Raw genomic sequence first — 68,096 nt, forward strand, 5'->3', positions numbered from 1 at the left:
CCAAGGACACAACAACAGAGACTGGGTTAGAGCAGGTTTCTAACCGCCAACCCCTCACACTGATTCATGTTCTCTCTCCTGTGGGACCCACTGGAGGCTATGATGGGCCGGATTTTTCCCCTGGACCTTGAGTTGGACACTCTTCGGGTTTCAGGTTGTGATCTGTTAGTGACGTCACATCACTCTCTCCATGCTGCTGCTGTTCCTGAAGAGCCAAAATGGAGGACGGAAGGGCGCGCGCGAGCGACCCTGTGGGCGGGAACTCGGTTGTTTCCGGCTCTGCTCGGCTGTTTCCGGCACAGCACGCAGAGCTCCGAGCAGGACAGTCACAGCAGCGGCTCCGCAGAGCAGATCCTCAGGGCTGGAGCACCGGGCTCAGGAGGGGAGGGCAGGCGGCGGTGAAGCATGAGACAGCTCCCCGTGGGAACATGAACGGCGCCGTGTACATTTCGTTCTTCCAGGGCCAGCTGGAGTCGGTGCTGGAGCAGGTCGTTCAGCTCGCCGTGCAGGAAATCAGCAAGTCAGTGGGCTCCAGCCTGAACGCTCTGCTGCTGGAGACGGCCGTGAAAGAGCAGGAGAACCGCCGCCTACGCCTCCAGCTGCAGGCCCGGGACGGAGCCGGAGGAGCACCGCTGCTCCCCGGGAACAAAGCCGGGGAAGGGGTCGAGCCCAGCGGGGCCTCCGCCACCCGCCGCCTGGAGCAGCGAGGACGGGTCGTGGGTGAGAACACACACGCACGCTCGCACGCACGCACGGGGACGCATGCTTCAGTCTGCTGCTCGTTGTGTAACTGATGGCGGCGAAAATGAGGCCTTTATGTGGAGAAAAAACATCCACGGTATTTCCTGACGAACCAAGCCGAGCACGGAGCGCTTAGATCGGCCACAGCAGGCGCGGTTAGCCGCTGGAACAGGCCCAGACACGGGGCTACTTTTAACACGTTTACCGTGTATTTACACTACTAATGGGATTATGTAACACACGCGCGCGCACACACACACACACACACACACACACACACACACACACACACACACACACACACACACACACACACACACACACACACTCCAAGGTGTTTGATCCATCTTCAGGTATCTTTGACAGATTTAACCTAATGTAATAATCAAAGATGAAATAGTGACTCAGTCTGGAGGTCAGGTTGAGGGTTTGAATCCCTGAAGAACAAACAGACTGCTCCTCAGGTGAGAGTGTGAGGTCCTCAGGCTGGAGGAGCAGACACCAGACAAACCACCACAGGAGAAGAAATGAGGCCACAGTGTGAAAAGTAGAAAATTAATCTTAATATATTGTTTTTTTAGGGGATCTGAAGTTAAAGCTGCTCCTCCCATCAGGAGGTGATGCTAACAGAGAGCATCAATGAGGACAGCTCGTCTTCATCATCTGAGTCCATTAGCTACGGTATCGTATCGTCCCAGCGCTAGAGGAGGAGCTAACGAGGCCCTCCAGGCGTACTAAGGAACAGATCTATTATATCTACGTCTGTAACAAAGGAACAGAAACAGACTATGTGTAAACGGGATTAATTCAAAAGAATTCCAACCTCCAGATCAAAGCTCGTCATCAGCCAATCACGTGCATCGGTCTGTGAAACAACAACACTAACCGTCCTGTCCACCAATCAGAGAAGGGTTAATGAGTCAGTGTTTGGGTGCACATGCAGTGACACGTGAACACATCAGCTCACTCAAGGACGGGGGCAAGACCTGTGGTCATTAGTGATGATGAGGAGGAGGAAGGCCACACCATAGTTTCCTGTTTCTCAGAACATAGAGGAACACTTAAATGTGCATTCAAACATTGAAAAGGTTCATTTAAGAATGACTGTTCTGACTCCGCCCACACTCCCAGCAGTCATGTGACCATCTGTACACACAGAACCCTGATTAGGGCTGCACATGGGTACCCTGATCAATTAGTTACTAATGATCACCTGAGCAGGGGCGTGTCTACTCATGATGGGGGTGTGTCTACACCTGCAACAGGTGGACATTTGTAGCGTTGAAGGGAGCCAATGAGAGCTCAGTGTGGGATGGTTTCACTAAAAAGACGAGGTGATCAGTGTGGGTGTGGTCTATGTGAGAGAGCATGAGACAAAAATTGTCCTCATGTTGTCGACAACTTATTATTCTCGAGAGCAAAGCAATGTTCACGGAAGCTTCGTGCAGTGGTCGCTGCCGCCGCCCCTCACACACACAAGATGGCGGTGCTCATCATGGCCTACCTGAACGGTTAGGGATATAACGATTCACTCAACTCCCGATACGATTCGATTCACGATACTGGGTTCACGATACGATTCTCTCACGATTTATTTTACAAAATGGGACTGTAGACAAATGAAGACTGTAAAATATTCCTTTATTTTTTTGGGAAAATACTAGTTTTCCTTTTATTTTTCATTGTCAAAAGAATTCCTTGATAAACTATTCAAAACAATGCAATTTAACTAAAACTAAATCTTGAATTAAATAATAAAGGAATAATACAAATGAAGAAGAAGCCTATTAATTTAAATTCTGGTTCTATAGTAAACAATGCAAAACCGCATAATAGTTCTTTTTAAAAGTGCAACTGAAAATGTTTTGTACCTTAACAATTGGACTTCACAAAAAACCAACAGTAATTCACTGTATTTAGGTCAGATATTTGTTTGGACCAGCAGAGGGCGCTGGTCACCCAGTGGTCGGTTGGCATGCAGATATCTTGCTGTGAAGGAGATGTTATGCTAGCAGACAGAGCTAATAGAAAAACGTGATTTTTACAGATATTCACGTAATATTACAGATATTCTTTCGGTGCTAAAGGGGTAAGGAATCATTTATGAACACGTTTAAAAGTAGAAGGCGGCCAGAAAAAAAGTAGTAGCAGATTCCGCCCGCCGCCAACACTTCTGGATAGCGCCCTCTGCTGGTTAAAAAAAGTACTGTGGTTCAATTTTCACAGTATCGATGTAAATCGTGATACCTATGAATCGATTTTTAACTGCCTTACGATTAATCGTTACATCCCTAGTAGCGGTACATCATAGATCACTACTTGGTTCAGACCAGACGACCATCCAACAAAGTGAACCACTCCACGATCCTGCTCCAGATCTACATAAAGTTCCACAAACATGTTGACAGATGAACCCGCAGCAACAATTATGAGCTAGAAACTAGACTAAAGATAACTAAGCTAAGCTAACCCACAGACTGGTCTAAGAGCTAACGCTAACCACTCCTTATAAGGAATAGATCGGTAAAAAGTTCACGTCTTACTGTTCATGGTCAGATTTAACACTTATATGGAGAATAAAAGCTAACTTTGTGTGAAATAAATGTTAGCATTAAGCTAACCTCACTATTCATCTGTCTCTACTTGTGAAACGCAATATTTTAATTATATTTCAGAAGTTTATAGAAAAGCTGGTCCCATGAGTGACTGTAGTGATTATTACACCTAAATATCCTGAATTTAAATATGTCTTTAATTATAGGAAATCAAAGATATATTTATTAGCCATAACTTTTTATAACTCATTATCAGATATAAAAGAAACAATTCAGCAGCATTGGTTTATATTAAACTGTAAAAATGTGCTTTTTTTAAGAAAATAATTTCATTATAAATGAGGAAATTAATACATTTCATACAGTAACACTATGGTAATAGTGTATATAATAATACTAATAGAGTGACCCACAATCGGACTGACGATTTGACAAAAAACTTAATGGCGATTTTTCTGACATACTGTGATTTAGGGATGGGCAATATTGACAAAAAAATTTACCTGATAATTCTGGTATTTATCACGATAACGATAAAAATCATGATAGATTAAAAAAATCAACAACATAATGTAAACAAGTTCTTTACAAACAGAAATAAAATGTTAAGACATCAACATTAGGACACATTTAAAATAGCTACAATAACTGCTGACTCAGAGTTCATGAGCTGATATTTTATGGAATATATTTGTGCATGTGGGTCATTATTAGTGTTATTGTATGTAATTAATTTATTTCCTCATTTGAAATAAAACTCTTTAAAAAAAATGAAAAAAACATTAAAAGCACAAAACTTCAATAGTGTTTTTACTGCTGATGAATATCATTAAAAAATATTGTGTTTCACAAGTTGGGACGGAATGAATAGTGACATTAGTTATTATGTTAATATTTATTTCACACGTGTGACATGTTTAGTTTTTATTCTTAATACAAGTGTTAAATCTGACCATAAACAAATCTGTAGTTCTCTGTGGTTTTATGACAGTAAGACGTGTTCTGTTTTATTTGGTCTATTATTCAATATATGCAGTGGTTAGCATTAGCTCTTAGCTCAGTGAGTCGGTGTGTTAGCTTAGCATAGTTAGCTTTAGTTGAGTTTCCAGTTCATAATGGTTGCTACAGGTTCATCTCTGTCTCTGTGTTTGTAGAACTTTAGGTGGATCTGATGGAGGAACTAGGATTGGTTCACTTTGTTGATGTTTATCTGGTTTTAACCAAATAGTGGTTTATGATGTATCACAGCATAGTAGCTTCTGGTAGCCATGACGACCACCGCCGTCTGTGGGTGTGAGAGCTGGGAACAGTTTTGTCCTGTGGAACAAGGTTTTTAGGGACATTCTTGGCTAAATTGAGGGACAAATGATCCTCACTAATTTCAGACATGGGATGACATATTCTTACTGGTGAGAATATTTTTGATGATAAATCATAAACGATGAAATATTGCACATTCCTACTTAATGTGATTCCTCTCTGATCTGAGGACGGCACACTTTGCTGACAGCATAGCCACACATGCTAATGAATAGTTGACTTAACTAGCGTACTATAGTTTTGTATGAAGAAAAGATTGACCAATGACTCAATATATATTTGCAAAATGTTTTAGTGTCAATATTAAGTTTTCAAGCAGTGGCTGAAATAACAGGTCATTTATTTTATATAATTTTAAAAGACATAACACAAATGTTTTAAATAACAGGTTACATTTATTCTGTTTTTTTTATTTTGCAAAAATGCTGAACTTGAATTAAATTAATAACCAACTTATCATCTGCATTGTTTCACCCCATGGAATTAAAATAAGAGGGTCCAGCTCTGATAGTGGGGTCTCCTAACCTCTTCTCCTGGGAAACCACAGCTGAACATCTGGCCTGGCATCATAGTACATCAGTTGTGGCCCCTCCATGCTGGTTCTGATGAGGTTCTCCACAGTGTGTGTGTGAAGATGCTTGTTTTTCTGAAGTTTGGTCCGTCTGTGGTGTAAATTCATGTATGTGCTGCTCATGTACATGCTCTGTTAAAAGCATATTACTGCAGCGCTTCTCTCTCTCAATGTGAACACACCTCAGCAGCAGCAACAACACAGTGTCACAGCAGCCCACACAGAGGCTGCTGCAGACACACAAACACATGCACTACAGAGTTCTAGTTGTAACAATTACAAATCAAACATAATATAATAAAGCAGCAGTAATTACCTTTCAAGCAGGAAAGTCACCAATTCCATCTTCTACTCCTCCAGACCATACACTGTAAAAACAATGGCGCTCCAGCTCAGCAAAGGGGCGGGGCCTGTGAGCAACAGCTGTCAGACAGTCCATCAAACACAATCCTTTCTCTGATTGGTTGTTTTTGCTCAGTCGTGGTACATTCTGGTAATCTGCCAATGGCTGCTGGAGCAGCAGGGGGCGGGGCTCAATGAACCTGTTTTTTTTCACACCAACTATTAGTTTGAAGCTGTCCTTACATAGTGATAGCTTTAGTAAATATGACAAAAAGTCACTTTTATAAGAGTTGCAGACTGCACTTTTAATGAGGAAATGAAATATTTTTTTTCTCACGCTGCCCCCTACTCTGCACAAATTTTGCAGCACGCTGTAGAGAGGCTTACACTGTGGCGTTGCCATGGTAACGGTGGGTACCTGTGATGTGTGTGTGTGTGTGTGTGTGTGTGTGTGTGTGTGTGTGCAGACCAGCTGAAGTGTGTGATGGAGCAGGTCCTGGACTTCGCTGTACGTGAGCTGACAAAGATTGTGGAGGCGTCGTTTGACGACCTCCTGCTGGAGATCACTAAGATGGAGAGTGAGCAGCTGCTGCTGGAGCAGAGGCTGGGGGGAGGCGGGGCCGAGCGAGGGGGGCGCAGACGAGGCTCCGAGAACAACGCCGAGGAGGCGGAGCTCAGCACGGCCAAGGACAGGGTGTGGACAGGCGGTGAGTGGTGGTCATGTGACCTGTTCACAAACACACAAGACAGATGCGATATCAGAACAAAGTTTAATGTGATTGGACCGTGTTCAGTCTCCTCAGAGCCCCCCTGCCCCCCCGTCCTGTCCGTCTCCCAGGACTGGGTTCCCATCCTGGACAAAGTGTTCGGTCAGCGTTGGTGTCGTGACGTGTGGCAGATCAAGGAGCTTTCTGCCAAGGGGAAGGGGGACGGTCCAGAGCCGCTATCAGCCTCTCCCATCGCCCTGGAGCCCTCCCCCTCCTCCCCCAGCAGGACCCCCGCTGGACCCCCCTGGAGGACATGGAGGTGTTGTCTCCTGACAATGACCACGGCCAGGCTCCTGCTCCCAGCACCAACCCAGGACCAGGACCACCAGACAGACCAGAACCTCAGACTGGACCAGGACCACCTCTCAGCCCCAAACGTCAGATACAAAGCTGCATTATTTACTCATTGTTCATTCTAGAGGTTGACCGATATATCAGGCCGATACACAGTATGGACTTTTCTCAAGATCAGCCGATATTTAGTTATTTATTTTTTATTTATTTATATTTTTTTTGCACTTAAGAGTAGCCATTAAAGGAAAAAGAAAGAACATTAAAAAAAACTATTTGGCTGTATGAATATATAAAAAGTAGTGGTAGTAATAATAGCATTATTAAACTATTAAAAAGCCGATATAATAGGATAAGGATATAATATAATAATAATCTTATCCTATTAAGGATATAATATTATAAGAATATTTGATAAGGCAACCGTGTGGGCAGCTGCAGCTACCGCTTGACTGAGGGAAGGACTCCGCATTTATATCATGAGTGTTTCAATTGTCTTTCATAATCAATGCGCTTTAAAATAATAAAGGGTGTCAGCTTTAGATATCTGCATCTGCCTTTGAAAATCTCTTATCGGTCGACCTCTAGTGAATTCAGCTGTTCACCACTCACCAACACACTCACAAAGGCTTCAAGCACTGGTTTTTAACCTTTATTAGGCGCGACCCTCCAAAATAAAGGTCTCAGAGAGCAGGGACCCTCCAAAATAAAGGTCCCAGAGAGTGGGGATCCTCCAAAATAAAGGTCCCAGAGAGCAGGGACCCCCACTGTAGCTGAAGGTGGTTGAACACAGACATGAACATTGAAGAACAGTCATGTGGAGACAGGACCATCTATAAGGGGGAATAAAGGAGAGATTTTTGGGGTCCATCCATAAAGTCAGTAAAATGATGGTCTATTGTTCTATGAATCTGTGATAACCACATTTATTTATTCATCTGAATAATATCCACTGTTATCCAGGAACGTTTATTATTATTATTATAGTCATCTTAAAGATGGAAATCATGGTTTTAATCACTAATAAAATGGTTCAAAGTGAATAAAAATGGTGGAAAAGGAGGTGAAATGTGATTTTAAAAACCATAGAAAATAGTTAAAAGTTGTAAATTAAAGTGGATAAAAACAGAGAGAAAAAGTGGTAAAAATGGTTCAAAGTGTAAATATTAGACCAATTAGTTCAAACTGGTAAATAATGGACATGATAAATGGTGAATGTGGTTAAAATAATGAGACATGGTGAAAAGAGGTTAAAAGTGACCATAATGGGTCAATATGTGACATTAGATGTAAAAGTAAGTAGAAAGGGTTTAATAAGTCATAAATGAGAGAAATGTAGCAAAAATACATTAAAAGGAGCAAAAATATGACAAGAAAGAGTGATGAATTTAGGTTAAAATATGGTGAGTTTAGTGTAGTTGTAGAAAAATGGTAAAAAGAGAAAATGGGCTCAAATTAATGCTTTTATTTTGGTGTAAAAACATAATTTGAAACATGTTTTTCCAACAGAATTTATCAAAAAGGAATAGAGTGAAGTCTTAAGGCTTATTTTTTCTATCCTGTACCATCATTGGATTAACCAAATCATTCATAATAAAACATCAGTACCAGTACATCGTTACAAAACACAGAATAGGTTCAACTGTTTCTTGGCGTCATCTAACGAACCCAAGGTTGAGAAGCCCTGCTTTAGACTACTCCAGTAAATATATAATACACTCTCTAACCAACAGGGCGGCGCTCCTCAGCTTCCATGCTACATCGTCTGCTCACTCTGCCGTCTCAGCTGATGGAGGACGACGAAGATGCTGCTAAGCAAGCTGTGGTTGTCGTGACGACGGACGGGTCAGAGGACTGTCGGTCCGACACCGAGCCCCTGGACCACAGCTTTGGGGAGGGGGAGGGGGGGCAGGAGGATGAAGAGGATGATGGAGAGGATGAGGAAGACAAAGGGAGGAAGGTGAGAAACTGACTTCAAGCCGTCGCCATGGTTACTGAACTTTCTTCTTCTGCTGTGTCCAATTCTAAATCCTTTTGCATTTTGTGCATAAAAGTAATGTGTGTGTGTGTGTGTGTCTGTCTCAGAGAAAACGGCGCCGCGTGTGGACGGAGTGTGAGGAATGTGGGCGCCGCTTTAGTCGAGCATCTCTGCTGAAGGCTCATCGTCAGAGCCACGCCTCCTCTCGGAATGAGGCTACGCCCATTCTGCACTGCTCTGACTGTGGAAAGAGGTTCTCCTCCGCCACGCGCCTCCACAGCCACACGCACACCCAGCACCCTGCCGCAGCCCCACCCTGACCCCAGGACGGGACGCAGACCCTGACTTTGAAAGACCACAGCAAAACTCCACAACTTCTCCTCACAAACACGTCTACAGGAAGTAGACCAACTGTGATTGTAGGAGGAGCGTTTGAAATTAACTCTAATTAAGGCCAAATAGACACGCCCCTTTTAGGAAGCACCGCCTTCTGCTTTAACTTGAGCTGGTTTCTGATTGGACGGCAATAACAATGTGAATGTGGCCATTTTTATCCTCCACTCACATAAACACACGCACACTCGCACATCAACAAACACAAGTTAGTGAACTAGGAAGTTTGACCCCTTATTTTGAAAATCATCTGGTGTTTTATTTTGTAGTCTTGTGCTGAGGAAGTAAAAAAAAGGGAATAATAGGAAGTGGTGAGTCAATAAAAAAGCACAAAGATTTATTCTGAAAAACCTTTAACATGGTACCTGAAGCACTTTAAATGCTAATGCTAACTGTAGTGATCTGAAGGTGCCTGTTAGCTCCTCCCCCTCTCTGAGCCTCACAGTGTGTGCGTCTGTGAGTCCTTCCTGTTTGTGCAACGCTGTAGACCTGTGGGCGGGGCTTGTACAGTCACCTGGCTCCGCCCTTTACACGCTGCGTTTGACCTCATTTACCTCATTAGTTCAGTGTTTCACGCCTCGTTACCTCGATGGACGGCTGCAGCCAATCACTGCAGCCCTCTGTGTTTACAAAACAGTGCCGCAGAGAAATGCATCGACCGCGGGAATAATTGACCGGAAAGTTACTCTCTGATTGGTCCGCTGAGCCTGAGAGGAGGAAAGTCTGGATTTTCTGTTTCACAACGGGGTTGCCATGGCGATGTCGCGCTGACCTGCTGTTTACAGAGGATGAATCCAAGGGAACACACAGAGCAGGGCTCGCCAAAATAAAATGACTGCAACGTGCATAAAAACATTTGTGGCCCAGTGGTTGGGAACCACTTTGATGCATTTCTCTGTGGGCTGGATTAAAGCTCTTCAGTCTATGGTTTCATTACCTTTGTACTTACCACAGTATGTGTTCTGTTGTGTTGTTGAACTGGAACGTGAATGGGTTAACGATTCCTTGGGAACAGATTAAATCCTCACCGAGGAACAAAGGGACTTTTAAAAAAATATTTGTTATTTTTGTGTGACTGAGAAGCTAAAGTTCAAATCCCAGAACAACCTTCGGACGAACGTTGGATTTGATGCAATACTTTTTTAGTCTTTTTTTACTTTGCTCTAAAAAAATCCCACAGAGCGTTAGAAACGCTGGTCACATGACCAACATCAGCCAATGTCATGCGACGTGAATGTCGATAAGCCAACTTCCACCTGTCTGCCATGATGATGATGATGATGATGAAGGTTAACTGTTTTTTTTACTTTACCTGTTGTATCGATCAGACCGGGTACTTTTCAGTGTACGAGACAATAAACGATCTCCTCCACCTGAGCAGACTCCTCCCCTTCCTTCAATGATTAGTTCATTGGCTAATGATTAGCAGAACTCATTTATTAACTATTGTTTTAAATTATTTACATGTTTCCATCTGAGCCAAACCGAATACAACTTAATCATCTAAACATAAAAACTACACAAAAGGTGTTTAGAGACTAGACCCTTATAAAACTACTCTCATCCAATCAGTGGCTTGTTCTGAGGTAGTAGACATGATATTAAATAAGCCAATTTTTATAATCGATTAATTGGCCAATAAATTAATTGATGAATCAGATTTTTTTTAAAACATTTCATTCATAAAGCACATTTAAACCCTGATTAAGCTGATTAAACTGAAATAAAAGTGTCACACACACAACGGCTCTGCGTCACGGTCAGTGACCATTAATCAGCTACCAACGCTTTTAATATTCGATTTTTATCGATTAGAGCTGATCAAGAAGCGAGCTTTACGTGTGAAGTTTAATCATGAAAGATGTTTTATTGAATAAACAGTGATATTCTGAAAACACTAACATTTCTAATGCTCTGCTGACGTCACTGAAGAATATAACAATATCATGAAATAATAATCATATAATTATAAACGTATATAAATTATAATGTATATATGTTATAAAATAATTATAGAGCAGAGCCTATGACCGACCTGCGCGCTCCCATCTCCGTGGCGCCTCCTGCTGTTGTTGTCATGGTTACCCACGGGTATGTGCCGTGCACGAGCCGGAGCAGGGGAGGAGGCGGTGGACGTGGCGGGTTGGAGCTCCAGCAGCGAGGCCGCAAACCGGACAAGAACGGGACCGAGACCTGACCATGAGCAGGACCGTCCGCAGGTAAGGCCCCTCCGTGCCCGGGGACTCCTCCGGCCTTTGTGTCGGCCTGTCGGTGCTCGGCCTGCGGATTGAAGTGCCGGAGCACCGCGGCCTCCCCCTCTCCTCCCCCGGCAGCTGGCTGCAGCTGGAGCCACTGTTAGCTTAGCTTAGCTTCCTGCTAGGAAGGCCTCTAGCTAACCGTTACACATGGTAGCCCGGCTGTCTTTGTGCGGCACACTCTCCGAACCCTGACTCGGTGACAGCGGCCTGGTGCGGGCGTCCCGGTACCTCCCGCCCCCGGTACCGGACCGGGAGCCGGGTGTCTACGGGCAGAGGCCGGTGACCCAGGCCCTGAACGCAACAAAAGAAACAAACTGAAGGCAAACCAAAGAAAGCTAAGAACGGTGAAATTACAAGTTTAAAAACAAAATCGTTCTGAAAGTTTGAAAGTGACGTCTGACGTGGCATGACGTCATAACCAGATGATTGACAAGTAAATAGGTTAGTACTTATTATTGATAGTGTTATAGTTGATGGTGAGAGCAGCGTAAATAATTATAGAAGTTTTTAGGAGTAGATCATCAGTAGTATAAATATATATATACAAATATAGACTAGTACAGTAAAGTATTATTCATAAAATACTAATAATTAATATAACATAATTCTGGATTGTATGTTTTTGGAGTTATTATGTGTATTTTTGTATCTGTTGTCTTTTTGTGCATTTTTTTGTATAATTATTGTTTTTTTGTTGCCATTGTAGTGTGATTCTGGAGTCATTTTTGTATCTTTTTTGGTGTAGTTTTGTGCATTTCTATAGTCATTTTTGTATAAATATTTAGTTTTGAGTCATTTTTGGTGTATTTTTCTGTAATGTGTGTTTTTTGGAGTCAATTTGTTTTTGGAGCCTTTTTGTATATTTTTGAGCATTTTTGTTTTTGTATAAATAGTTTAGTTTTTTGTTTTATTTTACTCATTTGGTATATTTTTATTATGAATAGTGTGTGTAGCGAACATCTTCCCAAAGCGGTATCTGTCCAAATACCACAAGTGTGTGCATATGTTATTTTGGAGTAATTTGGTGTTGCAAAATGTTCATTTTAATTTAAAGATTACACCTCAATCTCAATTACACCTTAATCTGTCAATCACACTGGTACAGACTACTTCTAATATGAAAAAGCAGAGACTCATTCTTAATGAAGCAGCAATCAGTGGATTTTCTGCCTCTTTCGATCCAACTACATTTACTAGTTGTGATGATGACACTTTTATGACAAACTTCAATAGCCATTGTCTGTCTGTTTTGGACACAGTAGCACCAGCTAAAAATACTCCAGGCTCTAATAAGAAACCTTGTCCGTGGATGAATGAAGCTATTTTAAGCTTTAGGAGAAGCTGCTGGAAAGTGGAACGGTTGTAGAAAACCACTAAACTAGAGGTGCACAGACTCTATTTAAAAGAAAAGATAATGGAGCTAAGTGACTTAATAAAGCATGCCCGCTCTGCTTCTTTTACTAATCTTGTTTTGCGATAAAGAGAAACCCCAAGGTTTTGTTCAATACTATTGAAAATCTTGTTGCACCCTCACCGTCCCATGTGCCTGTACACACACAGGAGGACTGTAACAATTTTAAAACTTTTTTTGTAAACAAAGTACAAGACATCAGGGCTAGCATCACTCCTCCCTTGGTTAGCTTGTGCAGTGCATCAGCCCCTGTGAGCTCATGGTCCTCCTTCACTCCTGTCAGCCTACAGGATGTTCAGATTTTAGTAGAAAGATCAAACCCTCATCGAGCTCTGTAGACATTGTTCCTACTTCTCTGCTTTTAAACGTTTTTGATGTTGTTGGTCTTTTGATGGTAAAATTAATAAACCTCTCACTTTTATCTGGCTCTGTCCCCAGCTTTTTTTAAACATGTGATAATAAACCCCATTCTTAAACAACCCAATCTTGATCCGGGGGAGCCTATAAACTACTGACCCATATCTAAGCTTCCCTTCATGTCTAAAATCATAGAGAAAATGGTTGCTAACCAGCTAACCTCATACATGGAACAGCATGATATTTATGATAAATATTAATCTGGTTTTAGATCAATCCACTGAAACTGATCTTCTGAAAGTTTCTAGTGACGTGATGATGTCACTGACTCTGGTCGTTACACAGTTTTAGTTTGACTTGATCTGATGCTGCCTTTGATACAGTAGATCATAGTATACTGGTTGATCCACTTACATCTGAGATGGTTTTCTGGTACTGTTCTCCAATGGTTTACCTCTTATATTAATAGAAGAACCTTTAATGTTACTATTAATGATGTAATGTCTAATATGTCCAACCTGTCATGTGGAGTAGCCCAGGGCTCTGTTCTGGTTCCTGTTTAGTTTTTATTGTATCTGATGCCTCTTGGTCGGTTGATCCATGGTTTTAAAAATATGTCTAATCATTTTTATGCTGATGATATCCAGTTGTACTGTTCCTTTAATGACTCAGCGTTTCACTTTTTTATCAGAGTTCTTAGACTGTATATCCTGTATCAAAAACTGGTTGTCATCAAATGATCTCCAGATAAATTATAATAAAACATAAACTCTGGTCATGTGATTAAAAACTATCTTGGTGATCTGGGCTCATTTGTTAAAACCAGCCTCAGAAACCTTGTGTTTGATCAGTTCATGTCTTTGGAGGGTCACTGTCATCTACTGACTAAAAACTGTTTTTATCATCTGAGAAATATCTCTAAAGTCAAACATCTATTATCATCTCGACCCTAAACAGACTCCAGATCGTACAGACGCTGCTGTCAGACTTTTAACTGGTGATTCTAGAACATCCCACATTACCACCATTCTTTCTACTCTGCACTGGTTCTAGTGAAGTTTAGAATAAACTATAAATATTAGTTCTGACTTTCTGAGCGTTACATGGTCAGACCCCTCAATATATCTCAGACTTGTTGTACCCCTACACTTCAGGGTGAAGTCTTCAGTCTTCAGACCAGGGTCTCCTAAAGACCCTAAAACTAAATGTAAAACCAGAGGAGACCTGGTGTTCCAGACTCTGGAATAACCTGCACCAGTCTCTCAGGGAGCTCAACTGTGTGGTTACTTTTAAAAACTGTTTGAGTTACTGGATTTTAAAGGGGACATATCATGGTTTTAAATCCGTCCTTTTTAGATATAAATCATACAGTTGTGGTCTATATTAAGCAGAACTCCAATGCTTGGGTCTGAATTCCTCATTATTATAGCTCCACCCCTTTTCTACCCCTTTTCTGATGTGCTTCTGAGAGCAACTCGTTTTGGTGCTGTCTCTTTAAATGCAAATGAGACACTTCATACCCCGCCCCCTCTCGGTTCAACGCCACCCTGTTCGGCCATTTTTGTAGTTTGATAGAAGAGATACGATTATGTAGCGGTGCAGAAACTTTTTATTCACACGTTATTTACAAAATGTCAACAACGTTAGACTTGTCAATCCAGCCTTACATGTTCCAGCCAGAGTCTGACCCAGTGGAGCGAGATGAAAATGAAGATGATGAACCTGCAGAACCCTAACAAGTGAGCTAACACAAGCACCGAGCTAACGCTAGCGCCAAGCTAACGTCACGAAATGCTTTTTAATACCGTCTTTTCGGAGACAAAACAGCAAAATGAAATGACTAATGAAAACTTTAGACTTAAATTAAATCACGTAGGCCATATCAAGGATCTAAAACGAGCACACAGCGCTAACATATGAAGACGGTGCAACTGCTAATGCTAACAAAACAATGACAGGGACGTCTTATCATCACTCTTTTTAGCGTTATTTACAGCTTACCGAAGTGCTCTGTTCATCGTCTCCAAAGATAGAAGGAATTGAACCCTCAATCAGACAAAGTCTTTCTGTAAATCCTTCTTTATACTGGTGGAGGTTGATGAAGCAGTCATCATTGAAGTGCTTCACACACACAAAAATGACCTTATCCACAGATGTGGTACATTTCTATAAAAAATAAAACTCAACCAGACACTTTGAAAAGGTTCTGATGCTGGGAGACGGTGTAATGAAGCGTGTGGGTTACTACATCCAACAACCCAACATTTTGACTTATCCTCTCGTAACTTCAGCATCCTGGAGCTTGGACTACAAAATAAAAGCCAGAAATAAAAATGATGGATTGCTCGAAGTGTTGGGCCTGGAGTCGATGTCTTAATTTGGCAGTTCTGCTGCAAATACTGTGATGTAATAGTTCAAAAATCGTAATAGAGAATAGAAAAATCAAAACAGATTGAAAAATATGACCAAAACAGAAAATAAAGATATCTATGGAGCACCTGAAGAGAGTAATTGGATTTTTTCTGTACTTCTAAACACTCTAAATATACAACAAAATGCATTTAAGGGCTAAAAAAGTGGATTTAGCATGATATGTCCACTTTAAATGTTTTTATCCTTTTATGATGTTGCTCCTATGATGTATCTTAGGGATGGGCGATATGGACGAAAAGAAGTTATCCCGATAATTTTTAGTATTTATCACGACAACGATAAACATCACGATAAATAAAAAACTATATATAAATAAAACAATTCCCAACTTAAAGTGTAAACAGTAGGGACGTAACGATTAATCATAAGGCAGTTAAAAATCGATTCATAGATATCACGGTTCATATCAATACTGTGAAAATTGAATCGCAGTACTTTTTTAAACAGAGGGCGCTAGAGGGCGAAGTGTTGGCGGCGGGCAGAATCTGCTACTACTTTCTTTCCGGCCGCCTTCTACTCTTAAAAGTGTTCATAAATGATTCCTTACCCCTTTAGCACCGAAAAAATATCTGTAATATTACGTGAATATCTGTAAAAGTCACATTTTTTTATTAGCTCTGTCTGCTAGCATAGCATCTCTTCTTCACTGCTAGAATAACTACATTCCAACCGACCACTGGGTTAAGGCACAAAATACATTTTCAGTAGCACTTTTAAAAAGAAAAAGAACTATTATGTAGTTTTCCATTGTTTACTATAGAACCAGAATTTAAATTAATATGCTTCTTCTTCATTTGTATTATTCCTTTATTTATTTAATTCAAGATTTATTTTTAGTTAAATTGCATTGTTTTGACAATGAAAAATAAAAGGAAAATAGTACAGTATTTTCTATTCCCCCCAAAAAAGGAATATTTTTCAGTCATTTGTGTACTGTCCCATTTTGTATAATAAATCGTGAATCGAATTATATCGGGAGTTGAGTGAATCGTTACATCCCTAGTAAACAGGTTAATTACAAACACAAATACATTTGAATACATCAACACGTTAAAAATCAGTGCATGCAGATCACTCTATTAGTGTTATTGTATGAAAGTTTTACTTTTATTTTTATCGAAGTGTCTATAGTTCCGGCACTTCCTGTGTGCATGCCAGACCTTTTCTACATAAGCGTAATGTGCCTGTGTTACACCGTGTTAGGATGGCTGAGTGGTTGACTCTAAGGCACTAGACTCAAGGATTCTTCCTGCTGCTGGTGTGGTTCTGACTTTTTTTTTCTTCATTTTAACATATTTAACACGACAAATTCCACTTTTAGAAATACATATATGAAAAAAAGAAACATTTTAGGGTATTTCCTAGGGGTGGGGGAAAAATCTATTCTCATGAATCAATTCATAGACATCAAAAATAAATTTTTAAAAAGAAAAAAAGGTAGGTTTTTCTCCCATTGAAGTTATCATGATGCTAACGTCAATGGGAAAACCCACGTATATGCTCAAGCTAACATTTACCGCGATCAGCGGCCGTTTATGGTTAAAGGTAGGGTAGGCGATTTTAAAAAACTGTCATGATTTTGAATGTAACCTCCGCTATGGCTCCGCCTTTACCCCCCAGCCCCTCCCTTCTGTGCTCTGTCTCACTCACATGCATGCTCACAGCTGCTGCAGAAGAGGAGCTCAGCTCATCACTTGTATTGTGTAGAAACATCATTGTCTCATTCAGCAGTAAATAAACAATAAACTTTATCATGATATATGTTAAATATGACCAAAAACTCAGTTTTAACTCTGTCAGCGGTGACAAGCTTTCAGTGTGAGCTTGTGCATGTGAGGGATGGAGAACGAGCAGGGATACAGAGAGACGTGATTGGTTAAAAAACTATTTATTTCCATTGGTTGAAGTTATTACAGGTTTACAGCTGCTACACATGATGGATTTTCCTTGTTCCTTTTTCAGAAAACATAAGATCTTAATTTCTGTCAGAACATGAAGATAATTTTAACCAAAAACTTATCAATCAATCAATCAATCAATCTTTTATTTGTATAGCGCCAAATCATAACCAATGGTATCTCAAGACACTTTACAGTAGAGCAGTCTTAAGGACGGACTCTTCATTTTATGGATACACACATATGCATATATACGTATATACACATACATATGTATCCCACACCCAACATGAATTCATCATGGCGGCAAGGAAAACCTTCTGTTAAGCAGCAGGAACCTTGTGTGGATCCCATTCCTATGATGAACAGCCATCCACATTATGCTGTGTTGGGTGTGTGCAGAGGAAAGGGTGGAGACAGAGTTGTTGAGACTCTGTAACTCCACACTGAGGATCCCACGGACCTGCAAGACAAAAGCCAGAAGGAGTACAGGAGCAAACACACAAGGGAAGAAGCAGACATAGAGGGAGTGTTTGAGAGAGGAATGGGACCCTCTCCGGTCCCTCTCTAGCCTAAATGACCTCTCTCTTAACGCCCTCTCCAACCTCTCTCCAACTGAGCATGCCAGACCCCCCCGGCAGTCTATGCCTATTGCATCTTAATTATGAGCTATGAGCTGGTTCCTAACTAAAAGCTTTACCAAAGAGGAATGTTTTGAGCCTAACCTTAAAGGTAGAGAGGGTGTCTGCCCCCCGAACCGTGGTTGGTAGATGGTTCCAGAGAAGTGGGGCCTGATAACTGAAAGCTCTTCCTCCTATACTACTTTTAGAGACAATGGAACAACGAGTAGTCCAGCATTTTGAGAGCGTAGTGTTCTGGGGGGATTGTATGGCACTACAAGCTCCTTGAGATAGACTGGTGCCTGTCCATTTAGGGCTTTATAAGTGAGAAGAAGAATCTTGAATTCTATTCTATATTTTATGGGAAGCCAATGCAGAGAGGCTAATACAGGAGTAATGTGATCTCTTCTCCTAGTTTTAGTCAGTACACGTGCTGCAGCATTTTGAACCAGCTGAAGTGTCTTAAGCGACTTGTTCGGGCAGCCTGCTAAAAGAGAATTACAATAATCCAGTCTAGAGGTAACAAAAGCATGGACTAGTTTTTCGGCGTCGCCCTGAGACAGGATAGATCTGATTTTAGCAATGTTACGGAGATGAAAGAAGGCAGTTCTTGAAGTTTGTTTTATGTGAGAGTTGAAGGATAAGTCCTGATCAAATAGAACCCCAAGGTTTCTAACAGTTGTGCTTCGTGCCAGAGTAATGCCATCTAGGGCAGTTAGGCTAGCATAGGTTTCTCTAAGGTGTCGTGGGCCCAGTACAATGACCTCAGTCTTGTCTGAGTTGAGAAGAAGAAAATTTTGGTCCATCCAGGCCCTAATGTCCTTTAGACAGGCCTCAAGTTTAGATAGCTGATTTGTCTCACCTGGCTTCATTGATACATACAGTTGGGTATCATCAGCATAGCAGTGAAAGTTAACAGAGTATTTTCTCATAACATTACCAAGGGGGAGCATATAGATACAGAAGAGGATTGGACCTAGCACAGAGCCCTGAGGAACCCCGTAGCTTACTTTAGTGTACACAGAAGACCTATTATTCACGTGTACAAACTGGTACCTATCAGATAGGTAGGACTTAACCAGTTTAGGGCAGTCCCTGTGATTCCAAGTAATTTCTCTAATCTCTCTAGTAGAATATAGTGATCTATAGTGTCAAAAGCTGCACTAAGATCTAATAAAACCAGCACTGAGAGTCGTCCTTCATCTGAAGCCCAGAGTAGATCATTAGTTACTTTAACTAAAGCAGTCTCTGTGCTGTGTTGAGCTCTAAAACCTGACTGGAAGTCCTCGAACAGGCTGTTGTTTTGAAGGAAGTCACAGAGCTGAGCCGCCACAACTTTCTCAAGAATCTTTGAAATAAAAGGAAGATTAGATATAGGCCTGTAGTTTGCTAAAGTGCTGGAATCAAGAGTAGGTTTTTTGAGAAGGGGTTTGATTACAGCTACTTTAAAGGACTGTGGCACGTAGCCTATTGATAGGGATATATTTATTGTCTCCAACAAAGATGGGCAGACCAGGGGAACAACTTCTTTAAACAGCTTAGTTGGGATCGGATCTGAAAGGCAGGTCGATGGTTTGGAGGATGAAATAATAGAGTTAAGTTCCTGAAGTCCTATATGTGTGAAACAGTTTAGGTTAGGCCTATTTACATTTAATGGTACAGCAGGCCCAGGTGAAGGCAGGGAGTGGCTAATTTTATCTCTAATCTTATGAATTTTATGGTTAAAAAATGTCATAAAGTCCTCACAGCTGAGGGCTAGAGGAATCATGGGCTCAATAGAGCTCTGACTTTGTGTTAGCCTGGCTACAGTGCTGAAAAGGTACCTCGGATTATTTTTATTTTCTTCAATTAGTGAGGAGTAGTATGTAGATGGACTATGTCGTAAGGCTGTCATGTATTTACTATGGCTTTCTTGCCAGAGTATTCGTGACTCCTCTGTTTTATTGGAGCGCCACATTCTCTCTAATTTACGGGTTGTTTGTTTGAGTGTGTGAGTTTCAGAGCTAAACCACGGAGCTTTCCTCTGACGTTTAATAGTTTTTTCCCTCAATGGGGCAATTGAGTCCAAGGTGGATTTTAGTAGACTAGCAGAGCTATCGACAAGCAGATCCAGTTGAGAGGGGTTATAATTAATATCATAGTTATTTATTGGATGGTGCACTGAGTTTAAGGCAGCAGGAATGGCCTCTTTAAATTTAGCCACAGCACTGTTGGACAGATTTCTACTTGTAACTATTTTATTGCACAGTGCGAGATCCTCTAGACACCGTCTCCATAAAATAATATTCATCACCATCACAACAGTTGTCATGGCGATGAACACAGCTATCATAATAGCAATGGGAGGGAAACTGTCCTAAGGCAAGCGCAGAGGGGCGTGGAGGACTCCGCCTCTGTAACATGGTCTCATTCATGAGATGTCATAACAGTGACTGTGCCATGTTTTCTGATAGTAGAGATGCTCCCTCCAAAGTAGGATGGATTCCATCTCTTCCTATCAGGTTCGGTTTTCCCCAGAAGGATCTCCAATTATCAATGAAGCCCACCTCGTTTTCTGGGCACCACCTCGATAGCCAGCGGTTAAATGATGACATGCTATAGGCTATACATGTCATCACTGGTCAGATTTGGTAAGGGACCAGAGAAAATTACGGAGTCCGACATTGTTTTAGCATAAGCACAAACTGATTCAATGTTCACTTTGGTTGCTTCCGACTGACGACGTTGGGAGTCATTAGTGCCGACATGGAGGACTAGCCTATCAAACTTACGGTTACTCTTTGCCAGCAACTTTAGATTTGATTCTGACTTCGCTAGCTTCACGTTTCTCACTATGGAGTCGCCAATTATCAGCGTTTGTTCCCCGGTGAGTGTGTTGTCCTCACAGAGGGGGGAGAACCTGTTCTAGACGTGAACATGGTGGTGTCCCGAGCGGCTTTTTGACCTTCGACTATGCTTACCACGGACAGTAACCCACTCATTGCTGGCCAGGGGGGAAGCTAAGCTAGAGCTAGCACGGTCCGCACCGGCTAGGTCCTGCTTGCTAGCTTCGGGTTTGGTATCAGGGGTGCGGAACCGCTTCTCCAGATTGTTGATCCTCGCCTCCATATCTAACAGTACGCTACACTTTATGCAACTACCATTGTCCCTAAAGGAGGAGGAGGAGTAACTAAACATCTGACACACCGGGCAGGAGAGCGGAGGGGAGGAGAGAGAAGCCATAGGTGCTAAATTTAAGCTAAGCTAAGGACAAAAGGAAGTTTAAAGGAGATTACACTGCCTCTAAGAGGCGAGGTTGCTTTTTACTTAACCTTCGTACGTTTAACTGTACGGTAAAAAATTAAAACAAGTGTTTTCAAGGCTAGAATATCAATGACAATAAGTTTGATTAGCGTTAGCAGAACACAGTAGTAGAGCGCTGCAAGCAGCGGTAGAGCATAAACAGGAAATGATCGATACATCACCACATCACGTCACACAATAATCTTAAAAAGTGTATCTAGAGAAAATTGCCTACCGTAGCTTTAACTTTCACAAACACAGTTTTAGGAGTGTTATCAAACACTTATACAAGAACTTAGTAGGGACTGCTACGGCAACAGTGTTGGGTCAAAACACACAAACTCACCCAGACCTTTAAAGTCTGACATGATCTCAACAGGAAACAACAGTGACCCCAAATTACAATGTATTACATAGACAGCACAATGTGTGTTTGTTTAACATGAATAAATGTTATCTTTTGTCTAAAGTTTGCCTTTGTGTGATTACATTATCAGAATCAGTTCATTTAAAAATATCTTATACAAACTATTGTTTTGATGTCATAATTTGCCTTAACACAGTTTGCATTGTTTACATTTTTATATTGAGAATCGTTTGAATCAAGAATCGGTTAAAATGAGAATCGATTTTGAATCAAATCGTGACCCTAAGAATTCGAATTGAGTCATGAGACACTCAAAGATTCACATCTCTAGTGGATACTGTAAATACTCAGATTACTCCTGACCTCAAATGTTGAGGTTAAACACAGAATAAAAAAGTTTGCACTACTTTGATTTCTTTAGTTGTTTTTTTTTAATTATATTTATTGTTACTAGACTGTTTCTATACCTGTCTTGATTATATATTTTTTGCACTTTAGCTACAGAATCTGTATGTTAGTAAGCAGTGTTAAGTTTATAATGTTATAAATCTAAATTATGACAATACATACAGCCAAAATGGTGAGCAGACAATTTCTTGATGGTTATCATTCTTGTTATTGTTAGCATTGCTGCTAACCATGTGGCTTTGTGTAAAACCTACATTGCCGCAATAATTATTGTACCGTTATCAAACTGGACCGTGAGATTTGGACATCGCTACATTCCTAGTGTTTACCTGTTTGTTTACATGTTTACCTCCAGGCTGCTGACGCCCACTCCATCTTCACGCTGAGCTCAGGCTAGGACAGGAGTTGTGATTGGTCAGCAGAGTGTGGTGTGGAGCTTAGGCTCCACCCCTCACCATGACCGACTTGGACGATGCTGAGTGTTTGGATGTAGGCTCCGCCCCCTCGCTCAGCGCCCTGACGGAGGTGGCTGAGCCCATGGCGATGTTGGCATGTGTGAAGAGCGAGCCTGAGGATCTGGAGCCCATCCATACGGTGGACCTGTCAGAGATCCAACCACTGTCCACCGCTGAGCTGGGACACGAGCAGATCAAGATGGAGATCAGTGGGCTGGACTACATCAAGGCTGAGCATCACAGTCACCACGGCAACCTGCTCCCATTTCACCATGGAGACGAGCTGGACTACAAGTCACGCTACGAGACCTACTCTGTGTTTGACTACATCTCGCAGGTACACACACACACACAATAAGGCTCTGAAACCATCTCTTGTTAACATTTTTACATTTATTGAATGTTTCTGTATTTAAACACTCATTGCACAATAAAAGTTTATTCCTAATATCCTCCTGAGGTTTGAAAGTTTCTGGTTTTTATTTTAAAATAAATCTTAAACACGTATTTTTCTGTTACTAGAAAAAGAAAAAGCTCAAGAATATTCACACCATGATTATATTTATGTTAATATACTACAAACATCTCAGAGACTCAACTTCCAAAATAATTAATTAGTATAATATTATTATATTTAATTATTGATATCAATGCTAATTAATATTCTATTCATTTAATTATGATTGAAGTGTATCCTCTGAGATGTCTGTAGTATATTAAAATAAAACATTCACTCCTGGATGTTAAAACTGAACATCTACATCATCACATTATGTTATAATATAAATCAATTCCACTATATAAAAACCTGTCCGTAGTACAGTGTGAAGCTAACGATGCTAATGTCAGTAGCGATGCATTTATACATCTGTATCAAAGCTGATAATCACACATTCAACAGGAGAGGAAACAGATCTGATGGTGCTTAGTGGCCATGGTGACAGAGGCTCCAGATGTTTTATTTTCAACTGTTGGTTCATTGCTGTCTTACTCATGTGCTATGACGTGTGCTCTCCTGTTGCTAGGTAACCGACTCTCTGGACTACATGAAGTCGGAGCACGTGGACCTCCAGTGTTACTACAGCACAGATTACACTGAGGCTCCGCCTCTCTCCTCCCCCCTGGAGTCCATCCACATGGCCGAGCTGCGCTCTGAGCTCAATAAGCTCCGCCCTGATGCGTTGCTCTCAGACGCCATCGGGAAGCCTGAGGTGGATTTTGAAGGGACGTCACTGTACGAACTGCAGCCGGCCCATCAGGGCAAAGCAGAGGCAGTGAGGGGGGGCGGCCGGGCCCTGGGCGTGACTGTTCGCAAACCTCGAAACATGCAAGGAGAGAAACCGTTCTCCTGCACGCAGTGTGGGAAGAACTTCAGCACTCTGGGAAATCTGAAGACTCACCAGCGCATCCACACAGGTGAGCCAGCCAATCACATGCCTCCGCTGTTATGGTGGGGTGGGGGTGGGGGGGGGGGGGGATGCCATGGTTCACACCATGATTCAAACCTCTGAGCCTGAACATAGCCAGGACATAAACGACGACTAGTTGTTGATTACGTTTGTTATCGACAAACTAGGGCTGTACCATTTAAGGAACCTCACCATTCAATTAGATTACAATTCAGGGTGCTACGTTTGGATTATTCAACCAATATTATGAGATTTGATGCATCTTAATGTTTGTGTCGGTATCCATTAACTAATGTAACCCAGGAATGTCCAGAAGCGTAGGTGGCGGGCGGAATCGGCTACTACTTTCTTTCTGGCCGCCTTCTACTCTTAAACATGTTAATAAACCCTAACCCATCAATACCAGGGAGTCTGAAACATTGTAGATTATTGATTACTTCTGATACTGTCAAATATTCTGACCCCTGATGCATCATTGTGTCCATTTGTTTTTGTTTAATCATTATGGTCTGGAATGATGTCATCAGGATCATTTAAAATAAGTTAATTTAATCTAAGTTGATCAGGTTTAATGATTAAGTTTTGATCAGATTCAGTAAATCATTGATCCCTGAGAGGAAATCATATATCTTTATATGACATATAAATAATTAAAAAGGAGCAGTCAGATTAATCCATGTCACTACAACTTATATCTACTTTTTAATTGTATCTTACTTGTTGTAAGATACTTACATTGTTGTTTAATTATGTTTTTAAAATTAAAGTGGAAAACATGGAATTTGGGAAAAAAAAAACAGATTTTATAAAAGGTTTACATTATTAGTCTGTCTACTGTGGCTGACCCCCAATTTCCACTGGATGTGGCTCTGCTGCGTTACGTCACCGCCGCGTCACCAGAGCTGATAGGTTTCTATTAAAGTTTATGTTAATTTACACCAGGTCCGCTGCGCTGCGTGTCTGCTCCTTCACAGCTCCGACAGTCCGGTGTCCTCCACCAGATATACACAGGACTTCTATTTATGATGGACACCGGAGCACGACGCATCAATCAGCACAGAGCAAATGAAGCTAAACAGGAAGTTAAGCACGTACTCTGCAAAAAAATATCATGTTACTTTTCAAAATAAAACACTTCAGATAATGTTTGAAGTAACTACATCATAAAAAAGTCATAATGTGTAAAAACAAACTCACATTTACTATATTGTTTCCTCTCATACTGTAACTCACTGTAAACTGCAGCAACTTTGATTTAGTTCATGTTTTACAGTTTTATCTCTTCTCTGTTGATAAAAATGTGTCTATGACAAATCCAGAGTCCAACCTTCTTGTTCTCCTTCGTTAGGAACACTGACCTGTTTATTTGTTTATTGTTGAGTTTAGAACACAGACATTTAACTGCGTTCTCACGTGATTATATAAATATTGTGAGAACTGCTCTGTCTCGTGACGTCACAGTCGTCCAACCAGAGTGCACCGTGACACACTCTAAATGCAACTGGTGGGGATTACTGGACGGTGGACAGTGGAGACGTATCCAGTGGTTACAGCTGGTGCTTCATGGCCTCTCAGCCCTTCCTCTTCTCTCCTAACACATCTGATTCACATCAGCAATCAGGTAGGAGAAGGAGGAGGAGCTTATAAAGGGCTGAGAGGACCAGAAGGATGGAGGCACAACAACTGACCATCAGCAGACATGTGGGGAGAGTTCTTCAGCTCCCCACTGGAGGTCTTTGTAAGTTTGTTATTTTAGTTTGGACTGGAGGTTTCTGGTAGTCCTGTTTTCATTTTTAGGTAGTTTTAGTGTTTTGTATGTGTTTGTAGTTTAGAAGGTGGACGCTGGGAGGATGGCCCTGTATAGGGTTGGCCCAGTGTCCTCCCTACTTTGGTTCAGTTTGGCCAGGGTCTCCAGTCCCTTTTAGTTTGTTCTGTTGGTACTTTTAGAATTTTGTTCATAAATACTTTTGATAAACCTTTGATTTCTGTGAGGTGTCTTGTTTATGTTGTGGACCTTCAAGCCTTGACCAGAGGTGTGTTCCATAAAGGAGGTTTAACAAACTCTGAGTCTATCCATAAACTCTAGGTCAACATACCCTCCATGATAAACTCTGTGTATCTGATTCATTACAGCTGGTATGAAGTGGATCAATAAACCCTGAGTATGTAAACCTTAGGTTACTGACGTGCACGCACGTGATTAAAAAGCTATCATCAATGGAACGAAGATGAGTCGAGCTGCCATGGCAACCAGTGATTTATTCACTCTGATGGTGAAATAAGTTGGTGTTTGATGAATATGATCCTGTTCTAAAGGTGTGTTCAGTCTTCAGTGATTATAGTGATTAAATCACCTGTAATTAATAACACTTTATGATCACTTCATCACTTTATCTCTTCAGTGACGTGACGAGTGGTGAATAATAATAATGAAATGTGTCTGAGGAGACGTGTCAGCATCATAGGATGTCTGTATAGAGAGTCCTCCTGTTACACTAGATATAAACACAGTGACTGATGCTTCATATCTAATCATTTATATTGATTTTAATGTAATATCACCAGAGTCATCTCTACGTCCTGTGACCCAGCACTTACAAGGGCAGCGTCACAATTCACTGCACTGTCATACCTTCAAATACAGTATGTATGATCTACAGATTTAACTGTATAATAATATAAAACAATAATCGAGCCTTAAAAGTGTATTAATTTAAATGATCATCTCCTCCTTTATATTATCTACAGGTTTGTATTCAGTGAACTTTACTACAGACGTCAGTAGATGTTTTAATGTAGATCAACCTCAACCTAATGATCTACATCTACAATGTTATAAAGAAAATTACTGTTAGCACAAAAATAAAAAAACATAAATCAACACAACATTAGTAATGATGTGAACACGTCTGTGGTGTGTGATGTCACTAATGTGTTTCAGAGAAAAGTGTTAAGGTTCAATAAAGTGTTCAGGTGGGCGGAGCCAGGTAGAAACCCAGGGTTTCTTTGATAAAACCTGTCAGTGACCAGGTTTAGTTCACGGACAATGTTGCCATGGTAACATACTCAGAGAAGATCATACCTCATGTTTATGAATGAGATACTCAGAGTTTCCCTCATTTGAGCCTGAACATACTGAGTTTGAACATAACCTGCTTTATGGAATAAACCTCAGACATCCTAGAGGGGGTCGTAACACCTGTGGAAACCCCTAGTAAACAGACTTCATCATTTGTTGTGGGTTTATCACCTTTAATGCACTTTTTTTTTGTTTTTTGTTTTGTTTTATTTGAAGGGTTAATATGAATGAAAAACTTTGTTGTGCTTTTTGAAAAGCAGAATACTGGAATATTTAATAAATGTCAGAATATTTAATAAACATTTACTTTCTTTAAAAAAAAAATGTATTCTAGGCTATTTATGCATTATTAAAAACAATAGTGAAAAACCTAACAACCGTATTCGGCCAAGCGTTTATATCTTATTCGGCCACAAATTTTCGTTTCAGTGCATCCTAAAATGCATCATGCAAACAAAACCTAGGTGAGAAAATACATCATGCTAAGAAAAGTGCTACAAAATAGACAGAAAAAAGCCACAATTACACTAATATAATGCACCAAAATCCACCATATAGCATCATTTTTGCAAAATTTTCCAGAGGAGGCATGCCCCCCCGACTACCCTATTGTTCATTCTGGGCGATCAGCTGATCTTTGCAGATAAAACAGATCTTGTCCACCACAGTCGTCCACGGTCTCCTTCTGCTGTGAGATGACTGATAGGCCCCGCCCACAATGTCATGTGATCATGCATCCGCTACACAGGATAACAACAGTCACCTGGAGCGTGGTTTGCCTAGCATGGTTAGCCTAACACAGTTAGCCTAGCATGTCAGTGCCCAATCCATTCAACGCATGCTTGAAATGCGTCTCCATCCGGTCGGCCTATTTTTTTTATTTTACAGCAGTTCATGTACGATTTAAAAGGTTGCTTTTTAAAAATAATTAGAAATTTATGTTTTGAGTTAATTCCGATTTATTTTATTGTTTTTATTTTCTGTTTGGGTTTTGATTGTCAATGTTGTGTATTGTGTTTTTATCAGTTTATTTCTTAAATTAACAATTAAAAACAGCACAAAAACAGTCACATATTTAAATGTGTAGTATTAAAATATTTAACAAACGTATGGTCAGTTTACATTCAAATATCACGTCCCAGCAGCTCCTAGCATGGTCAGCCTAGCATGATTAGCTTAGCATGGTTAGTTTAGAATGGTCAACCTAGCATGTTGACAGTTCAGTAGTTTTACACAAAAGAGATCAAGATCACACTTTATAATTAATGTAACATGTAAATAATAATAATAATAATTAGTGGTGATGGAGCTGTAAATAAAACATGACGTCATTCACCATTTAATAGCATTTGAAGCTAGCAATTAAGTTAAAGCTAAAGCTAGCAGGAGCAAAGGGCCAGTCAGTTAGCCATTGTTAGCTCTGTTAGTGCTATTAGCTCTGTTAGCCATTGTTAGCACTTTTAGCTCTGTTAGCTTCTGTTAGCCACTGTTAGCTCAAACCTGTGTCATGTTAATTTTACTCATTACACGCTGACATTTGAAAATTTTCCACATGCTGCACTTTATTTATTTATTTATTTATTTATTTATTTATTTATTTATTTTCTAGAATGTTTGACTTTTTGGAGCTTTTATTCTGTAGCTGTTGAAGTAATTTTTAGTTTAATCTTTAAATATCCACAAAGCTGCTGCATCTGGACATTTGTTTTTTTTTGCTCTACACTTTAATGAGTCTTTAAGATGTTTAGTAAATTATTATTTGATCATCTACTTCAAACCCTGTGATTTTCTTTATTAGTAAAACCTAAATACTGCTGACTGTGCACTTTATTTTAGTCAAAGAGCTGAAAACAGTTCTGCAGTGTTGGACACGTTTAGTTTGTTTTTAAAATGAAAGACTAAAGGAAGTGATATTTATATTTTAAACAATATTCTAAACTTTATTTATATTAGACAGAACTACCTCATGTGCAGTTAAAACATGTTTCTATTGTTTCACAATAAAATCAGATTAAAACATTCAAGGTGTTTAATGTCAGTGAGAAAAAAAAGAAAATATGGATCAGCAGGTCAGACTTTTAAAGATGGTGATTGGTCAGAAAATTGCAATCACTGCAGCTCTAATTGTTACCAAAGAAGAAGAAGGAATGTTTACATGTGGTGTGTGTGTGTGTGTTCCAGGGGAGAGGACCGTACTCCTGCTCTCAGTGTGGGAAAAGCTTCGGCCAGGCGGGGAACCTGAAGCGTCACCAGCTGATCCACACAGGTCAGAAACCGTACGTGTGTGTTCATTGTCCTAAAGGCTTCACTAAGGCCGACGACCTGCGCTCACACCAACGCCTCCACACGGGGGAGAGACCCTTCCTCTGTGCCGCCTGCGGGAAGAGCTTCTGCCAATCCAAGGAGCTGAAGGCTCACCAGCTGAGTCACACAGGGGAGAGACCGTTCTGCTGCCAGCACTGTGGGAGGAGCTTCAGCAAGGAGAGCGGCTACAGGAACCACGTGCAGATCCACACGGGGGAGAAACCCTTCACATGCTCCCAGTGCGGGAAGACTTTCAGCAACTCTGGAGTCCTGAAGACGCACGAGAAGATCCACACTGGGGAGCGACCGTTCGGCTGCACGCAGTGCGGGAAGAGCTTCGGACGCCTTGGACATCTGAAGGCTCACCAGCAGATCCACACGGGAGAGAGACCATATGCCTGCCCGCACTGCTGCAAGACTTTCAGCCAATCAGGACACCTCAAAGCACACGAGCAGATCCACAAGCGTTCAGAGCGTTCAGAACCACCTGCGCCAACAGAGACCATGGACCCCATGACGCCGCTAACGACCAGCAGCAGCAGTGACGGAGCAAACAGCAGCTAAAACTTATATATATATATATATATATATAAATATATATATATATATTACTCCTTTTATATTCACACGTATAACCACCACTGTTTCTACTTTCATACTGTGTGTGTGTGTGTGTGTGTGTGTGTGTGTGTGTGTGTGTGTGTGTGTGTGTGTGTGTGTGTGTGTGTGTGCGTGCGTACTTTTCTATTGGACTCTTTTGTACTGGGACCAGCTGTTTACTAATTGATTGTTTACTTGTTGATTCGTCCAGTGACTCGTTTCAGGGACTCGTTAACATTAAGAGTCATTATGGAGGCACTGAAGCTGTTGTTGTTCCTGACCAGCAGAGGGCAGTATACACCTGTCCTTTTTTCTACGTTGGGACTAGAGCCCTGATGTCTCTGGGGAATCAAACCAAACATGATCTGATGAATGTTTGACCTCCATCAGGTGAACTTTAGTTACATGTTTCCAGTAATAAATACAGATACAGGGTTCCCTTCAAACTCAAGGATCTGGTTCTTCTGACAATCCACACACACACACACACACACACACACACACACACACACACCAGATGACAGCTATGCAGTCCATTCCAGATCTCAGTCACCAGATAACAGCATCACCAGTCACACCGAAACACAAACTGGTTCTAAGCTGTAAGACGTGCTCAAAGCATGAACACATTTTCAAAATAAAAGCACAGGCTGTTTGTCCTTTTCGTTACCGCAGGTTTTGTCCTCATGTGTTAGTATATTTTTTACTTTGCTCAGAGACCAGTCATCAGATGACATGATCACCAGGTGAACCCTAAGCCCAGGTTACTGTGTGTCTGAATATCTGATTAGTGACCAATCACAGAGCGCTCTGTCGGAGCGGTTTCAGGGTAAACAGGATCTGACGTCAGCTTCATGTGCTCGCGTTCAGTTAAAGTTGTTTTTGTTAATCTTTGTATCCTGATGACCAACAACAGCACAACGACGGATGCTCACTGTGTACAACTCATCATTCCTAAAACATGTAACGAATGAAAAAGAAAAGTATTAAAGTGTTCACTGAAGATTCACTGCTCCTGCTTCATTACTACTGAGACACACACACACACACACACACACACACACTAAACCTGAACAAAGGATTTAGAAACTGTTCCATTAAAGGAAACTATGTTGGTTACTATGGAGACAAATCCAGGCTGAGTTTATCCACTGTAGGACCTGTACTATGAAGCTAGATTAGCTCTTATTGTGCTAACTTGTGATAAAGCCCCGCCTCCTGACCAATCAGATCTTTTACAAAGTCATATATTAATTCAATTAATTAATATATGACATAATTAATACCAGCTGGCTGGTGACGTGGTGACGTATCGATCATTTCCTGTTTACGCTCTACCGCTGCTTGCAGCGCTCTACTACTGTGTTCTGCTAACGCTAATCAAACTTGTCATTGATATTTTAGCCTTGAAAACACCTATGGCTTCTCTCTCCTCCCCTCCGCTCTCCTGCCCGGTGTGTCAGATGTTTAGTTACTCCTCCTCCTCCTTTAGGGACAATGGTAGTTGCATAAAGTGTAGCGTACTGTTAGATATGGAGGCGAGGATCAACAATCTGGAGAAGCGGTTCCGCACCCCTGATACCAAAACCGAAGCTAGCAAGCAGGACCTAGCCGGTGCGGACCGTGCTAGCACTAGCTCTAGCTTAGCTTCCCCCCCGGCCAGCAATGAGTGGGTTACTGTCCGTGGTAAGCATAGTCGAAGGTCAAAAAGCCGCTTGGGACACCACCATGTTCACGTCTCAAACAGGTTCTCCCCCCTCTGTGAGGACAACACACTCACCGGGGAACAAACTCTGATAATTGGCGACTCCATAGTGAGAAACGTGAAGCTAGTGAAGTCAGCGGGCATCGTGAGGTGCATCCCAGGGGCCAGAGCGGGCGACATAGAATCAAATCTAAAGTTGCTGGCAAAGAGTAATCGTAAGTTTGATAGGATAGTCCTCCATGTCGGCACTAATGACTCCCGACGTCGTCAGTCGGAAGCAACCAAAGTGAACATTGAATCAGTTTGTGCTTATGCTAAAACAATGTCGGACTCCGTAATTTTCTCTGGTCCCTTACCAAATCTGACCAGTGATGACATGTATAGCCTATAGCATGTCATCATTTAACCGCTGGCTATCGAGGTGGTGTCCAGAAAACGAGGTGGGCTTCATTGATAATTGGAGATCCTTCTGGGGAAAACCGAACCTGATAGGAAGAGATGGAATCCATCCTACTTTGGAGGGAGCATCTCTACTATCAGAAAACATGGCACAGTCACTGTTATGACATCTCATGAATGAGACCATGTTACAGAGGCGGAGTCCTCCACGCCCCTCTGCGCTTGCCTTAGGACAGTTTCCCTCCCATTGCTATTATGATAGCTGTGTTCATCGCCATGGCAACTGTTGTGATGATGATGAATATTATTTTATGGAGACGGTGTCAGTCCCCCGACCCATATTTCACAATGATTTTAACATAAAATCAAATAAAAGAGCTATCAATTATAAAAATCTGAAAAAAATTAAAATCTCAAATCTAGAAACACCAAAACATAAAAGCATTAGATGTGCTCTATTAAATATTAGATCACTGAGATCCAAATCTCTACTAGTAAATGACCTTATCTCAGAAAATAACTTTGATTTAATCTGTTTAACTGAAACATGGCTGTATCAAGATGAATATGTTAGTTTAAATGAAGCCACTCCTCCCAGTCATTTAAATACTCATATGCCACGAGACATAGGCCGTGGAGGTGGTGTAGCAGCTATTTATCATTCCTCTCTCCTAATCTATCCTAAACCAAAGGCCAGTTACACTTCCTTTGAAAGCCTGGTTCTAAATTTATCTCATACCAAATCAAAAACCTGCCAGCCAGTCTTATTTGTGATAATTTACCGTCCTCCAGGCCCTTATTCTGAATTTCTATCAGAATTCTCTGAGTTTATATCAAACTTAGTCCTCAGTTCTGATAAAATACTGATAGTAGGAGATTTTAATATCCATGTGGACAAAGATAGTGATAGCCTGAGCTCAGCCTTTATGTCCCTAATAGACTCAGTTGGCTTTTTTCAAACTATTAATGAAGCTACTCATCGTTTAAATCATACTCTTGATCTTGTTCTAACATATGGCCTTGATATTAATGAACTAAAAGTCTACCCTGAAAATCCTCTGCTATCAGATCACTTTTTAATATCTTTTAACATTATCCTAGAGGATCTCGCACTGTGCAATAAAATAGTTAGGAGTAGAAATCTGTCCAATAGTGCTGTGGCTAAATTTAAAGAGGCCATTCCTGCTGCCTTACACTCAGTGCACCATCCAATAAATAACTATGATATTAATTATAACCCCTCTCAACTGGATCTGCTTGTCGATAGCTCTGCTAGTCTACTAAAATCCACCTTGGACTCAATTGCCCCATTGAGGGAAAAAACTATTAAACGTCAGAGGAAAGCTCCGTGGTTTAGCTCTGAAACTCACACACTCAAACAAACAACCCGTAAATTAGAGAGAATGTGGCGCTCCAATAAAACAGAGGAGTCACGAATACTCTGGCAAGAAAGCCATAGTAAATACATGACAGCCTTACGACATAGTCCATCTACATACTACTCCTCACTAATTGAAGAAAATAAAAATAATCCGAGGTACCTTTTCAGCACTGTAGCCAGGCTAACACAAAGTCAGAGCTCTATTGAGCCCATGATTCCTCTAGCCCTCAGCTGTGAGGACTTTATGACATTTTTTAACCATAAAATTCATAAGATTAGAGATAAAATTAGCCACTCCCTGCCTTCACCTGGGCCTGCTGTACCATTAAATGTAAATAGACCTAACCTAAACTGTTTCACACATATAGGACTTCAGGAACTTAACTCTATTATTTCATCCTCTAAACCATCGACCTGCCTTTCAGATCCGATCCCAACTAAGCTGTTTAAAGAAGTTATTCCCCTGGTCTGCCCATCTTTGTTGGAGACAATAAATATATCCCTATCAATAGGCTACGTGCCACAGTCCTTTAAAGTAGCTGTAATCAAACCCCTTCTCAAAAAACCTACTCTTGATTCCAGCACTTTAGCAAACTACAGGCCTATATCTAATCTTCCTTTTATTTCAAAGATTCTTGAGAAAGTTGTGGCAGCTCAGCTCTGTGAATTTCTTCAAAACAACAGCCTGTTCGAGGACTTCCAGTCAGGTTTTAGAGCTCAACACAGCACAGAGACTGCTTTAGTTAAAGTAACTAATGATCTACTCTGGGCTTCAGATGAAGGACGACTCTCAGTGCTGGTTTTATTAGATCTTAGTGCAGCTTTTGACACTATAGATCACTATATTCTACTAGAGAGATTAGAGAAATTACTTGGAATCACAGGGACTGCCCTAAACTGGTTTAAGTCCTACCTATCTGATAGGTACCAGTTTGTACACGTGAATAATAGGTCTTCTGTGTACACTAAAGTAAACTACGGGGTTCCTCAGGGCTCTGTGCTAGGTCCAATCCTCTTCTGTATCTATATGCTCCCCCTTGGTAATGTTATGAGAAAATACTCTGTTAACTTTCACTGCTATGCTGATGATACCCAACTGTATGTATCAATGAAGTCAGGTGAGACAAATCAGCTATCTAAACTTGAGGCCTGTCTAAAGGACATTAGGGCCTGGATGGACCAAAATTTTCTTCTTCTCAACTCAGACAAGACTGAGGTCATTGTACTGGGCCCACGACACCTTAGAGAAACCTATGCTAGCCTAACTGCCCTAGATGGCATTACTCTGGCACGAAGCACAACTGTTAGAAACCTTGGGGTTCTATTTGATCAGGACTTATCCTTCAACTCTCACATAAAACAAACTTCAAGAACTGCCTTCTTTCATCTCCGTAACATTGCTAAAATCAGATCTATCCTGTCTCAGGGCGACGCCGAAAAACTAGTCCATGCTTTTGTTACCTCTAGACTGGATTATTGTAATTCTCTTTTAGCAGGCTGCCCGAACAAGTCGCTTAAGACACTTCAGCTGGTTCAAAATGCTGCAGCACGTGTACTGACTAAAACTAGGAGAAGAGATCACATTACTCCTGTATTAGCCTCTCTGCATTGGCTTCCCATAAAATATAGAATAGAATTCAAGATTCTTCTTCTCACTTATAAAGCCCTAAATGGACAGGCACCAGTCTATCTCAAGGAGCTTGTAGTGCCATACAATCCCCCCAGAACACTACGCTCTCAAAATGCTGGACTACTCGTTGTTCCATTTGTCTCTAAAAGTAGTATAGGAGGAAGAGCTTTCAGTTATCAGGCCCCACTTCTCTGGAACCATCTACCAACCACGGTTCGGGGGGCAGACACCCTCTCTACCTTGAAGGTTCGGGTCAAAACATTCCTCTTTGGTAAAGCTTTTAGTTAGGAACCAGCTCATAGCTCATAGTTAAGATGCAATAGGCATAGACTGCCGGGGGGGGGTCTGGCATGCTCGGTTGGAGAGAGGTTGGAGAGGGCGTTAAGAGAGAGGTCATTTAGGTTAGAGAGGGACCGGAGAGGGTCCCATTCCTCTCTCAAACACTCCCTCTATGTCTGCTTCTTCCCTTGTGTGTTTGCTCCTGTTCTCCTTCTGGCTTTTGTCTTGCAGGTCCGTGGGATCCTCAGTGTGGAGTTACAGAGTCTCAACAACTCTGTCTCCACCCTTTCCTCTGCACACACCCAACACAGCATAACGTGGATGGCTGTTCATCATAGGAATGGGATCCACACAAGGTTCCTGCTGCTTAACAGAAGGTTTTCCTTGCCGCCATGATGAATTCATGTTGGGTGTGGGATACATATGTATGTGTATATACGTATATATGCATATGTGTGTATCCATAAAATGAAGAGTCCGTCCTTAAGACTGCTCTACTGTAAAGTGTCTTGAGATACCATTGGTTATGATTTGGTGCTATACAAATAAAAGATTGATTGATTGATTGATTGATAATATATCTGCGTGTACGTTCTAGACACAGGTTTCATCAGCTGATTGTTAATGTGTTAAAGCATAAGATTATTTATGATATTAATCCATAACGTACCACTCATACTAAGTGTGACGGCTAAATTAGTATGTAGTGTGTATCTCTTCTTGTCTTCCATTATTTTATTTTATTTTTTTTTTACCTCTTTTGTATATAGGGCTTTTGTTTTGAAGTTAACAGGAAGTTTAGTCAGTAGACCAATGGAGGGTCTCTGAAAACGTGTGAATGAAATATGTCTATGTGAGTTTTATGGATCAAATGAGCACATGTTGATATTCTACTTGGTCACTTTCTCACTTCAAATGTTTTCAGAACTTTCAAAATAAAGGTGGAGAATCAACAGGGATATTTAGTGTGAACAAGGTTTTTTTGTCAAATTCATCTTGTTTTGACAGGAAGTGATGAGTTTGTCCATCCATCACTGTTGTGCTCCCTCTAGCGGTGACCACAGGTCAACAGCAGTGCTGAGGGGGCGTGTCCTAACTGCCACCTGGACTCAGAGGTTTGATGGACGCAGTAAAATAATGAAATAAATCTGCTCATTTTTCTTCTTCACTGACGGTTTATTTTGTTACTGTGACTAAAAACAGACAAACAGACCGTCAGTGGTGGGAAATTATTTAACAAACTAAACTTATTGTTGAATGTGGATGTTTACACTATACAGTAGTTCCTATCTTTTTCATCCCATGTGGAACAGAAAGTTCTCATAAACCTCACTGTGTCTCCATCATTGGTTCAATAAGGTTCAATAATTCATGTAAAACAATGAGTGGAATTTAAACACATGTAATGACTGAACGGAAGTCAGTGGTGGGAACCACGAGGGACTTCCGTTTTATTGACGGACTTAATTAACTGACGCACTATCAGGCCCCGCCCCTCTCTGCTCCACCTAAAGCACGTGCACGAAATTCTTTAAGAAATGTGTAAGTTTGTTAAACCTTTTGAAGCTAATTACACTCGTTACTTTACACGTGGTCTTTTAACATAAATAAATGTATTTTTTGCATAATAGAAAAGATGAAATGAGACCAGTTGTAAACAGTTGTTTATTTCTGTTAGTAACGGCTTAAATTCTCATAGTATCTGGATGTTTAAAAGGCTTTAAAACTCAGCTTGTAAAAGATGATTTTAACTGTTTGACGATAATAACTGTATTTTCTCATTAGGACAGTGAGTGAATCATTTTACCTGGTTTTATCTTTTATAAATACATGTTTCAGCTCCTTTTTAATGTAATCATGGCTTATATTAGGATTCTATTGTTGATTGTAATCATTATATTTATCTATCACTGCTGTGGTTTTGTTGGTTTTAAAGTGATATGATAATATTGTTTTAATGTACCAGTAATAAATCATTTGGCCTTTATTCACTGACTGTCAGCTTTAAATGCTACACAAAACATTTAAATACCAGTGATATTTTTGGGATTAACCATGTGTGAGAGGTTTTGAAAAGCACCTGAGAAATAAAATGTATTATTTTTACTTTAATAGTAAGTAAAATGTAGCTATTTATGGTTATCTATTGTCAAAAGTGTGATTAAAATAATCCTGTTTCAATAAATTACAAGAAAAGACAATAGTACTGTTACTTTGTGGTGAATTTGCCAAAAGATAAAAATAAAAAGCATGAAAAGGAAATGGGAACATTTATTGATTATTTTTAAATTAATTGTGACCCTAACCTGTAATGTTCTCATGTACCTCTGTTTGGGAACCACTGCTATACAATACATGTGATGATCAGATATGAATCATGAAATAAATAATAAAAAGAGGAAATGTTTGTGTGTGACTTCCTCTTTATTTCACTCTCAGGCTGAAAGAAGCGTGTCTGGAGGTCAAAGGTCAGCCTTAGGAAGAGGTTTCTACCACAGTGACCGTCTTTGTGGTGACGGAGGAAGAGGACGAAGATCTGCAGGAGAACAAAGATCAGACATTACAGTGTGTACCATCATCTAACCAGCAGATGGCAGTGTGTGAGTGTTGGTTCTGACCCCGCCCCCTCTCCATCCAGCAGCCTCCTGTACTCAGTGATCTCCATCTCTAGTTTGGTCTTAATGTCCAGGAGGACCTGGTACTCCTGCTGCTGACGCTCCATGTCTGACCTGAGCTGTTGGAGCTGCTGCTCTGTAGCACTGACCTGTACAGGTAACACACACACACACACATTAACTCACCTGTACAGGTAACACACACACACACACACATTAACTCACCTGTACAGGTAACACACACACACACACACACATTAACTCACCTGTACAGGTAACACACACACACACACACACACATTAACTCACCTGTACAGGTAACACACACACACACACACACACACATTAACTCACCTGTACAGGTAACACACACACACACACACATACACACACACATTAACTCACCTGTACAGGTAACACACACACACACACACATTAACTCACCTGTACAGGTAACACACACACACATTAACTCACCTGTACAGGTAACACACACACACATTAACTCACCTGTACAGGTAACACACACACACACACACACACACACACACACACATTAACTCACCTGTACAGGTAACACACACACACATTAACTCACCTGTACAGGTAACACACACACACCACCCCCACCCACACACACACACACCCACCCGCACAGCTAACACACACACACACTAACTCACCTGTACAGGTAACACACACACACACACACACACACTAACTCACCTGTACAGGTAACACACACACACACATTAACTCACCTGTACAGGTAAACACACACACAACACACACACACACACACACACCACACACACACATTAACTCACCTGTACAGGTAACACACCACCACACCACACACAGCACACACACACACACACACACACATTAACTCACCTGTCCAGGTAACACACACACACATTAACTCACCTGTACAGGTAACCACACACACACACATTAACTCACCTGTACAGGTAACACACACACATAACTCACCTGTACAGGGTAACACAACACCATTAACTCACCTGTTACAGGTAACACCACACAACACACACACACACACCCACACACCAACACACACACCACACAACACACAACACACACACAACACCCACACACCATTAACTCACCTGTACAGGTAACACCACAAACACACACATTAACTCACCTGTACAGGTAACACACACCAAAATTAACTCACCTGTACAGGTAAACACACCACACACACACAATTAACTCACCTGTACAGGTAACACACAACACACACCCACACACCACACACCACACACACACAAACGCACCTGTACAGGTACACACACACACATTAACTCACCTGTACAGGTAACACACACACACACACACACTGACCACACACACACACACACACCACACACACCCACACACACCTTAACTCACCTGTACAGGTAAAACACCCACACACACACACAAACTCACCTGTACAGGTAACACACACACACATTAACTCACCTGTACAGGTAACACACACACACATTAACTCACCTGTACAGGTAACACACACACACACACACATTAACTCACCTGTACAGGTAACACACACACATTAACTCACCTGTACAGGTAACACACACACACACACACACACACACACACACACACTCACCCTCAGCTGGTAGTTCTGCATCATGGAGGCGTATCTGTTCTGAATGTCAGACAGAGAAGCTTCTAGAGACGCTTTCTGTTAAACAGAGAGAGCTGTTACACACACACACACACACACACACACACACACACACACACACACATGTTCTCACCATGCTGAGCTGAGACTGTAGTTCTATCTCTAACGCCTGCAGCTGACTCTTCACCTCCTTCACTTCCGTGGTGCTCGTCTTCAGGGTCATCTCCGTGGTAACCACCTCCTGACTCAGCATCTCCGTCTGACAGCAGCACAGGTGACAGGTGAGCGTGTGCGCGTGTGTGTGTGTGCGTGTGTGCATACCTTGTTGTTAAACCACGCCTCCAACTCCTTGCGGCTCTTGGCCGCCACCTGTTCGTAATGTTCTCTGATGTCATCGATGACCTTGGTGAGGTCCTCCTGAGGAGCAGCGTCCACCTCCACGTTGACCTGCCCACTCATCTGGTCCCGCATGGCCAACAGGTCCTACAGGGGTCAGAGGTCACAGATGAGAGGTGAGCCTGGGGCGGGGCCTCAGAGGTCATGCTGACCTCTTGATGGTTGGTCTTCATTGTGTTCTTCTCCTCTGTCAGACTGTCCATCTGCATACTGAGGTCAGTCTTAGCCACGCCCAGTTCTCCCAGCAGCATCTTCAGCCCCGCGATGTCCGCCTCTACTGACTGACGCATGGACAGCTCGTTCTCATACCTACAGGTGGACCAGGTCAAAGGTCATCATCATCATCATCATCATCAGACTGTAGCAGCACCACTCACTTCATCCTGAAGTCGCCCAGTGCCAGTTGAGCATTATCTACACTCAGAGTTACTGTACCACGTACAGTCAGTGCCTCCTGGACCTACACACACACACACACACACACACAAAGGTTTAAAATGTCTTTAGTGAAATGGTTTTTTCTCTCCTCACACCTCAGGGGCGGAGCTTCACCCCACTTTCTGACTCTAACACATTCCATGGGTATAATGTAATGATGTGCTCTGAAGGACTCTACTTCCCATAATGCACCTCTCTGTCCCACAGTTAGAATAGTGAATGATGAGAACCCAACAGAATGTGTTTCCTACCTTGACCTGCAGCTCAGCGATGGTGCTGTAGTAGGTGCTGTAGTCTCTGGTTGCCGGGCCGACTCGGCTCTCCACAAACCCTTTGATCTTCAGCTCCAGGTCAGCGTTGGCCGTCTCCAGGGCCGCCACCTTGGACAGGTAGGAGGCCAGTCGGTCGTTCAGGTTCTGCATGGTGAACTTTTCATTCCCCATCAAGCTGTCATCAGATGCTCCAAACCCAGAACCAGAACCAAACCCAGAACCAGAACCAAACCCGGCTCCAGAGAAGCTGTGGCTGGCGGAGGAGACTCTAGATCCGCCCCCCATGGCTGCTCCAGACATGCTGAAGGAGCTCATGCGGCCCCCCAGGGCCCGACCCGAGCCCAGGCTGCTGCCCCGGGAGCTGAAGGAGGAGATCATGGTAGCCATAACGACGAGACCAGGAGGAGAGTGAGCTAGGAGAGGCACAGCAGACTTTAAAGGAGCTCAGACTCCGCCTCTCACCTCAAGCCCCACCCCTCACCCTCACTGTCTCCCTGCAGCAGAAACCCTTCAGTGCATTTTTACCTGAAGTCTGAGCGTTATTATGGGATGTTACATAAGCTCAGTGACAGCCAATCACTGCCTGAGGGTTAGAGTCATTAATTAACTCATAGCGTCTCATAAACCTCACGTCTGTCAAACACACCAAAGGTTTACACTTTAATATTATGTTCTTTGGGGAGAGGGGGTGGTGGTTGGATGCAGCGTTGGATGAGTGAGTGACAGAGGAATCCATCGCCCTCCCAGTGAACCGTGCTGATGTGATTTCTGCTGAGGCAGCAGTTTCTCCTGGTGAAACGCCTTGTGGCGTTCCTTTGTTTCATCGTCATAGAAACGCAGATGTTGTTTCAGTCGTTGGTTTTCATCATCCAACCTGTCACATCCTTCATCCAGTTTATGAATATCAGCCGTCAATCAAACACTCAGAGGACGCCGTCTGACGAGTTCTACACCTTTACTTTCTCAGAGTTTAAGAATACAACCATAGCTAGAACTATATATAAATATACATACTGTATATACTGTAACTATAGCTAACTACCGGTATGTACAACATAACCATTACTATAACCTTAAAAACCTTAAAGCATCAAACATTGGAGTTCACTGTTGTGTAGTATTCAGTAAAATCCTACATTTCCCACAATCCTTAGCTGTTGATCTGTGCTGCTCGTTTGTAGGTTGATGTTATATTTAACGATGGTTAAAGTGACTCCGTAGCCTGGTGGAGTATGATCGGGTTTTAAACCTCTGGTTCCTCTGCTGAGGAACTATAACCTGTACATAGAACCAGGAATAGTTCATGTTAGTCATCATCTGTGCTTTGGGATATGATATCTGAGCTGTTATCACACACACACACACACACACACAGAGTAACATCTTCCCACTAAGAGCGTAACAAAGCAACCCTAGCAGGGAAGTGTTGGAGCGGTGCCAACAGAGGATGTGCAGAGCGTCTGCCTCCAGGACATCATCATCATCATCATCATCATCATCATCATCATAGCTCTATCACACACACACTCAATTTAAAGCACTCTGTGTGTGTATATGTGTCACCATGGTTACACATACCCACTCATTGTGTAAACTAATCCAACTGTCCAAAGCATCAACACTCGGACACATCATCAGCTGCCAGAGGCCGTAACCATGGAAACCAGCAGAAAGCCTTTCATTATTGTGAGTAAAGCTGGTGGTGCCTTCAGGTGTGGCTCAGAAATGTGAGCACTGTGAGAGCAGCTCCTACTGCGTCTCCCTCCAGGCTCCACAGATCACGCATCAGGAGAACCTGATGTATTTGTACAACACATTTCATACACAAGGCAACTCAATGTGCTTTACATGATAAAACATTCAATTGTTTAAAATCAATAAGAACATTTAAAATCATCAGTAAAATCAATTAAAATCATCATGACATCATCAACATGACCATAAATCTCTCTCTCAATCATATGCAGTAGAAAAAAAAGTTCCTTTAACTTTGATTTAAAAATGTTCACATGTGATGCTGACTTCAGCTCTGCTGCAGTTTGTTCCACTTCTTTGCAGCATAACAACTAAACACAGCATCACCATGGTTACTGTGAGCTCTGGGCTCCACTATCTGATCTGTGTCCATAGATCTGCACTAACCTGACTAACAGTGTTTATAACTCCATTAGTTACTTTATTAGTAACTTTACTCTCTGTGGGTGGAGCTTCTCTCTGAGGTCATCAGCTCTGATCCTGATGGTTGAACATGATCCTCACAGAGCTTCATCATCATCATCATCATCAAACATTAATAATGTGTTCTCACACTGTCACAATGACAAACGAGCGTCTCTAAAAGGGTTATATCAGCTGCTGACAGCTGGTCTCTTTCATTACCAAACATCCATCACTGCTGCGCTAACATGCTAACCTGTGCTAAAATGCTAACCTGTGCTAATGTGCTAACTTGTGCTAGTGCGCTAACCTGTGCTAGTGTGCTAACGTGCTAACCTGTGCTAGTGTGCTAACGTGCTAACCTGCGCTAGTGTGCTAACCTGTGCTAGTGTGCTAATGTGCTAACCCCCCCATGTCTGACTACTATATTTAGTTTATAAAACTATTTAAAAACATCTATAGATCATAATGATGGAATGAATGAGTGATAACACATTTTAAATAATCTTATTTTGTAAATAAGTGAAATAAACACTATCTCATGCAGTGGTTTTGAAACTTTGGATCGTGACCCCATTTTGATATCAAGAATTTCTGATGACCCCAAAGACATTTTTTTTTTCTTTTTTTCTAGAATTAGTTTTTCATCAGTACAGTAGTTTCATCAGTATATAAATACAGTTGTTAGTTTTGTTTTAATAATAAATAAATGATGTTTAAAAAATTTAAAATTAATTAGACCCCATTTAGGCTCTAGAAGACCCCTCATGGGATCCCGACCCCACGGTTGAAAAACAATGATTCATTGTCTCCTAAATAGATTTATTTCAATAGTTCCAGTAATCTCAGACTGACTCTTTATTGCTTTGGATTTGATGACATTCCTCCTGTCAGACTGGATTTACACTGAGTGCTGCAGCGCCGCAGGCTGAGAACCGTCACATGGAAGGAGAGCTACAGCTGCAGCCACACTGCTGCCCCCCCAGTTTACCAGGTGATAGAGGATCACACTGTGATTGGCTGTCCTGATCAGCTGACCATGATTCACGTGTTGGAGGGTTTATAATTGTATATATTTAATTGTAATATTTACACTATTACAATTAAAATTATTTTATTATTATTACTATTACTAATATTAAAGAATATTCAGTATATGTATATTATTAAGGCATGGCTAATATATTTGTATAGAGCATTTCATACGCAAGAAAATATTCAACAGTTAAGATAAATAAGAAATAATAAATCAGCAGTAAAAACAATAAAACCAGGAACTTTACAGCATCACCTGAGGAGGGGGATTAAAGCAGCCTGAGGGGCTACCACAGGAAAGAGGACAACCTGAGGCCAGAGGAGCAGGGCGTACAGCAGCTACCAACCACAAGGACAGCTCTGCAAACGTCTCACTGGTGGAAGAGCTCAACCACTTTTTCACCTGCTTCACGGTTGAGAGGCTCCACCCAGACCCCCAACCTCAGCAGCACCGACTCATCTGAGCTGCAGGAACATCAAATGAGGAAGGTTCTAAAGGTTCTAAACCCTCACAAAGCCGTGGGATCAGATGGAACCAGACAAGGTTACTTCTCTGGTCTTTGGAGAGAGCAGACGTGTTTTCATTCGCTCTGATAACACGACCTTGGCTACAGCTGAACAGCCTGAAAAACTGGGCCCAAGACTGAAGGAAAATGGTGAAAAAACCACAGGGAGGCCCTTCAGAACCCAATTCGGGTTTGGAAGAAGTCAAGGAGATGATATGCGAGGGTCTACGAAACCTATCTGCCGAGATAAAGTCGTTGGAAAAGACGCTGGAAAACTCACTGGAAAACCTACAAAGCGAAGCAAAGGTACTGAAAGAAAAGAATGAAAGAAATGCTGAAGAGATAAAATTGTTGAACGCGAGGGTTGAACAGCTGGAACAAAAGGAAAGAGAGAAAGATGTCATCATCACAGGCCTAAAGATAAAACCCAGGAGTTACGCGAGTGACGAAGAAACAAAATCGATTGAACAACAGGTCATTGACTACATGGAGTCGAAGGACATTGTCCTGAACCCTGACAACATCAACTCCTGCCAAAGAAAAATGATAACAGAGCTGTAAAAATAACCTTCACGAATATGAAATTCAAAGGACAACTCCTGAGGCAAGGAAATAAACTGAAGGGAACGAAGGTGTACATCAATGAAAACCTGACGAAACAAAATGCAAGCATTGCATGGAAGGCACGCCAAATAAAAAAAGGAGAAAAGATTGTGAAGACGTGGACAAGGAACTGCAGGATTTATATCCTGGAAGAAGAGGACGGAAAACCAGTTCTCATCAAAACGATGGAAGACTTGGGAAAATACGAAGGATCCACCTAAACAACAACACTACTGATGGTAATCATGGATATGGACCCAGATCTATATAAACACTGGAAACAAAACTCAGACTGTGATTATTTTACGGAGACTGAATTAAATGTGGAAACCAAGAGTAAAAAAGGTCTGTCATTTATTCATTTCAATTGCTAGGTGGTGGGGTGATTAAGGATTACATTAAATTTAAATTCAAAGTGTTTATTGTCATATGTGCAGTTAGAAACACGTTTTCCTGTACAATGAAATTACTACCTTGCTTATGAACTAAGATATAATAATGTGTTTATACAAGTTAAATCTAACAGTGGAAAATACAACACTGCCAATAGAACTAACAACAGCTGGATTAACCTTGATGTAGAGACAAAACAAGCTGTAAACTTGTATGTCCAAAAGAGACATTCCCGAGTGGTGACATTATGGATGAAAAGGGAAAAACCTTCCAAACACCTTCGAAAGAGGAACTATTCTTGAACTGGAGGAATGCTAACAACGTCTGGCAGGGAACAAGGCCAACATGAACCACGATAGAGAGGAGGAGGAATAAATAAAAAAAATTAAAAAAAGACAACACTGACTACAGATGAGAATACACAAAAAAGGACGGTTTTTAGAACAACTCAAGAATGTTTGACCAGAGAGACATGTAAACCCATGTAAATTTGCGATGGTTAAACATGGGACGGGACCCGGATAAGCAAACTGCTTCTCTCGTCTCCTTTTTTGGCATGTAAAAAAAAAAAAAAAAAAATGAAAAAAAAAAAAGTGAATGTAACCATGTCGGAAATAAACTGAATAAATAAAAATAAAATAAAGGTTCTCAAGGCCTGTGCTGACCAGCTTTCAGGGTTCCTAACAAGGATCTCCAACACCTCCCTGGAACTGGCCATGGTCCCATCCTGTCTGAAAGTCCCACCATTGTTCCTGTCCCCAAAAAAACCACCATAAGCAGCCTCAATGACTACAGACCAGTGGAACTAACATCTGTATGAAGTTCTTCCAGAGGGCTGTCCACCCCAGGTTTCTTAGGGTACATGTGGCTGATGACCTAACATGGTCAACCAACACAACAGCAGTGTCACCATGTGGTATGCCACCTGCACATCCAAGGACAGGAAAGCCCTCCAGGGGGTCATCAAGGCACCCCAGAAGATCATTCCCCACACGTATGTGTCTGCTGATAATAAATATATCTGTCTGGGACAGTGTGGGTGGGTGAAGAGGAGGGTCTTCTACTCATTATTAGAGTTTATAAATGAACAGATTAGTGCTCTAGTGCCCCCTCACACTGAGGTCAAAGCTGAGTTGTTCGGTTTCATTTCTGGTAAATGTGACTGTGTCGTTCTCATTCATTTATGACAGTGAAGAGGGGGAGGGAATAAGTTATTCTAGCTCAGGACACACTTTGTTATGAGATTATCTGTGTGCTGACACTAGGACGGAACCTTTGTGGGAACAACACATGTTTTGTGAACTTGGGGGGGGGGGGGGGTTGACATTTTATAAGTGCAGAATTATAATGTGCATATAATTCTACCATTATCCTAGAGAACGTAGCAGCAGCCACACTGGATCAATTCACTAATGCACTGTGAACATACGTATAGCATTTAGCATAGCACGGTTACGCTGCCTTTGGACGTAAATGGTTTTCATCTTGTGGAACTGACTGCGCATGCGCTAACACAAAACACGCTATGAAAGCAGAGACAGAGGAGCAATGTGCTTTTGGGAGAGGGTGTGGCCTCCTCCTGGCTCCTCCTCCTCCTTACAGCAGAGTGAGACTGTGCTCTGCCGTACCAGGAAATAGTGATGTTTAGTAATTTGGGCTATGAAACGCACAAAATGCTGACACTTTCAAACTTATAGGTACTGTAGGCTATTGGAATATCATTTATAATTATATTATAATTAAAACAAATAATCAAAATATCAATTCACCCTTGGGTAGGCACTGCCTACCTTGCCTACCCTGACTGCACGTCACTGATAACTGCACCGTAACTGCTGCGAAACAGCAACGCAGCTGATAGGTTTCCATTAAAGTCAGTGTGTCAATTTCCAGCACAGCACCGTCACTGCTGCGGCCCTCTGCAGCAAATACGCAGCACTTCTATTTTTGCTGGACGCTGGAGCTGTGCTTCTTCTTGCACTCTCTGTTTCTCCCTCCCTTACATTCTTATCTCTCTCCCTGCTGCTGCTTTGTCTGGTCCTGTGAGCCTAACAAGAGCCTCTCTCTGCAACTCATCCAAAACCGGAATAATGGAATTAATTAGTTGGTCTCTCAGTGCTATCGATCAGATTTTTTCAACAAAAAGAACCGGGGGTGGTGAACCCGCATGTCCAAGCAAGACGTTTGCGGCTGGATACACACTTGACCCTTGGAACAAGTGGCGAGTTGTGTGTCTGTCCATCCTTTCCGTGGAAGACGTGGAGGACATCTACATGATTGGAATAATGATAGTAGGCATGCTGCTGATCGGAGCTGGTGGTTTCCTAATCTATCGAAAAGTCCGTACTACGCTGGTGACTGTTTTGGAAAAGCTGCCAGTGATTTCTGAAGGATGTAGCAGGGCTCTGAACACTCAGACTCATGTGTTGATCGATATCAAAAGCAAGAGCTGCTTTTGGATCGTCTACGCGTTATGGATAACAACTGGGAGAAGTTAGAGACCAGGCTTGGAAGTGGAAACTAGGCCATTCATTGGATTACAGCAGAGAGACCCAGGACAGAAGGCTATTGAAATTAACATAGCCTGTATCAAATCACATTGTTTATCTCCCTTTCAGCTCCCCAGCTGCCAAGGCTAAAGCCAAGGTTGTCTCAACTCTTATCACCAGGAAGTTTCTGCAGACGGTGGCTCTTACCCCCACTCCCTCCCCCCGCTCCTTTCCTACATTCCCACCTGGAACTGTTGATGCTGAACTTTTCCACACGTCATCTGGTTATCAGTAACGCAGCTACAGGTCTTCAACTTCAAATGCCTCGTTGGCCATCTTTCTCCACCTCCCATCCACAGCTGCATGGAGGCGTGGTTGCAGCGCCCATTGGCAGCACGCCCATGTCCCCAAACGGCTGGAATCCTGCTGTTCTTCCCACCTGACCCCCTCCCCCAGCCAACCTCCCACCCAACCCTTCCTACATGCCTTGTCTCGAGTTGTTTGACTGTGTCATGCTTACATTTATGTTTGCGGAGGCGTTTTTTTCCTGGTTTAGGGCGACCGTGGCTCAGGTGGTAGAGGGTCGTCTTCTGATTGAGAGGTTGGGGGTTCGATCCCAGTACCTGACTATGTGTCGAAGTGTCCTTGGGCAAGACACTGAACCCTAAGTTGCTCCCAGTGGTCGACTAGCGCCTTGCATGGCAGTCCTGTCCCACTGGTGTGTGAATGTGAGAGTGATTGGGTGAATGAGCTGATATGTAAAGAGCTTTGAGACTGTTTCAGTGGTGATAAAACTCTATATAAATCAAGTCCATTTACCATTTACCATTTACACTGTTTTCTCTGTTTAGGGAAATCAGTTTCAAACTAGCAGTTTTTTTTCCCCTCACCCCTCCTCTCCTCCTGTTGTTGATCCCTTTTTCACCTAAATATGTGGGCACCGCAAATGGCTGCTCCGGTGTGTTGATGTGTCTTCTTTCACTGCAACTACCTAGTCAAATTCCTCGTATTGTTCTAAACTGTACCTGGTCAATAAAGCTGATTCTGATTCTAATTCTGCTGCAGCAAGTTAACAAAAAAAGCCTGTGCGGGACAGGAAGTAGTACATAGACACAGAATACAATATCTGGATTATTTCCAAAATAAAGTACTACGTGTTCAAGGGGGAAAACGCTGACCTTCCGGGACCTCCAATGGGCTGTTTCGGACTCTATCCAAAAAGTGAGCACATATTCAGACTCAAGGGAATAAAACCTGTCCGCTGATACCACATTTTCCAAAAAAAATTACACTTTTTTATTTTTTTGGCAATAAAATTGTGCGTTTCTGCTCTAGCGGACACAATTCGGACTCTACCCGAAAGCAAAGCACATATTCGGAATCAGGGGACCAGACGTTTTTGTTGATACCATGGTTGGCCTGATCACAGCACTTTTAAAACTGTATTTCACATATAAATATTGCATTCATCCATAGTTGAATCACATATACAGTATGTATCGCACAATTACACATGAATTAGCGGGATCTCCCGAGTCCTTGTTGCTCTCTGATGGCTGCAACAGATGCGCAGCAACCAGAGGCGGTGGGGATTGCTGGACTGCAGATTGTGCTGAAGTCACGAAGCGGAGCAGTTTTGGTGCAGATACGTATCCAGGGTCACACTCATTGTCTGTCTAACAATGAGGCAAGGTGTTCTACATTAACAGTGATCCACCAGCGCTGCTCTCCTACTCTGGAATATCTTTTCATTCACTGCAAACCCTTCTATTCCCCACGGGAGTTCACTTCATTTATTCTGGCTGCTGTTAACAGCCCACCGTCTGCAGACACGCGAGGCTCAGCGCGCTCTCGCAGACCAGGTTATGTGTGTAGATTGGGCTCACCTGGACTCAGTAGTTATCATCGTCAGGGATTTGAACAAGGCAAACCTGAGCCAGGAACTACCCAAATATAGACAGATCATTAAATGCCCGACCAGAGAAGAGAATACGCTGTATCACTGTTGCACTACGGTGAGTGAGACATACCGCGCTGTGGCCCACGCAGCTCTCGGCTTCTCAGATCATGACATGGTTCACCTGATTCCTGAGTACAAAGACTCAAACTCTCCAAACCTGTGGTCAGGACTTTAAAAATATGGACTAATGACGCTGTGGAGGAGCTACGTATGTGTATGGAAACCATAGATTAGGACATAAAGCTGTCGCAGATAACCTGGACAAGTATACGAACACTGTGATGTCACACGTCAACTTTTGTGAGGACAGTATTATTCTAACATGTACCATTATAACAATGATAAACCTTGGTTCTCTTATTGTTTGGGCAGAAAACTACAGCCAGTGTTCAGCCTGAGATATGAACAGATTTAACAAACACAAAGTTTAGAGAACCAATAATCAATTATTTATTCATCAAAAGCAGGAAAACAGAATACTGATCATAGACACAGCTGAGGCCTTCCATTGGCTATCTTACAGACGCGTAGATTCCCACCAGAAGAGCCCAGAACTCTGGTTCCCACGTGTTTTATCCAGTTGTTATCTTTGGCTCCTCCCACATGGCATAAGACATAACTTTCCATCTTCTGTAGCAATGTAAGCAGACTTTTTCACTGCTCTCTGCACTGTCTTCTTTCTTCAGCCACCAGATGGCATGCACTATGTTCTACATGTGGCGTTGAAACAACTCCAGTGAGGTGTTGATCAGCTGATCAGCTGTGCTTTAAGGTGGAAGGAGAGACAGAGTCAGGTCCACAAACCTTACAGGGTTTTATCTCCTGAAGAGTCTATTTACATCTCTGGGAGGGGGGGGGGCTCTGTGAGCAGCTGTGGTGGGACTCCAGCTGTGATGGGGGGTGAAGGTGTTGGAGTGAGGCTGGTCAGAGGTGTTAGGGGGGTGGAGTCAGGTCTGTCAAATCTACAATAGAAGTTATTCAGACTGTTGGTCAGGTAGAGGTGGTCATCAGCAGCAGGGTTGTTATTTACCTGAGCCCCCGCCAGACAGAAGCAGTCGTTAGCAGAGAACTGATGTTGTAGCTTCTCTGAGTACAAACGTTTGGCTTTCCTCACCTCCTTTTCAAACGTGTACTTTGACTCCACCCCTGAAAGCGACCTCTTTGTCTGCCCTCAACCCTCTGAGCTTAGCTGTGAACCAGGGTTTGTCATTGTTATAACTCACCCTGGTCTTTGATGGAATACAGCTGTCCTCACAGAAGCTGATGTAGGACGTCACAGCCAGTAGCGGAACAAATCAGAGCCAGGCTGGGGGCGGGGCTAATGACCGGGCCCTTTAAACTTAAATAATAAACCTCATAATAACATTATTTTACAACATACACACGCCCACAACAGCAGCGCGTACACGTTTTGACACCACAGAGAGTGACTGTCATTATGAAGTCCTTCAAACAAACATGAAGTTTAACAAAACCAGAGAACAATAAAAACATCAGGATGGTCATTAACACATTAAAAACATCTCTTTATTTTAACATCCACTTTAACTACCCACATGTTCACTAACATTATTTAATATAACTGCTATATTCACCACTATATGAAGCCTTACGCTCTGTGAACTCATCCATGATGATCTATGTTTATTGTCTTTGTTCTGTCATTTTCTATAGACATTATCAGTGTCTCCTGTCCCACTGTGCTCCTCATATGGTTTTTATATGTTTTAACTTAGAGAATGAGTGGGTCATGTGACTGACGTGGACACACACTCTCTGCAGAAACCATGTTGTTCACATATGTGACGCTTGAAAAATGTAAAAATATCAATGAATGAACTACTGTTAAAGCTGATAAATAGTTTCTATATAATATGTTCTCTCCTGTTAGTACCTGTTAGTATTCTAGCTGCAGCATTCTGAATTAACTGGAGACTTTTTAGTGAGATTCTGACTTGACGTAGTCCACCATAAACCTGTTTATTTATGTGAATACTAGTATTGTGTCTTACATCTCAGACAGGGTCACGGTGCAGATTATCTTCTGTGTCATATGTCTTATCATAGCGTGTGCTGTCAGTGCAGGGAGTAAAACACTGCTCTGAGAAATATCTGGCATACATTCTGTTTTCTGTTATGACACATATACAAAAATTGTTTATTGTAATTTGCAATAATTTTGTTATAACTGGCTCAAATATGTTCTAAGATAGCTGGGCCAGTATTGGTTCACATCTGGATTAGTTGGTATTGACGTGCCACAAATCAGTCAAAACTGGCCCACATTTGCATCATCATATGTGGGTGAGTATTGGTTCATTAACAGACTGACCACTGTCACTTTGTCATATATTTACCAACTGTGGGCCATATTTGTTTTGGGATGTTTGGCCCAAATTTAGCATTCACCACATGGGCCACTTAAGGCTCTCATGCCAAAAAATGCCAAAAGTGCCGGATCATTACCAGATGTGGTCCACTCCCATATATCAGCCCTGGAGCATTTTGGCCCATATGTTGAAGGTATGCATATCACTATCTTCACTGACTACATCAGTCTCAAATGTGTCGTCTAAACCCCACCCACTGGTCACTCCGCCTACAGGACGTTGACTTTAGGATAGTGATCAAACCTGGTACACGCATTAAAGAGCTGGATTTGCTGTTACCACCACTGATCTCTTACTAGAACATGCTGCCATTGGCAGTTTATACATTAGGCCCCGCCCCCTATTTTGATAGCTGATCGTCAATTGGATGGTCCATTCTCAGAACCACTGCTCATTTACAGTTTGTTATGTATGACTGTCTTCACTATTACAAAGACTTCTATAAAGTACCTTACTGGGCTATTACCCCCCCCCCCCCCCCACCCCCCACTGCAGGTCATCTCAGCAATTCTAAAACTTTCAGATTTGATGGTCCCTATTGTGCCTTTAGAAACCCTGGGAGTGTGTAGGCCCACTACCCCTCCCCCCAGTTGGTAATGCATACTTTATTGTATTCGTTGACTATTTGACTAAGTGGGGGGAAGCTACATCTCAAGTAGCAGCCAGTAACATAGTTACAAACCTTTTTAAAAGATAAATAAATGTTAAAAGATAAATAAATGGTGTGTGTGTGTGTGTGTGTGTGTGTGTGTGTGTGTGTGTGTGTGTGTGTGTGTATGTGTGTGTGTGTGTGTGTGACAGAAATATGGAGTGACACATTGTCTTTATTTGGACTTCTTTTATTGGTTGTCAGAGGTTTTCTTCAGTGCTGATTGGATGACATCATCAGCGAGTGATCTTGGAGGTGCTGGAGGAGGAGCTTGAAACGACCCTCCCATCAACCACCTCTTCCACCACTGTCACCACCCGCTTGGTAGTGGAGGAGGAGGAGGTGGTGCTGTGGACCAATCAGAGAGGAGGTCAGTGGCCTGTGGGGCTGTGATTGGCTGTGTGTGTGGGAGGGGCCTCACCTGATGGCCTCTCCATCCAGCAGCCTCCTGTACTCAGCGATCTCCATCTCCAGCCTGGTCTTAATGTCCAGGAGCATCTGGTACTCCTGCTGCTGACGCTCCAGGTCTGACCTGAGCTGTTGGAGCTGCTGCTCCAAGGAGGACACCTACACACACACACACACACACACACACACACACGCAGGTGAGTCACAGCCAACAGGCCCCACCCCCTCAACCCTCTAACTCACCTGTAGCTGGTATCCATTGAGCCTCATGGAGTAACGGTTCTGAGTCTCAGCCAAAGTCGCTTCTAGAGACGCTTTCTACACACACACACACACACAAATGTTAGAGCGACACGCTCATGTGACCAGGTGAGGGCAGGTCATGTGACTCACCATGCTGAGCTGTGATTGGAGCTCAATTTCTAATGCCTGCAGCGTCCGTTTGACCTCAGTGACCTCAGAGCGAGACGTCTGAAGAGTTTCAGTCTGAGTGATGACCTCCTTACTGAGAGCCTCAGACTACACACACACACACACACACACACACACTTAGGTGACATCTCACTGCAGGTGCAGGTGAACTAGTGGGTGTGTCCTAACCTTGGCAGTAAACCACGCCTCCAGCTCCTTCTGGTTCTTGGCGGTCACGCCCTCATAATATTCTCTGATCTCTGACATCACTCTGCTCAGGTCCTGCTGAGGGGCGTCGACCTCCACGTTCACCTGACCACTCATTTGACCCCGCACTGCCAGCAGCTCCTGGAGGGTATCATCATCATCATCATCATCATCATCATCATCATCATCTAATAAATACTTTATTAACCACTCCCCCATAATGTCATGACCATCACATGAAGGCCACGCCCCCTGTGTCTGTCACTAATCAGATGGGGACAGGTGGACACCATGTAACCTCACTAACACATCCACCTGTGTCAGAGGTAACGGACCAATGAGAACGCACCTCCTCATGGTTCTTCTTCAGGAACATCAGCTCCTCCTTCAGACCTTCAATCTGCATCTCCAGGTCACTGCGAGACAACGTCAGTTCATCCAGGACCCTCCTCAACCCCCCGATGTCTGATACAGACAGGTGAGGTACAGACAGGTGAGGTACAGACAGGTGAGGTACAGACAGGTGAGATACAGACAGGTGAGATACAGACAGGTGAGATACAGACAGGTGAGGTACAGACAGGTGAGATACAGACAGGTGAGATACAGACAGGTGAGATACAGACAGGTGAGGTACAGACAGGTGAGATACAGACAGGTGAGATACAGACAGGTGAGATACAGACAGGTGAGGTACAGACAGGTGAGGTACAGACAGGTGAGGTACAGACAGGTGAGGTACAGACAGGTGAGGTACAGACAGGTGAGGTACAGACAGGTGAGGTCATACTTGAGTCTAAAATCATCTGCTGCTAGTCGAGCGTTGTCAATGCTCAGATGAATGGATCCATTGATCTTGATGGAATCCTGGATCTGTGGATAGAACCATGGGGAGGAGTCAACACTATAGTGTAGTAGTGTGTTGTGTAGTGTTGTGTAGTAGTGTGTACCTTGTTCTGCAGGTCACTGATGGTGATGAAGAAGGTGCTCCAGTCTCTGCTGCTGGGGCCAACCCTGCTCTCCGTGAACTGGTGTATCTTGAGCTCCAGGTCAGCGTTGGCCGTCTCCAGGGCGCGTACCTTCAGCAGGTAGGAGGCCAGGCGGTCGTTCAGGTTTTGCATGGCGAACTTCTCGTTCCCGATCACGCTCTCATCACAGGAGGAGCCGTAGCTCATGTTGACGCGGCTGGACGAGTCTGAGGAGATACGCACGCCGGAGCCTGACGCTCCTCCGTACACGCTGCCCGACTTCATCAGCCGCCCACCACCTGCACTGGAGGACGAGGAGCGGTAGGAGGTCACGGAACGAGCGTAGGAGGTCATGGTGGAGCTCAGAAGGTTCCTAAGGAGACAGTGGAGAGCAACTGGGGCTGATTAGCTTTATAGGAGCTCAGAGCAGGTGAGAGGGCAGAGAGAGGGACACACCCTGGAACCAGCCCAACAGGACACACACACACACACTGTTTACATGATCTTTGAACACACACAGGTGTGGGCGGGGCCTCCTGTGACTCCTGAACTGGTGCTATACAAGAATGGAACCGTTACACACACACACACACGCAAATGCATGCACACATATGCACACGCACACAACGCTCGCACACACATGCACCCACAAATACACACACATGCACAACACACACACATACAAGCGCAAACATACAAATAAACAAATGCACACACACACACACAAACATACACGTTTGATAGGAATATGAAACAGACTGTCAGAGACAGAAAGATGTTAAACATGTGTCTTTATGTCTGAGGAACAGATCTAGTGTGTGTATGTTTATGACACTAACACACTGTCAGCTACTGAAGGAACAGGAGTGTTTAAATGGTTGTTCTGCTATAAAATATTGTTTCTGTTCATTAATGTGAAACAGAATCACTGTAGACATGGTGGACGTTACGTGAGTTTAAGCCACGTTGTCTGGAGTTAAAACTAGCTAACTGATGTTGCTATGGCAACCATAATCTGTCTTGAAAACAACCATGGATCCACATTAGTTGAACGAAAGTTACGACTGTAACTAAGGTTCTATGAATCCTGGATGACCGCCAGAGGTGGTGCTTTAAGCACTGGATGATCAACAAAGTCACGTGTGACCCCTCCGATGTATTACATAAGTCTATATCACTACCTCACACCCGAGGCTCAGTCCCTAGATACCTTCTCACAAGCACATTGATTCCAATTGACCAAGTTCTCTGGCAGTCATCCAGGATTCATAGAACCTTAGTTACAGTCGTAACTTTCGTTCTAATTCATCCCTCTTGACCGCCAGAGGAGGTGCTTTAAGCACTGGATGATGAATATCAGCATAGTCACGAGGAATCCAACCAGAGAAACCTCATACCATATTGTGCTGTAGATGGGTACTGCCCCAGAACGCCTTCCAGTGGCCCCTCGTGGAATGACACCTCACACCTGGGGGCAGTGGCAGCCCCCCAGACACAGATGCTCAGAAGCAGTCCATGCGTCAAAATGGGCCAGCTGCACCTGCTGAACCTGCCCCGCTGCTGAGGACACTTTAGAAACAAAAGACGTAATAGGCCAAAGAGACACACCAGATCAGTCTGGGTGCCAACGGCAACAGGACTCCTAGACAGACAAAGCGTGAAGCTTGCTTACCCACTAAGCTGATGCCATGGCTAGAAGAAATGCCGTCTTCATGGAGAGCCACTTGAAGTCAATCTGTGTAAGGGGCTCAAAGGGAGGTAACCTTAGTGCCTCAAGTACGATGGATAAGTCACAAGTGGGGCCATCCGTCGGCTTGGTGGTCATACACAGCGAGCCCCTCTCAGGAACAGCAACACTTCGCAGTTGCGGCCAATAGTCACCCCATCCAGCTTTGCATGCCAGCAGGAGATGGCATGCAACCTTTTGGGTAGATGATGAACGTCCTTGGCAAAGTAAGCTATGTACTGGAGGACCTTTAAAAACATATTCAAACCCCTGAGATCCACTGGATCCACCAGGGGGTACAAGGGAACTATTACGCCTTTGTCCAGCGAAGTGTGAATTTTCCAAATCAGGGCCCATGCTCTGTTCGGGTCCCGGATCACAGTCTCCTTGACCTGACCCAAAATGGGAGGCCGTCAAGTGAAGCAGTCAGACCAAGCAACATATGTGACAGGGAATTCCCTATGCGCCCCCATGTCATACGACTTGCGGCACTGCGGTCGAGGGCAACGGGCGTTAGGCCGCAGCGTCAGGCGTGCTAGGGCCGTACAAATTGCTGTGGTGATAAGCTTATATACCCTATGCTTGAGAGCTAGTTGAAGCTAAAGACCCAGGTTCTGAGATCCGAGCACTCAAAATCATGCTGGAACTGGGTGTCAGAGGCCACCAAAGACATAACGTTTTCAGGGGCCCTGTCATGATCCTGACCAACTGCCGCAGCCTGGTCAGCTGCGGAAGAGTCCGAATAAGAGCCCTCATTTGGGCCATTTTGTTAGTTAATGTGTCCACCTTGGTAGACACTTTCTCAGGTCCACTCTTCCTGGTTTTCTTACGTGGCCCGCCTTCATTAGCTGGGCGCTTATGCTCTGCCGGATCGCCAGCCGGTGATAAACTCGGGGGGCCTATCGGACGTCCATCTCGAGGGCTTGACAGCAGCCAAACGGGCCACATGCACCGAACGGGGGAGAGTGGCACAATTGGGGCATGCACCATCAGAGAGGGCTTCCCGTAGATGGTCTCCCCCCAGGCATGAAGGGAACATGGTCATGGCCATTGTCAGGCACCAGCTGAGCTATAAAACATCAGCAACACAAAGTCTCAAGTATCATCATTTCTGATAGTAGCATGGGTCAGAAGAAAACACCACTAGTGACCTTCTAATAATAACAAACTGACCAAATACCAAACAATTGGTGAGTACGTCTGAAACACACTGAAATGTAACAAGTCAAATGTTATGTTTTCTCTTTCCATTGGTTTGAGTTCATTCCTCCACATTTGTGTTTCCTATAATGTTAAATGTAAAAATGTCTTTTAGATAATTGAATGTGAGTTTGAGAGACATTGAGAAACAAAAAGCGCTTTTTTAATTTCTTAAAGGGCAAAAATCTCACTTATTTTAATTTTTTTTTACAACATAATAATAATAATAATAATAATACATTTTATTTGTGGGCGCCAAAAAACCCAAGGACACCTGACAAGCAGAGTTAAAATAGCAACAATAAAAACAGAATTTCAAAGCAGTAAATATAAAACATAAAAATTAGAGATTTAAAATATAATATTTTTATTAAAAACCAAATATAAAGAAGTTTTTCAGTGTGGTGGATGGAAATCAGAGTGAGTATAAGGACAAGGTTTGATCATTGGGTGATAAGATGGAATATTTGGTCATTGATCAAACCATTCAATGTTTCAGCAATAAACACATAGATCTGAGTCATGAAAAAACTAAAAGTCTGTTTGTTATATTAATGATCATTTATGAGTAAAATTGATTGTTCTATCTATCTATCTATCTATCTATAGTATCTGTCTGTCTATCTATCTATCTAAATATGTATAACTACATCTATATATCTATATAGACAGTATATCTATAGATATATTTCTATTTATTTATAGCTATATCTATGGTTGTAGATTCTTTGTGATGCTTCAGGCTGTGACCTCACACCTGTGGGTGTGGCCTGTGGTTAGAGGTGTTTCTGAGAGCAGGCAGCTGATTGGCTGAGAGCGTCAGGTGCCCCACCCTGTCCTCTGCTCTACATAACTGTGTTCCACACCTTTCATCATCAGTCAGCACGGACACACATATACCTCCATCTATGCTGTGGGACCGGTTTATACACACACACACACACACACACACACACACACACACACACACACACACACACACACACACATACACACTGACCATACACGCACACACACACTGACCACACACACACACACACACTGACCACACACACACACACACACACTGACCACACACACACACACACGCACACATACACACACACACTGACCACACACACACACTGACCACACACACACACACACACACACACACACACACTGACCACACACACACACTGACCACACACACACACACACACTGACCACACACACACACACACACACTGACCACACACGCACACACACACACTGACCACACACACACACACACACACTGACCACACACACACACACACACACACACACACACACTGACCACACACACACACACACACTGACCACACAAACACACACACGCACACACACACATACACACACACACTGACCACACACACACACACACACACTGACCACACACACACACACACACTGACCACACACGCACACACACACTGACCACACACACACACACACACACACACACACACACACACACACACACACACACACACACACACTAACCACACATACACACTGACCACACAAACACGCACACACACACATACACACACACACTGACCACACACACACACACACACACACTGACCACACACACACACACTGACCACACACGCGCACACACACACACTGACCACACACACACACACACACACACACACACACGCACACACACACACACACACACACACACACACACACACACAGACCACACACACACACACACACTGACCACACACACACACACTGACCACACACACACACACTGACCACACACACACACACACACACACTGACCACACACACACACACACACACACACTGACCACACACGCACACACACACACTGACCACACAAACACACACACGCACACACACACATACACACACACACTGACCACACACATACACACTGACCACACACACACACGCACACACACACACACACACACTGACCACACACACACACACACACACACACACACACACACACATACACACTGACCACACACACACATACACACGCACACACACACACACACACACACACACACACACACACACACACACAAACACACACGCACACACAGACACACACACACATACACACTGACCACACACACACACACACACACTGATGATTATAATAATAATAATAAACATTCCTGGATAACAGTGGATATTATTCAGATGAATAAATAAATGTGGTTATTACAGATTCATAGAACAATGAACCCCACTCTCTGGGACCTTTATTTTGGAGGATCCCCACTCTCTGGGACCTTTATTTTGGAGGATCCTCACTCTCTGGGACCTTTATTTTGGAGGATCCTCACTCTCTGGGACCTTTATTTTGGAGGATCCTCACTCTCTGGGACCTTTATTTTGGAGGATCCCCACTCTCTGGGACCTTTATTTTGGAGGATCCCCACTCTCTGGGACCTTGCACAGGTTGAGAACCACTGCTGTAGGCCACTAGAGGGCAGAGCAGTGAGAGGAGTGTTTGTTTACACATCCAGAACATGTTTATCACATGTTCAACACACTTCTATTTATTTAGTCAAATTTTCAAACAGAAAGCGTCCTGATAGTAGAATGTAAATGAAAAACGTGGCGTGCTAGCGTACGAGCTAGCATGTGTGCTAGCGTGCGTACTACAGGCTGAACAGCGGTGACGTACCTGCCGCTGCAGCTCACAGATCTGGCTCCTGTAGCATCAGGCTGACCTTTGAGCTGCAGGTACTTCCTGATGTTCAGCTCCAACTCATCGTTCTTCTCCTGCAGAAGTCTCACGTCCTGCAGGTAGGACGCCAGCCGCTCGTTCAGCTTCTGCAGGTTCTCCTTCCCGCCGTAGGAGACGTCGGCACTGGCGGGAGCACCGAAGGCCTTGGAGATCCGGACCCCAGAACCTCCTGCTCCCCCACACACACTGCCTGAGCCCAGGAGGCGCACAGATGAGGAGGAGGACAGGAAAGGACCTCTGATGGACAAGGAGCTCATGGCTGCTCATAGACGAGACTGGAAGTGGAAACTAGAGAAGGGTGTTTCTGCGTCCCCCTGTACTCACAGAGTAAACAACCCCAAGAACAACACAGAGCATAAACACACAACTCTACAACTACACAAACACACCTACACTAGTAAAACATTCTACACTTCACTTTAGCTCAAAGTGACTCGATTCTCTCAAATCTCACTGATCATATGCTGTGATAACCCAGCTAACATGCTAACCTATTTACATGCTAACCCAGCTAACATGCAAACTCAGCCAACATGCTAACCTATTTGACATGCTAACTTATCTAGCATGCCAACTCAGCTAAAATGCTAACCCAGCCAACATGCTAACACATCTAATATGCTAACCCAGTTAACATGCTAACTCATTTTACATGCTAACCCAGCTAACACTTTTTGAAAAAATGCACATGTGCAACACTCTACCTGATCCCAAGTGGGAACGCCTATTAAACGTGTACGAGAGAGCGTGCACGAGCCCGGTGCGTGACTTGTGCTAGGGCTCGCATTGCTAATCATAGCTTACATTAGGCTAAACTTCTCTGCTAATAACTACTAGGTGGATTATTTTCAAATCTGAATCAAAAGCGTACCACTGCGATCCTCTTCTGAGTCCGTTTCCAGTTAGTGATTCGCCCTCTTTTAAACACGTGTGCCTGCGTAGCAAGCGAAAACTAGCTAAGGGCTCGCACGTACAAACATTTCAGTATCATCTAACCACATGCTAACCCAGCCAACATGCTAACACATCAGGTGTTTATTTATTTATCTTTTTTCTTCCTGCATGAGAAGGATAGAGAGGAAAAGAAGATTTTAAATCATCAACATGTTAAAGGAGGAGGACATAGACATTAGGAGTGAGTCAGTGGAGGAATCTCCATCTGGGTCACCTCTCCTTTGGCCTCTGCGCTCTCATTTGAAGAACAACAGTAAACCAAAGTGCAAACAAACAATATAATAATAAAAAAATTCAAATCTAAACAGGGCTGTGAAAAAAAATATTGGTATCTGACTTTGTTACTTTTTAAGAAAATTATTGTTTTTCCTCCAATAAAAGCAGCTTCTTCTAAGATGTGCTGAGCTAAGCTCGTCTACACATTAAATTAAGCTTTTTAAAAAATATATGTATTGAAAAAACTTTATTTAAGTATTTATTTAAGTTCCAATCTATTGATCAGTGAAACTGTAATACAGATTAGATCAGATTAATTGTTTATTAAAATCTTTTCTCAACAAAATTAGACAAAAACCACATTAAACAGGAAGTGTGTGTGTGTGTGTGTGTGTGTGTGCATCTGTTTTCATTTCTGATCATTTTGGTATAAATGACCTTATAATTCAATATAATTTTTTTTTTACTATCGTTTAAACCCAGTAAAACTAAAGGACACATTCTCAACACAGATGTTTACTTAATAATGTTGTTTAGCTAACGGCTAGTTGTTAGAGAAAGGCTGATGAAGATCAGAACCCAACATGTTTATCTTCTACAGTGGTTGCTGTTACCATGGAAACCTCATCACTGTGTTTAAACCTAGAGTCATGGTGGACTGTGACTTTCATATGTTTGCATTTAGATCTAAACCTTTGCTGTTTGTTTACACTGTTTATTAAATATGTTTGAAGCCTCACTCATTCATCTGAGTTATGTAATATTTATATGTGACACGTGTATATTCATATTATTATAAATATTTATATATTTAACTCACAGGGAATCACACCAACACATGGTTCTGTTAGGGACCAGGTTTATTTATTACATCTCAGAGTACTTTGAGATGTTGGTCCATGGTCTCACATGACCTCCGTGGTGATAACTCCGCCCTCGCTGATCTCCTTGGTGACGATGACGATCTTCTTGGTGGTGGTGGTTGACGATGAGCTGTGGAAGGAGCCGAGGTGTTAGTGTTGGAGAAACATCTGCAGAAGAACATGATGGACATGTGTCACCTGATGGCCTCTCCATCCAGCAGCCTCCTGTACTCAGCGATCTCCATCTCCAGCCTGGTCTTCATGTCCAGGAGGACCTGGTACTCCTGCTGCTGACGCTCCAGGTCTGCTCTGAGCTGCTGGAGCTGCTGCTCCAAGGAGGACACCTGCCGCTGGAACCCGGCCAGCATGGAGGAGTACCGGCCGTTGGTCTCAGCCAGCGTTCCCTCCAGAGACGCTTTCTACAGAGGCATTAGCATTAGCGTTAGCGTTAGAGTTAAAGTAAGCATTAGCGTTAGAGTTAGCATTAGAGTTAGAGTTAGCATTAGCATTAGAGTTAGAGTAAGCATTAGAGTTAGCATTAGCATTAGAGTTAGAGTAAGCACCAGAGTTAGCATTAGCGTTAGAGTTAGAGTTAGCATTAGAGTTAGAGTAAGCATTAGAATTAGCGTTAGCGTTAGAGTTAAAGTAAGCATTAGAGTTAGCATTAGAGTTAGAGTTAGCATTAGCATTAGAGTAAGAGTAAGCATTAGAGTTAGAGTTAGCATTAGAGTAAGAGTAAGCATTAGAGTTAGCATTAGCATTAGAGTTAGAGTAAGCATTAGAGTTAGCATTAGCGTTGGAGTTAGAGTTAGCATTAGAGTTAGGTAAGCATTAGAGTTAGCATTAGCGTTAGAGTAAGCATTAGCATTTGAGTTAGCGTTAAAGTTAGAGTAAGCATTAGCGTTAGAGTTAGCGTTAAATTTAAAGTAAGCATTAGAGTTAGCATTAGCATTAGAGTTAGAGCAAGCATTAGAGTTAGCATTAGCATTAGAGTAAGCATTAGCGTTAGAGTTAGCGTTAAAGTTAGAGTAAGCATTAGCGTTAGAGTTAGCGTTAAAGTTAGAGTAAGCATTAGCGTTAGAGTTAGCGTTAAAGTTAGAGTAAGCATTAGCGTTAGAGTTAGCGTTAAAGTTAGAGTAAGCATTAGAGTTAGCATTAGAGTTAGAGTTAGCATTAGCATTTGAGTTCACATTAGAGTTAGAGTAAGCATTAGCGTTAGAGTTAGCGTTAAAGTTAGAGTAAGCATTAGCGTTAGAGTTAGCATTAAAGTTAAAGTAAGCATTAGAGTTAGCATTAGAGTTAGCATTAGCATTAGAGTTAGAGCAAGCATTAGAGTTAGCATTAGCATTAGCATTAGCATTAGAGTAAGCATTAGCGTTTGAGTTAGCGTTAAAGTTAGAGTAAGCATTAGCGTTAGAGTTAGCGTTAAAGTTAGAGTAAGCATTAGAGTTAGCATTAGAGTTAGAGTTAGCATTAGCGTTTGAGTTCACATTAGAGTTAGAGTAAGCATTAGCGTTAAAGTTAGAGTAAGCATTAGCGTTAGAGTTAGCATTAAAGTTAAAGTAAGCATTAGAGTTAGCATCAGCATTAGAGTTAGCATTAGCGTTTGAGTTCACATTAGAGCTAGAGTAAGCATTAGCGTTAGAGTTAGCGTTAAAGTTAGAGTAAGCATTAGCGTTAGAGTTAGCGTTAAAGTTAGAGTAAGCATTAGCGTTAGAGTTAGCATTAAAGTTAGAGTAAGCATTAGAGTTAGCATTAGCATTAGAGTTAGCATTAGCGTTTGAGTTCACATTAGAGTTAGAGTAAGCATTAGCATTAGAGTTAGCATTAGCATTAGAATTAGAGCAAGCATTAGAGTTAGCATTAGCATTAGCGTTAGAGTTAGCATTAGAGTTAGAGTAAGCATTAGAGTTAGAGTAAGCATTAGCTTTAGAGTAAGCATTAGCGTTAGAGTTAGCGTTAAAGTTAGAGTAAGCATTAGAGTTAGCATTAGAGTTAGAGTTAGAGTTAGCATTAGAGTTAGCATTAGTGTTAGAGTTAGCATTAAAGTTAGCATTAGCGTTAGAGTTAGCATTAGCGTTTGAGTTCACATTAGAGTTAGAGTAAGCATTAGAGTTAGCTTTAGAGTTAGCATTAGCGTTAGAGTTAACATTAGCATTAGCGCAGAGGGGGAGGGGGGAGGATACTCACCATGCTGAGCTGTGATTGGAGCTCGATCTCCAGACTCTGCAGCGAGCGTTTGACCTCAGTGACCTCAGAGCGAGACGTCTGTAGACTCTCTGTGCTCACCATCACCTCCTTACTGACCTCCTCCGACTGTAGGAGAAACCACAGACACACACTGTAGGAGAAACCACAGACACACTACTGACACACACTGTAGGAGAAACCACAGACACACTACTGACACACACTGTAGGAGAAACCACAGACACACTACTGACACACACTGTAGGAGAAACCACAGACACACTACTGACACACACTGTAGGAGAAACCACAGACACACTACTGACACACACTGTAGGAGAAGCCACAGACACACTACTGACACACACTGTAGGAGAAACCACAGACACACTACTGACACACACTGTAGGAGAAACCACAGACACACTACTGACACACACTGTAGGAGAAACCACAGACACACTACTGACACACACTGTAGGAGAAACCACAGACACACTACTGACACACACTGTAGGAGAAGCCACAGACACACTACTGACACACACTGAGATCAGGTTCTTACCTTGGCCTGGAACCAGTTCTCCAGCTCTTTGCGGTTCTTGGCGGCCACGCCCTCGTAGTGCTCTCTGATGTCGGCCATGACCAGCGACAGGTCCTGCTGAGGTTTGGCGTCCACCTCCACGTTGACCTGTCCGCTCATGTTCTGTCTGATGGCCAGGAGGTCCTGGAGGAGTCACGGGGTTCAGTTCATACCCTGGTCAGGATCTGAAGGTCAGCTCTCACCTCCTCATGGTTCATCTTCAGCTGGATAAGCTCCTCCCTCAATGCCTCCACCTGCATCTCCAGGTCGGACCGGCTCAGGGTAAGCTCGTCCAGGACCCGCTTCAGCCCGGCGATGTCCGCCTCCACGCTCTGACGCATGGTCAGCTCATTCTCGTACCTGGAACAAGAGGTGGGTCACCGACCAATCATAGCCTTTCTCACAGAGCTAAGGTGTCAGAGTGTGACCTGAGGAGGGTGTGGCCATGCCCTGAACCAACAATGGATCCTATTGTCATCACCATGAGAACAACCATCAGAGCAAGGCTTGAGTTTCACATGTTTGAGTTACTCAACGTGTTTCTGGTGACAAAGATTAACTCGTTAGCGTAGCTCCAGTTTAAACTAGAAATTCTAACGACTAACGTTTGCTCTGCTTTGGTTGACTCACACATTCCTTTAATTTTATCAGTGAAGTGTGTGTGTGTGTGTGTGTGTGCGTGTGTGTGTGTGTGTGTGTGTGTGTGTGTGTGTGTGTGTGTGTTGGACTCACTTCACCCTAAAGTCATCAGCAGCCAGTTTGGCGTTGTCAATGGCGAGGTAGAGACCCCCGTTAGAGAGGGTGGCACTGAGGATCTGTGGGATGAGTCAGAGTCAGAGGCTGACAGAGCAGAGCGAGAACTCCACATGTAGAGACAGAGACAGAGAGAAGCGTGTGCTAACCTGAGCCTGCAGGTCAACGATCACCCCCATGAAGGCGGTGCAGTCGTGGCCCTCAGGCTTGGTCTTCTTATTCAAGAACTGGAGGATCTTCTGCTCCAGGTCTCCGTTGGCCGCCTCCAGCCTTCGGACCTTCTCCAAGTACGAGGCCAGGCGGTCGTTCAGGTTCTGCATGGCCATCTTCTTGTTGTCGGTGATGTCGACCGCGTCTGCTAGGTCGAAGCCTGCGGAGGCCCCCCCGGCAGCGCTGTAGCTGCGAGGGGCGCTGGCGCTAGAGATCAGGACGCCTTTGCCTCCAGCGCCGCCGTAGACGCTGGGGGACCTCATGGAGCTGACGCGGCTGGAGAAGGAGCGCTGGTAGGTGGTCATGGTGCTGTGTGCTGGAGATAGAGACGAGTGCAGGGACGGATGGACCGCGCCGCTTTTATGGTGTGGAGGGGGAGGGCCTCCTACCTGAGGGCCAACGGGCGGCCCCCCACAGGAATTTACTGCAGATCTTATCAGCTCACACTCACAAACAGACCCCAGACCACATTCCTGTCCAAACACACACACACACCCCTCCCCCCCACCCACACACCCACACAGAGTTTGTTTACTGAAACACAGGAGGAGGAAAAACTGGTTCATTCAGTGACACAGAGGAGCAGCACGACCACACACTGCTACTAACATATGAACACATGAACATATGAACATATACACATATGAACACATGAACATATAAACATATACACATGAATACATGAAAATATAAACATATAAACATGTGAACATATAAATATATGAACACATGAATACATGAAAATATAAACATATAAACACATGAACATATGAACATATACACATGAATACATGAAAATATAAACATATAAACATGTGAACATATAAATATATGAACACATGAACACGTGAACACATGAACATATAAACATATACACATGAATACATGAACATATAAACATATAAACATGTGAACATATAAACATATACACATGAATACATGAAAATATAAACATATGAACACATGAACATATGAACATATACACATGAATACATGAAAATATAAACATATAAACATGTGAACATATAAATATATGAACACATGAACACGTGAACACATGAACATATAAACATATACACATGAATACATGAACATATAAACATATAAACATGTGAACATATAAATATATGAACACATGAATACATGAAAATATAAACATATAAACACATGAACAATTACAAAATAACAATGAGAAATGTTTAGTGTACTTTTTTTGCTTGGTTGCATTTTTATCTACTTAAAATTTTTCACATTTCAGTTGTGTTTGTTTTTCTAGCATTTACTGTATATTGTGTGTAAAGTGTGCATTTAGTTTAGATAGTTATGTTATTCATTTTATATGTTAATTATTTAATAAAGTATTTCTTTACTGATCCAACGTCCTGGACTTCATTCATCATCATTCTGGGGCTGGGAGACCCCTTAGTCCTTCTGGCCTAGGCTGACTCCTCCCACCACAGTCACAACCTGTTCCAGTCTCTCCTCTAGAAGGAGGTTTAGGTCCATCAGGACCAGAACCTCCAGACATGACGATGTCACCCACTGAACCCTCCCACCATCACCACCACCATGAAGACAGTACCTACTGCACTGTATATATGTTTACATATTTATATTTATTTATTTATATCTTTGGAAAAAATAAAAGTAAAAAGAAGTTGAAGTTTTTCCTTTATCTTGATCCTTTATTTATTCTTTATACATTATTATTATTATTATTATTATTATTATTATTATTATTATTATTATTAGGTTCCGATGTCCCAGAATGGGACAGAGGAACCTATTGTTTTCGCTTTTATTTCCTATTATTATTATTATTATACCCCGCCCGCCTTTGATCGCTA

General features: G+C 42.6%; 5 protein-coding genes across 6 annotated transcripts; 2 read left to right on the forward strand and 3 right to left on the reverse strand.

The window, feature by feature from the left end:
- The first annotated feature begins 218 nt into the window (after positions 1-218).
- LOC114468984 (uncharacterized) lies at positions 219-8,509 on the forward strand. The gene is made up of 4 exons (XM_028456170.1): positions 219-720; positions 5,997-6,236; positions 6,324-6,673; positions 8,321-8,509. Exons 1-4 carry the CDS (start codon positions 219-221, stop codon positions 8,375-8,377), a joined length of 1,149 nt encoding a protein of 382 aa, XP_028311971.1. The 3' UTR covers positions 8,378-8,509.
- Positions 8,510-11,024: 2,515 nt separating this feature from the next.
- LOC114469064 (gastrula zinc finger protein XlCGF57.1) lies at positions 11,025-30,848 on the forward strand. Its single transcript, XM_028456318.1, has 4 exons — positions 11,025-11,177; positions 22,348-22,784; positions 23,473-23,867; positions 29,122-30,848. The coding sequence occupies exons 2-4, from the start codon at positions 22,449-22,451 to the stop codon at positions 29,801-29,803; spliced, it is 1,413 nt and encodes a 470-aa protein (XP_028312119.1). The 5' UTR covers positions 11,025-11,177; positions 22,348-22,448; the 3' UTR covers positions 29,804-30,848.
- Positions 30,849-37,638: 6,790 nt separating this feature from the next.
- Positions 37,639-41,015, reverse strand: LOC114469055 (keratin, type I cytoskeletal 13-like). Its single transcript, XM_028456303.1, has 8 exons — positions 40,594-41,015; positions 40,282-40,364; positions 40,057-40,213; positions 39,830-39,991; positions 39,642-39,767; positions 39,491-39,565; positions 37,852-37,997; positions 37,639-37,769 (listed from the first exon to the last, which is right to left on the reverse strand). Exons 1-8 carry the CDS (start codon positions 40,999-41,001, stop codon positions 37,709-37,711), a joined length of 1,218 nt encoding a protein of 405 aa, XP_028312104.1. The 5' UTR covers positions 41,002-41,015; the 3' UTR covers positions 37,639-37,708.
- Positions 41,016-52,970: 11,955 nt separating this feature from the next.
- LOC114469054 (keratin, type I cytoskeletal 13-like) lies at positions 52,971-66,748 on the reverse strand. 2 transcript variants are annotated; one of them, XM_028456301.1, is made up of 8 exons: positions 66,189-66,748; positions 66,019-66,101; positions 65,490-65,646; positions 65,269-65,430; positions 64,704-64,829; positions 62,712-62,932; positions 62,489-62,494; positions 52,971-53,144 (listed from the first exon to the last, which is right to left on the reverse strand). In XM_028456301.1, exons 1-8 carry the CDS (start codon positions 66,552-66,554, stop codon positions 53,033-53,035), a joined length of 1,233 nt encoding a protein of 410 aa, XP_028312102.1. In that variant the 5' UTR covers positions 66,555-66,748; the 3' UTR covers positions 52,971-53,032. The 2 variants fall into 2 exon arrangements, with proteins under 2 accessions (XP_028312102.1, XP_028312103.1); XM_028456302.1 differs by lacking the exons at positions 52,971-53,144; positions 62,489-62,494 and adding an exon at positions 62,517-62,643 and having other exon boundaries at positions 66,189-66,747.
- On the reverse strand, positions 53,214-55,210 carry LOC114469065 (keratin, type I cytoskeletal 13-like). The gene is made up of 7 exons (XM_028456319.1): positions 54,773-55,210; positions 54,607-54,695; positions 54,172-54,322; positions 53,805-53,963; positions 53,598-53,723; positions 53,448-53,522; positions 53,214-53,363 (listed from the first exon to the last, which is right to left on the reverse strand). Exons 1-7 carry the CDS (start codon positions 55,142-55,144, stop codon positions 53,214-53,216), a joined length of 1,122 nt encoding a protein of 373 aa, XP_028312120.1. The 5' UTR covers positions 55,145-55,210.
- Positions 66,749-68,096: the final 1,348 nt, after the last annotated feature.

The sequence above is a fragment of the Gouania willdenowi genome, chromosome 8 (assembly GCF_900634775.1).
Source record: "Gouania willdenowi chromosome 8, fGouWil2.1, whole genome shotgun sequence".
In the NCBI taxonomy this organism is placed as follows: Eukaryota; Metazoa; Chordata; class Actinopteri; order Blenniiformes; family Gobiesocidae; genus Gouania; species Gouania willdenowi.

What these genes read in the sequence shown, in the direction of transcription:
- LOC114469065 (XM_028456319.1), bottom strand. Translation starts at nt 55,144, where the DNA reads ATGACCTCCTACGCTCGTTCCGTGACCTCCTACCGCTCCTCGTCCTCC. An exon ending in TCAGTGACCTGCAGAACAAG is followed by an intron (nt 54,696 to 54,772) that starts GTACACACTACT and finishes TTCTATCCACAG; the next exon opens with ATCCAGGATTCCATCAAGAT. An exon ending in TCCAATCACAGCTCAGCATG is followed by an intron (nt 53,523 to 53,597) that starts GTGAGTCACATG and finishes GTGTGTGTGTAG; the next exon opens with AAAGCGTCTCTAGAAGCGAC.
- LOC114469055 (XM_028456303.1), bottom strand. Translation starts at nt 41,001, where the DNA reads ATGGCTACCATGATCTCCTCCTTCAGCTCCCGGGGCAGCAGCCTGGGC. An exon ending in TCGCTGAGCTGCAGGTCAAG is followed by an intron (nt 40,365 to 40,593) that starts GTAGGAAACACA and finishes GTGTGTGTGTAG; the next exon opens with GTCCAGGAGGCACTGACTGT. An exon ending in TGAAGACCAACCATCAAGAG is followed by an intron (nt 39,992 to 40,056) that starts GTCAGCATGACC and finishes TGACCCCTGTAG; the next exon opens with GACCTGTTGGCCATGCGGGA.
- LOC114468984 (XM_028456170.1), top strand. Translation starts at nt 219, where the DNA reads ATGGAGGACGGAAGGGCGCGCGCGAGCGACCCTGTGGGCGGGAACTCG. An exon ending in GCAGCGAGGACGGGTCGTGG is followed by an intron (nt 721 to 5,996) that starts GTGAGAACACAC and finishes GTGTGTGTGCAG; the next exon opens with ACCAGCTGAAGTGTGTGATG. An exon ending in ACCACCTCTCAGCCCCAAAC is followed by an intron (nt 6,674 to 8,320) that starts GTCAGATACAAA and finishes TCTAACCAACAG; the next exon opens with GGCGGCGCTCCTCAGCTTCC.
- LOC114469054 (XM_028456301.1), bottom strand. Translation starts at nt 66,554, where the DNA reads ATGACCACCTACCAGCGCTCCTTCTCCAGCCGCGTCAGCTCCATGAGG. An exon ending in TCGTTGACCTGCAGGCTCAG is followed by an intron (nt 66,102 to 66,188) that starts GTTAGCACACGC and finishes CTCATCCCACAG; the next exon opens with ATCCTCAGTGCCACCCTCTC. An exon ending in TCCAATCACAGCTCAGCATG is followed by an intron (nt 62,933 to 64,703) that starts GTGAGTATCCTC and finishes ATGCCTCTGTAG; the next exon opens with AAAGCGTCTCTGGAGGGAAC.
- LOC114469064 (XM_028456318.1), top strand. Translation starts at nt 22,449, where the DNA reads ATGACCGACTTGGACGATGCTGAGTGTTTGGATGTAGGCTCCGCCCCC. An exon ending in TGTTTGACTACATCTCGCAG is followed by an intron (nt 22,785 to 23,472) that starts GTACACACACAC and finishes TCCTGTTGCTAG; the next exon opens with GTAACCGACTCTCTGGACTA. An exon ending in CAGCGCATCCACACAGGTGA is followed by an intron (nt 23,868 to 29,121) that starts GCCAGCCAATCA and finishes GTTCCAGGGGAG; the next exon opens with AGGACCGTACTCCTGCTCTC.